At 36.9% G+C, this 64,895-nt stretch overlaps 2 protein-coding genes and 1 pseudogene across 6 annotated transcripts; 2 read left to right on the top strand and 1 right to left on the bottom strand.

Moving 5' to 3' along the window:
- The first annotated feature begins 1,502 nt into the window (after positions 1 to 1,502).
- On the top strand, positions 1,503 to 2,320 carry LOC119047206 (tropomyosin alpha-3 chain-like; annotated as a pseudogene).
- A 5,698-nt stretch (positions 2,321 to 8,018) lies between these two features.
- Positions 8,019 to 22,134, bottom strand: CENPQ (centromere protein Q). Of its 4 annotated transcripts, none has more exons than XM_037142546.2 (9): positions 22,012 to 22,134; positions 19,170 to 19,313; positions 16,898 to 16,952; positions 15,751 to 15,877; positions 15,068 to 15,136; positions 11,912 to 12,041; positions 10,202 to 10,312; positions 9,974 to 10,051; positions 8,019 to 8,914 (listed from the first exon to the last, which is right to left on the bottom strand). In XM_037142546.2, the coding sequence occupies exons 2-9, from the start codon at positions 19,269 to 19,271 to the stop codon at positions 8,783 to 8,785; spliced, it is 804 nt and encodes a 267-aa protein (XP_036998441.2). In that variant the 5' UTR covers positions 19,272 to 19,313; positions 22,012 to 22,134; the 3' UTR covers positions 8,019 to 8,782. The 4 variants fall into 4 exon arrangements, with proteins under 4 accessions (XP_036998441.2, XP_036998439.2, XP_036998440.2 ...); XM_037142544.2 differs by having other exon boundaries at positions 10,193 to 10,312; positions 22,012 to 22,133; XM_037142545.2 differs by lacking the exon at positions 22,012 to 22,134 and adding an exon at positions 21,829 to 21,885 and having other exon boundaries at positions 10,193 to 10,312.
- Positions 22,135 to 22,195: 61 nt separating this feature from the next.
- MMUT (methylmalonyl-CoA mutase) lies at positions 22,196 to 58,864 on the top strand. Of its 2 annotated transcripts, none has more exons than XM_037142541.2 (13): positions 22,196 to 22,358; positions 25,700 to 26,124; positions 27,700 to 28,067; positions 32,350 to 32,507; positions 34,537 to 34,708; positions 35,831 to 36,079; positions 38,958 to 39,069; positions 40,664 to 40,779; positions 42,750 to 42,865; positions 44,864 to 44,995; positions 46,121 to 46,268; positions 53,673 to 53,840; positions 58,277 to 58,862. In XM_037142541.2, exons 2-13 carry the CDS (start codon positions 25,740 to 25,742, stop codon positions 58,403 to 58,405), a joined length of 2,253 nt encoding a protein of 750 aa, XP_036998436.2. In that variant the 5' UTR covers positions 22,196 to 22,358; positions 25,700 to 25,739; the 3' UTR covers positions 58,406 to 58,862. The 2 variants fall into 2 exon arrangements, with proteins under 2 accessions (XP_036998436.2, XP_036998438.2); XM_037142543.2 differs by lacking the exon at positions 22,196 to 22,358 and adding an exon at positions 22,591 to 22,704 and having other exon boundaries at positions 58,277 to 58,864.
- The last annotated feature ends 6,031 nt before the right edge of the window (positions 58,865 to 64,895 follow it).

Below are 64,895 nucleotides of genomic sequence, written 5' to 3'. Positions count from 1 at the left end.
GTAATACACCATTTGCAATACAATGGTGGATTTTTTTTAATGAGAAAAGAAAGTTTATTTTTTTAAGCACTGCAATCCAATGCCAGTAATTATTCTTTCAGATGACAGATTTTCTGCTTAGAAAGATTCCTGTCTTATCTATTTCTCTAGTCGTGTCCACATCATAATGCAAAAACTTTTATATTTTATTATGCTTATTTTCCCCATATCAAAATTTAAGAGTAAAAAAAACCAAACACACACACACAAAAACCCAAACAAAACACCTTTTCCTCTGAACCTAATTAAATTTATTTTTCCTATACAATGTTGAATTTCATCTCTTCTCTATTTCCCCCATTTGTTCTTGCATTATAACTGATGATTTGAAATGTATTATTTTAATGAAGAAATGCTTACCTGCTTTTGTAAGTCTAGGCTGAAACTGAGGTAGGTCTTTTCACTGTGTAAGCAGCAGCTCTTTCTTCTAAAGTGGTGAGTTTAGTCCTCAAGCCTACTTCCCTAATTAGTCCTTAGTGGAAAGAGAGGGAGGGGGTAGAATACCTGTAGAAGGGGAGGAGTTTCTGATGTCAGGTGAAACGTATCACCAATACAGGACAAGAATTTCCACTCCATCTCTTCCTTTCTGTTACATTTAGTCTTATAGTATAAACACCAGTGAATACCGATTTTGATTTGTAGATGAACATTTTCTAGACACAAATCTATCTGTCTGTCAGGATCTCATGGAAGAGAATAAAAAGAAATAGGATCCAGGCAAATGGGGTGGAATAAAATAACATAGATCTTGACCCTTTATGTATTTGGATCTCTTCTGAAGAGAATGGTTTTGCTGCTCTAAATTTCCAAAAGAGGGTAATGTCTAAAGAGGATGCTTGTAAAATTGGGAGTATTTTTGAGAGTTTTAATTCTTTTACCTATTCTTTTAAGTGAGAAGGCATTCAGAGTTTACTTGCTTCTGTCCAACTGCGGCAAGCTCCAACACCACGTAAGCACTTACGCGGGAATCGCAACACAATACACAATACCTGAATATTCAGACAGTACACTGCATGTATGTTTTACAGACGTGTGGCGCGTGCTTCAGTATGAATGTAGTCATATGGGAGGATACTGTTTACCGCTGTATGTCTCACACAGTCACGTTCAAATGAAGGGGTGGGTCAGGACACTTTTTAAAAATACTTTATTTTTAGAGAGATGGGAAGGGAAGGGAAAGTGAGGGAGAGAAACATCAATGTGACAGAGAAACATCAATCAGTTGCCTCTCCTACCGCCCTGACTGTGGACCAAACCTACAACCCACACACGTGCCCTGACCCTGACTGAGAATCAAACCAGTGACCTTTTGCTGTGCTTTGTGGTCCAACAAACTAAGCCATACCGCTCTGAGCAGGTTAGGGGATTCTTTACCTAAAGATGCTGGTTGTAAGTAACATAGTAGTTGAGCGCCGAGCAGAGGGGGCAGGAAGCTGAGCGGGACCAGGAGCTGGGTGGGCACCATGGCCAGGATGACCACCATCGAGGCGGTGAAACAAAAGATCCAGGTTCTGCAGCAACGGGCTGATGATGCAGACAGAGGAGAAGGCTGAGTGCCTCCACCCGGATGTGGAGGGAGAAAGGCGGGCTGGGAACAGGCTGAGGCTAAGCTGGCCTCCTTGGACCGTAGGATCCAGCTGGTTGAAGAGGAGCTGGACCGTGCTCAGGAGCGCCTGGCCAATGCACTGCAAAAGTCATTTGCTGGAGGAAGCTGAGGAAGCTGAGGAAGCTGAGAAAGCTGCTGCTGAAAATGAGGGAGGTATGAAGGTTATTGAAAACCTAGCTTGAAAAGATGAAACTCCAGGAAATCCAACTCAAAGAAGCTAAGCACATTGCAGAAGAGGCAGACAGTAGGTATGAAGAGGTGGTTTGTAAGTTGGTGATTATTGAGGGAGATTTGGAATGCACAGAGGAGCGAGCTGAGCTGGCAGAGTCCCGTGGCCGAGAGATGGATGAACAGATCAGACCCATGGACCAGACCTGGAGGTTTCTGAGTGGTGCTGAAGAAAAGTACTCTGAAAAAGAAGACAAATATGAGGAAGCGATAAAGATTCTTACCGATAAACTCGAGGAGGCAGAGACCTGTGCTGAATTTGCAGAGAGATTGGTAGCCAAGCTGGAAAAGACAATTGATGACTTGGAAGATAAACTGAAATGCACCAAAGAGGGACACCTCTGTACACAAAGGATGCTGGACCAGACTTTGCTTTACCTGAATGAGATGAGAGCACCCCAGTCCTGCCCTGCTGCTGCTCCTCCCTCTGACCCTGACTCCATCTGAGACCAGCTGGCCAGAAGCTGACCTTTAAACTGAGGGCTGATCTTTAACTGGAAGGCTGTGCTCTCCTTTTGCTTTCCTCCACTGCCACCGCACCTCCCCCACCCCGTGTCTTTTCCACCAAACTCTCTCTGCCGTTCTCAGAGATTCTGGTTGGGCTAGAGGCTGAGCACCTTTGGGAACAACATTTAAGGGAATGTGAGCACAATGCAAAGTGTCTTTAAAAGCATGTTGTGATGTGCACATTTTGTAATTACCTTTTTTGTTGTTGTAGCAACCATTTGTAAAACATTCCAAATAATTCCACAGTTCTCAAGCAGCAGTCTAACCCCTTTCTCACTTTCGAAAGATCATTTTTCAACTTCATCCATATTGCCCTCTCCACAGAGGCGGGAAAGAAGGAAGGGCCTGCCTTACTGAGAGCCAAACAGAGCCCAGAGAAAGACTCTGCTATGGGGGGGGTCATTGCTTTGTGCACAGTGTCCAGCCAAACAGGAAAGGTGATTCCAGGAGGAATTAGCAAAAAAAAAAAAAAAAAAAAAGAAAGAAAGAAAGAAAGAAAGAAAGAAAGAAAGATATTCAGGTTTCAGCCTTAAGGTATTTTTGGGCAGCTTTTTAAAAAAAATCAGAAGTGACCAAACACGTTGAAATGGTGATGCCTCTCTGAGACCCAGTCCTTGTCCCATCTGTACCCCCTTCTCAGTGGTTCACAAAATGGATCATGTTGAAGTGACCAGTTATTTGTCTCATTGAAAGAAAAAAATTATGTTCTCGCCAGCGATTTAGCCACATGAAATCATCTCATCACCCTTTTCTGGGTCTGAAGCTGCTGCGTCTGGAAGTGCCATCTCACTGTGCTTCGCCTCAGTGCTGGCGATAGCTTGAATAGTTTATGTACAAAACTGTTTCTAAATTTTATATTATTTTGAAACTTCGCTTCTTTGGGGTTGGGGAGCACTGGCAACGCCATGAGTGTGCTGATCTTTAAGTTTCTTTCCTCACCCAGCACCCCCTTACCAGTGAGGTTTCTGTGAGGTCTGTCAGGTTCACATCCTGCAGCTTCCTGGCTTACAACGTCCTCCCTCTCCTGTGGTTTGGTCTCTTTGGGGACCAACTGAGCAAAAGAGAAACCAGCAGTGCAACTATTTTGATACTGAAAATTGACAAATGTCTTTTTAAAATAAAGAACCAGTCCCTCAAAAAAAAAAAGTAATAGAGTGGGTAATTGGTAGTTGAAAGTGACGGGAAAATTTCTATTAGATGCCAACTACAGGACGTCAAGATAAGAGTGTTTTTGGTATATTGATGGCTTTTTGTAACGATGTTAATGAGGGCAATGTATACCTGTGGCATGCCCTAAGGACCTAAATAAATCAAGGCTTTTGTAAATATTATCTGAGGAAAATTGATTTTAAAAGCGAACAGAAGCAGTTATTTGTAGAACAGTCTGTTTTGGATATGAAGTACCATACCAGAAAACCTTAAGTGTAGGAGTCAGGTTATTATTTGTGGACTCAGAGAGACTTCTAAATGTCTTCCCAGTCCCATGTGAATCTTCTATTCTTTTTTTCAAGGTTCTTTGCTCTAAAACATCTGAACTAATTAAAATAGTTGCTTTTTGCCACTAAGAAAAGTAGCCGATGAGGCAAACCATATTATTTTTTCAGGAAAACTACATTAGTTGCAGACAATTAAATGTGAAATATGTCCATTAAGCTATACTGAACTTGTAATTCTGAGGTTTAAAGGAAAAAGAAGTGGGGCCGGGGGAAGGAGGTTACTAATACAAGATAAATTTAAAGAGATTTTCTTCTATGAACCCAAGTGAACAAGTACATAGTACATATTACCATTATACCTAGAAAAATAGATGTATTTGTATATCGTTGTAATAGGATTTACTCATCAGCTTCAGTAGCCCCTTTGTATTTGTAGCTTATCAGCAAATTCCTAAGAAGTCAACTACAACTTCTTTTTGCCTCCTAGTTACTTACTATTTGCTTCCCAATGTCACTTACTGTTTGAGGATATTGACAGTTTTCGTTAGTCTCAGGTTCTTCATCTGCAGGATGGCGAGAATAGTGTGGCGCCCTGACCGGGATGCTCAGTTGGCTGGAGCATTGCACTCTACACCAGAAGTTTGCGGGTTTGATTCTCCTCAGGACTCATACCTAGGTTGTGTGTTTGACTCCTGGTTTCGGAGCATATAGGTGACTGATAGATGTTTTTCTCTCACATCGATGTTTCTGTCTCTCTTCCTCTCTCTTTAAATAATTAACATATTCTCTGGCAAAGACTAAAAAATAATAAAAAAACAAGTTACTGCTATGGGGTTTAATCCCCGTGACATTGTTACTAGGGTTAAGTATGCACATGGTGTCTGGCACACAGCACACATCAGTCAATGCCAGGCATTTTTATCGTTACTGTTAGATAGTCCTGTTGTTCCATTTGAAAACTAAATTCATTTTAAGGAATTCCTTGGGGGTATGGAATGGTGAAATTGGCTAAGGTACATTTGTTTCTAATAGTTAAAATATAAACAATTTTTTTCCTGGATGACCCTCAAAAACCACTGCCCTTCTGGTCCTGGTAAATGGTCAGAACAGCACCTTCAAATGTGACCCATTGGCTCCAAATGCAGAGGTACCCAATGCAGTGCATCTCTTTTTCAGGGACAAAGAGTGTAAGGTATAGCAACTCTTTTTAAAATATATATTTTATTTATTATGCTATTACAGTTGTCCCATTTCCCCTTTATTCCCTTCCACCCTGCACACTACCTCCCACCCTCAATTCTCCCCGCTTTAGTTCATGTCCATGGGTCATACATTTAAGTTCTTTGGCTTCTATATTTCCCATACTATTCTTACCCTCCCCCTATCTATTTTCTACCTACCATCTATGCTTATTCTCTGTACCTCTCCCCCTCTCTCCCCCTCCCACTCCTGTTGATAACCCTCCATGTGATCTCCATTTCTGTGATTGTGTTCCTGTTCTAGTTGTTTGCTTAGCTTGTTTTTGTTTTTAGGTCCAGCTGTTGGTAGTTGGGAGCTTGTTGTCATTTTAGAATGGAAGGGCAGATAAAGTGCTTTCCAGATGAGGTCAAGTTAAAGGAGTTCATCATCACTAAGCCCTTATATACGAAATGTTAAAGGGACTTATCTAAAAAAAGCAAGATCAAAACTATAACAGTGAACAAGTTTATTTTAAAAACACAGCCTGGCTCTGGCTGGTGTAGCTCAGTGGATTGAGCGTGAGCCTGTGAACCAAAGGATCGCAGTTCGATTCCCAGTCAGGGCACATGCCTGGGTTGTGGGCCAGTTCCTAGCGGGGGATGCACGAGAGGCAGCCATGCATTGATGTTTCTCTCCCTTCTCTCCTTCCCTTCGCTTCTAAAGATTTAAATAAATAAAATCTAAATAAAACTATAAAAAATAAAAAAAAACGTAGCCTGTAGTAGTTTTATTGAATTTGGAAAACACCCCCTTTTCTCTTTATCCAAGTTTAATGAGTATAACCAATCTTTAGATATGGCTGCTGCCGTAATTTCATAGCCTTGATAATAGCAGAGGGACTTGAATGAGAGCAAACACTGAAGCCAGCAGAAAGCATTTCTATGGTGGTTTAGTAGTGAAGGACTATTCAGTGGCAACTCTTAACAAGGAAAGCTAGTTATAAAAAAAGCCCAGTCACTTTTGACATGATAAAGTCCAAATGGGAAATTTAAATGTCTCTCTGCTTTAGCTTGCTTTCTCCCTGCCCCCACGCTTTCTTCCTCAAAGCTGAATATTTCTTGACAATGAATGAAATATGAGAGGATTTAGAAGACTTCTGTTTGGAAACTAAGCCAACTGCATGATTCAAATACTAATTTTGACAGGTGCACCTGCTTTGAGTTTCGGTAAATAGAGAATGCCAGGAAATTCTATTCAACCAAATGGAAGAAAGAAAATCCTTTAATTTTAGGTTCTAGCACAGGTCATATTTCAACAAAACCCATTTGTAAAACATGCCCATCTGAGATTTGGGGGAAATGGGAGGGCTCAGATAAAGTACGATTTTCATTTTTTAATTGCCAAGAATATTTAATAAAATGTACAATCAGAATCAACACAAAACTTTTCAAATACTTTTATATGAGGCTACATTGGTGAAGATATGTTTAATCCAGAGTAGATACTAATGTGCCTAAAATTAGTGTAGATTATTTCTCTTGAATAGTTAGCTTGATTCTTTTGAGTGCAGTACCAATTTGCTGACCAGAGATTTCCCCATTACTCATCACTTTTTTCCGAAGTTCCAAATTTCTGCAGGTCTCCAGAAAGTAAGAGTTTTCAATGACTGACAGTACACTAAGGTTCTGCAACGTGTTCAGGCTGCCTCCCCCAGAGGCCCTCCACACAAACCACACCAACTTACCTTCCTTCCTTCAGCATTAATTGGAGACCCATCCTCATGTATGTTCAGCAACTTTCCCTTCTAGCATTTTTCAGCCAGGTAAGTGAAAACATTTTATTCTGCATTTAAGTGATTATTGTAAAGTTGAGCATCTTTCAAATACTTATTGGTCATTTATGTATCTTTGAGAATTGACTACTTGTATTTAATCTATTTGTTACCGATAATTTAAGTTTGTATTTTTATATTTTAACTTTATTTGGAATCTATTTTGGCTTAACGTAGGAATATTAACTGCTGGCCCTCTGTGCCCATCTCTGATGTGGTTCGCAGTTTTCTCAAGACCATTTATTGAATAATGTTTTTCGGCAGTTTATTTGAAATGCTGTTTATCATATGCTACACCTTTGCACTCTCTCTTCCATTCCAAAGTATTTTTAGAAGTTTCTGGTCAGTTGGCACTTACCCTCTCCTTACTGGAGAGCTGTATCATAGTTGGCATGGACTGTGCACGTGAGAAGTCTGATGGGTATGGATGCTATATAGGAAGATGGCCATTTGAATTACTGGGACTGTGTGCAATAGAATTTTAATTTTATTTGGGTGTGCAATTAACTGTTAAATTATTCATAAAGAGTGCATCAAAATGCAGCCTTTAAAGAAAATGTTGTGTATGTTTTGAACTGCCTGCTCTCTGCCAGAAGACACTGTAGATCTCTCAAAAGATCATGTACCTTTCAAAGCTAGAAGAGTAGTATGACCACTGATGCATGAAGAGCTATCACTCAGCAGCAATGGTAAGTAAAAATTCTAGTTGGTGTTCAGTAATTTGTCAAACAGATGTTCTGAGAGAACCAGCAGACTTTAGTCACTTTAAAACCATGAAGCTGTACATTTCCAAGTAAAGATTTTTAAGTTTTAAGATATTTTGTAAAATCTTTTAGTTGCTTTGCCTAACATGGCAGTCTAATGCTACAGTACAGGTTTCCTACGTTGAAGACCTTCTTTCGCTCTAAAATCCATTAATGTCCTCTCTGACCATTACTTCCTAAGAGGAGACTGCTTTTGACCCTTTTAGTGAGCTGCCCAGGGTTTCCGATGGCAGGTGGTCTCCCTCACTTCAATGAGCATTAACCTGAAATTTGTTTAATGAAAGCTGTGTTCCTGGTGGTCTCTGCCTGGGGGATATTCACAGAATTATGGCACCACCTGAATTAACTGACAAATAATTCTAGGTCAGACAGAAAATGATTACATTTCAGTTATTTTATTTTACAAATAGATAAAAGCAATCCAGATAATATATGATAGTTGGTTAGAAATGATTTTTGATATATTTTAGTGATCATTTATTCACATGTATATACATATCACAATGAGGAAAGGTTTAGGAAGTTTTCTTGGTTTGGTTTTTGTTTTAAGGGAATAATTGTTTCTTTTGAATAATTTTACAAAATAAAAGTAAGATTTTGATGACAGGGGATAATAAATATTCAGCATTTATTCACTAAACCAACCTAAGAAATAAAATGTTCCTGCTACCTCCAAAGTTAAAGACACTTGGCAAATCTTCATTACGACACAAATTCTAGAGTTATATAAACATGTAAAGGCATTTGGGGATTTCTCAAGTTCCAGAAAACCAGACAGAAAATGCAGGTCATCAGCTAAAGAATAATAATGACAACCAACAGAGTTTTGTGAAATAGGCACTATAACACTTTATACATATTAAGTCACAGTATCAAATTTCCTCTGCACTAATCAATCAATGAGCTCTATTTGGCCATTATAAATCATTAGATTGTAACTGTTATTTTATGGTTTCAGGTAAATAACTGAAACACAGCAACATAAATATGAGTTCCTAGACTTGGCAACTGCTACAAAGTTTTCAGGGCTACCTTAGATACCAGTGGTAGATCTACAGAGGCTAATTTTAAACTCCGTATTAGGAAATAATAAATCCTGAAGAAGCCTTAGCCTCTGAAATATCATCATAGGTTAACAGTTTTACAAATTTTAAACATTACATCAATGTGGAAATCATCTAAAAAACATTCTTTAAGAGGCATCTAATCTCTTATAGGCTTCTTCAATGAAAGTTAACATGTTCTTTGTTTGAGATGAATTATGGAGAACATCCAAGTCCTTCAGAAGAGCATTCTGGTTGGGAATTTGTGCCAAAATTTCTTTCTGTGGGTACAATGTATGATTAAGTTAAAAAAATTTTTTTACTGAGACACAGTTGACATATACCATTGTGTTAGTTTTAGGTATATTACATAATGATTCAATATTTATATATATTGTAAAATATACCACAATAAATCTAGTTAACAGCCATTACCACATAGTTATAATTTTTTTACAAGATGAGATCTCTTAAGATTTACTCTTTTAGCAACTTTCAAAAATACAATGTTATTATTACCTAATTACCATACTGTATGCTACATCCCTATGACTTATTTATCTTACAACCGGAAGTTTGTGCCTTTTAGCCACCTTCACCCATATAATTGGTTTTTAATCTTCTTATGAAAAATATCAAATGTATGTTAGAGTGATATAATTAATCTAATGTACCTGTCACTCAACTGTAATTTAAACTATCAACTCACTGCTGCTTTTCTCCCAAATCTGTATTATTCTGTTTTCCCTCTGTCCATTTCTGCTACTTACCCCCTAAGAGAGTTACAGAGAGGGAAATTTCAAATTATTTTTTGAGAAAATGTAAAAACTTCCTACCACTAAAAACATCTACACTATAATATCTACTAGGGTCCTTTGAACAAAGATAAGTTACCAGTGTGTATAATCTATTACAAATAAGACATAATACTATTTTATGAAGAGTTATATGCCACTGTTAGAAGCATAAACAAAAGCAACTGTCAGAATTTACTGCCAGAAATCTATCCTATCGTTATATGACCACACAAAAATGTAAAAATAGATGTACAAGAGTATACTCAGCATTATCTGTACTTGCAAAACTTATTTATTCCCATCAGTAATTCACAAATTATATTATGGCACACCCACACAATGGAATTCTATACAGCTACTGGTAAGAATGAGATACATGTACACAAAGTGACAAAGAACGATGTTCAAACTTTAGTGTGAAATGAGAAATAATTGAATATTTATGTCATTAATTCCATTTGTTTTTTTTAAAACAGGATATATAGTGCTTTTAAATATCCAATTCATAACCAGTGATAGTCGATACAGTAAATTGGTACTGACCTGAAGTGTGGGTGCTTTGAGACTCTTCTGAGAAAGTTCTGGAAGGGAGAGTGCCCTGTTACTCTCTATGTGAAACATCTAAAGTAGAAAAAGAAAGCTACAGATTATTTCAAAAGACTAATTTCTCTCAGTTTATGACACTGAGAGAAAGTCGTCTTCGTAAAATGTAAGCGTTAAAAACTATACCCAGGGTCTCGCAATACATTATGACCCAATTACCTGTTTTACCTTCTCCTCCTCTTCCTCCACTTCACTTGTCAGAATCTGAATTTTGTTCTTCAGGCTCTGAATATTCCCAGTCACTGACTCTGTGGTCTCTACTATTTTATCTATTTCTTCCTGAGTCAGAACGAGAAAGTGAATGATTCAGACAAAATATCTTATGAAATAAAACAAAAAAATATTAATACACATATTTTAAAAACATCTTCTATATTAAAACACTGCTAGAAGAAATTGGTAAATATATTTTTTTTCTTTCAAAAAACAGACTTCCTAGAAACTAACTTACCAAGGCCATAATGTATTACAAGGAAACAGTTTCCTGGAACAAAAAGATACAGCCCATGTTCCGAGGAACTAGTGCTTGTACTGAAAATATATCCTTGAAAAATAGTAACATTGGGAGAAAATTAAATATAATCTCACCTATGAAGAAAGCCAGGCAATCACTAACAAATACCATCCTATTAATTTATATTTGTAGATTTGCTGCTTAGAAACAAATTCTTTCCATATCATCTAAGTTATTGAATATGTGAAAAGGCCTGTGAATTTGAACTTTGTATTTACTGAATGAATTGCTAGGTCTAACAAAGAAAGAGCTAAGCACCACAGACAAACTCTGAACTTACTAAGGTATACATATGGTCCAACTGATTCTAGTTTTTTTTTTTTTAAGATTTTATTTATTTATGTTTAGAGGGGAAGTGAAGGAGAAGGAGAGAAATATCAATGTATAGTTGCTTCCTGTGTGTCCCCTGCTGGGAACTGGCCTGCAACCCAGGCATGTGCCCTGACTGGGAATCGAACCATGGTTGTTTGGTTCATAGGCCTGTGCTCAATCCATTGAGCTACACCAGCCAGGGCTGTTTTAGTTTTTATAATTATTTAATAAACTCCTTAAGGCTGCTTCTCTTTCTCTTTGGTTTGTCTGCACTTTTTAAAAAATTACAGTTGACATTATTTTATATTAGTTTCATGAGCACTGCATAGTTGTTAGATATTTATATAATTTATGAAGTGATTTCCTGATATGGTGCTTTTCTCAATTGTTCAAGTATCCACTAATTAAAAGACTGAAGTTAATGATGACAGCTAATGTTATTGACATTAACTCCTAAGGAGAACAATTAGGAATCTTGCTCTGTCTGATGTCAGACTGACTAGGTATGCATTATGACTTTAAGTGGTTTGTTTAAGGCTCAGCTATAAAGGTCAATATGTGTCTTTTTCATATTTGTAGAATGAGGATAATATATCAGAACTCGTTAAGTCATTGTGAGGAGTAAGGGCTGTAAGTGCTTAAAACAGTGCCTAGAACAATGAAAGCCCTCATTACATATTTGCTATGATGATAATAACAATAATGATGATGACTGTGTTTCTGAAAAGAAAGTACCACATACAGGATGGAGAAACTGTTTTCAAATAGAATTTAGTGATGAGTTCCTATAGTTTGATAATTAGAAACAGTAAGATAGTTCAGTTTTAAAGTTTGATAAAAAATAAAACAGATACCTAATCACTAATACATTAGAAACACTTATAACTTTAGCGGACCAAAGTTTTGCTTAGATTTAAAAAAATAATAATTTAGTGAAAAAGCCTGATACAAGATCTAGTATTTATCACTAGCAGAATATCATAATAATTTTAGGAACTTTTTGGTTTCTTCCCCTTCCCCCTAATTATGGACTCACTGTTCGAATCCCATACCTGCAATGATGCCAGACCTTCCTCATTAGCTCTGTGACGCACCTTTTCCATTTTCAGTAGACTTGACACATTAGTTAAATCTTGCAGCTTTTGGGAAGGGACTTTTAGGGTTTCACACAGTTGAAGCAATCTTAGGGACAGAATAAAAACACAATTATTAGTTTATGCTTTGAGTAGCATTAGTATTATTTTTAGTTTGTTTTGAAATACTGTTGTCACCTTTTTTTGCCCGCATATTCCCAAGAGCTATAATCTTTTATTAACAGTGGCTGACCTTAGCAGTAAGTCTCACCAAAAAAGACCTGACAAATCATCATTTAACCTTTCATTTCATTAAAATTTACTTCAAATCATGGGGGCACTTAGGCTGCTTCATAAGGGAAATTTTCTATTTTACATACTTAACAATTACATGCATTTCTAAATAAAAATTTCCTTGTATTTGCTAAATGTTTCCCAGAGTATTTCACCTCATAAGTCTACCACCTACTGTGAATTATTGGGTAAGAGATGAGTACCACTCTAAGTCTTAACTATGAGCCTGGATTCCAAATCTCAGTTGTTTTAGAGAACAAGACCAGGACTTCATTAATTAATCTAATCTGATGACATTAAAGAAAACTGAGCCCCATACACTTTAAGGCAAATAAAACGCTAAGATTAAAGTGCTTTGTTCTGAGGTACTATCAACATGAACAGAATTCAATATTAAAGTTTAAAAAATACTCTGAATTAGGTTGATTAGAGCATCAACAGAAACTGATGTATCACTACCCTCACTTCTAGTAGTGAGTAATATACTTCCCACAATTTAATTCTTGAATTCCATAATAGGTAAATCTAAATTTGGTTGCTTCTACCTCATAGAAACATTTTGAGGTGCTCTGTTCCATTACCTAATTTGAACAGTGGAACCCAAGACATCTTCCTGGATCTTATTCAAATGATTAATTTTTGTAAAAAAACAGTAGGCAGTATAAACCCTGCCAATCATAATTTTCATTACGCTGTGAGGATAAACTTGTTATCCAGAAAATCATCATTAGGACATCACGTTTAAGCATAAAAAGCTGTCTGCATAAATCTTCCCAAGAGAGACAAGCTTTTTGATTTCTTAACTAAAATAAAGTTTCCAATGATGAACAGTTTTTTTTCTAAAAGTTTATTAAGTCAATTCTGTGGAAGTGTTACCCACTGTTCCAAGTGTTCTAAATAGTGGTCAGATTTCCAGGATTTTTTCGAGATTGAATAAAACTAAAGGTATAACATAAATACATCCTGCTAGAGCAACAATACCTAATCACCACTTATAATACTGTTTCTAGAGACAACTTTCCCAAAGTATGTTCCTCTAGAAGTTGTAGGGGCTAACCAACTGAAATCGATTTGCTAAGACTGTACACATGGCTACATTAGTAAAAGGGATAGTATTTGAGTATTGTTATTCTGGGAACGAAGGGGAGTGAGATGTGAAAGCAGGAATGAAGAGAAACAGGCAGTCTTTGAGCCATATGTCTCCACGTTTGCTACATGATGAAGAGATAGTCTACACGTTGGAGAGAATTTAATCTTTTCTGATGACCCAAGGTGATTACAGTGAACAGCAGCTACTAGGCACTGTTATAGTCTCATTTACACACCAAACATGATTATTTGTCCTATATTAAAAAGACTATAAATAGCTATACCTCTATTATACATTATCTTATTTACTAGCTTTTTAGTGCATTCCTTCTTCAATATTAGGCTGTTATTCCTACAAGCTATTTACAGGCCTGCTGCTAGCAATCTTTCTTTAATGTCTTATACCTCTCTCTCTCTATGATCTCCCATCCATACTCACCCAATCCCATCTTTTACTTTGCTGCCATCCTTCACAGATTACAATGCAAGTAAGCAGAATTTGTGTTTAGTCTTCCCAAGAGTAAAGTACTAGATCACAAACATTTCCAGGCACAGCAGTAAGACACAGAACATTTCTCTATGAAAATGTGCAAAATACTAGAAAAATGTAGTCTTTGAAAATCATTGACGGTGGTGTGACTTTAAAAAAAATTTGTTATTTTAAATGGCTATTGTTTTTAGGTTTCGAAAAAGCACACTGCTAAAAGTACAATTAACAAAAAGCAAAATAGAGGAATGTTTAAATAGCAGCAAAGAATGCAATAGTTTTGTTTGAATTATTATTAATTTAAATTAGAACAAAAGCTATTACTGTGAAAAATTTTTTAAAAAGATTTTGGGGGGTGGAAATGGGAGGGAGGTGGGGAGCATGGGATGGGAGAAATAGACAAAAAAACTGTACTTGAAAAATAACTAAATAAAATTAAAAAATTTTTTTATTTATCTTTAGAGAAAGGGTAAGGGAAGGAGGAGAGAAAAGCCAGGGGGACGCACAGGCATGTACCAGAGGCCACACTGGTGAGGGCTGGTGTGACTTTTTAAAACACATGAAATCTCCATTTGTAACTTGCCACAAGATGAAGAACAGTAATGACTTGGAAAGAGAGTCTTGCTGCTTGTGCAAATAAAGTAATACAATATAAAGATAACGAAAAACACAGCAACAGATAAAATATTCTATAGGATACATAAGAATGGTGAACTCTTAACTTCAAATTGTTCAAAATGAAACCGAAGGGAGTTCAAGTTGACAAAATGATTTTCAAATCCCAATACAGAAATGTGAATTATGGAAGCAGGAATTTTGTGATTTTCAGATTCTTTGTGAAAAATTCTCTTAAAGAGCCCCGACTGCTGTGGCTCAGTGGATTGAGTGTGAGCCTGTGAGCCAAAGGGTGGCTGGTGCGATTCCCAGTCAGGGCATATCCCTGGGCTGCAGGCCAGGTCCCTAGCAGGGGACATGTGAGAAGCAACCACGCATTGATGTTTCTCTCCTTCACTTACTCCCTCCCTTCTCCTCTCTAAAAATAAATAAATAAAATATTTAAAAAATTCTCTTAAAGAACTCAGACTTGCATACAGCAGCAGTTTAGGATAGAATGTACATTCCCAAATTATTCCTCTTTTTAAAACAACAACAAAAATCCCATATGAAAAACTTTTATATTCCACAGAAGTCTGTTCTGGCAACACAGAGACAGATCAGATTTACTAAATATGTTTTAATCATTTTCTATTGCATAATTACATTACCTTTTCTTTAGGCAGTTGAGATGATACTGAATTTGTTCATTTTCTCTACCTTTGTTGCTCAGAATTGCTCTAGAAAAGAAAAAAAAAAAGGACTGAATAAATGTTAGTCTGTAACATAACTAATAAAATCTATTTAGTTTTTCTCTCTGATTTGTTTCAAGTGCCTCTCCTTCCTAGTCAGGCTGAATCAATCACTTTTCCTTCTATATACATTTTAAACAAAAGTATAATCAAAGTTCTTTTTATCATATTAAATGTTGTATTTGATTTATATGTCTGACTCTTCTGATACAGTTCAGACTCTTCTGATTACAGAATCAAGGAGCTCCTTGTATTACAGAATCCTGATTTCCTTTGTATTGTACCTCCTCTGGCACGGTAAGTTCCATATAAAGGGTCAATTTAAACTCCACTTCTTCTTTAAGTGGCTCCTATTGATAGAACATGTCAAAGTTTACAGGTCAGGCCACACAGACTTCATTTTTATTTCCCTGATGGAAATCTGAGTTTCTGAAATTAACAAGACTTTTTTTTTTTTTTACTAAGGTTAATGCCATTGAAAGAATATAAATATATCTTCTGCAAGAGAAAAATCCCCAATCACCATACAATAGACAACATTTAAAAGAAGACTGTCTATACAAGTAGAAATCAAACGTTAAAGGGAGAAATTTCATACTCACATTATTACTGTCTCCATCATAGTTTGCAAATGCTCTCTGCTATTCTTTGAAAGAGGTTGCCAGGTTTTTCTCCTGCTGAGTGCTATCTTTACCTGTTTTAGACTAGTTTGCTCTGATTGTTCTGTTTCTGGTGAAAGAAGAGACTCTGGTCAATCTAGAAAGTTGCATATTTGTACTTAAAAAGTGATTGAGGTATAAATTTATCTAAAAGAGCTCATGGAGTTCTGAGAACCAAAATATTATAAAGGCTTATAAATTGTTTAATTTCCTTTTTTATTGCACAGCCATCACATGCCAGGTATTGAATATGAATATGTTACCTACTATTATCTTAACTAAAATAATATTAACTGATACTACAGATACAAACCCAAGACTATTTTAAATGAAGAACCAAGCTACAATGACGAGGAGTCAACATAAGAGTATGGATCTCAGAAATGGCCTTAATTAAAGAGTTTGTTAAGACTAGAAAACTACTAAATGTTGGATGGCAACCGGAACAAAAGAGATTAACCAAACCACAGTCAGCGTTTGGTAGACTGTTAATTGTTCTACTTACAACGGATAAACAGTGGAATTACACTATTGGCTCACAGGAAGACTTGTTTTGGAGAGAAGGGAGGTTAAATAATTATAAGATGCAAAGTATTATAAAAGCAAAAGTACTGTGCTCTATGGAAGTAAAAAACCAGATGATGTAACGTGGTCTTGGGTGAAAAAAGGTAGGGAATTCTTCCAGGAAAAGGTGAAATTTAAGTAAAGATGAATACTTTAAAATAATTTACTGTGAATAAAATTAGATAGTTGTTCTAAATTAATCTATATAGTGGTGGCAGAACAGAAGCATATTTGTCTTGAAATCAGAAAGTGTTTCTATATATCACAGATCAGTAATAATTTGGGCTGTGGTACACTTATTTCTTAGTTCCTATCAATTTTATAACCCTACACAATATTTTCTAGGTATGATAAATAAAATTTCAGTTGATCAAAATAACTAACCAGTAAAACATATTTTTGCAAAAATAAGAATACTGCTATTTATTATAATCTTTTGTGGAACTCATAAACAAGATGCTGATAATTTTTTCATGAATATAGGTAGCTTGAGAAACAGTCTAAATAAGATACAGAAGAGAAATACCTTCAGAAGACAGACGTTTTAGATGATTTTTATTTTTTTTCACTGTCTTTAGAACCTAGAGGGAAAAACATGTGCACATAAACAGAGAGAATTAAACATCAAATAAAAAGCTATTACTTTGGTAACAGAGTGGTCATGTATATTGAAGGAAATTCAAATAACTTCTGGCTAGGTAGAAAAAAAGTATATTGCCATTTCTATAGAAAAAGGCTGTACTTGTCACAGGCAAAAATATACTAAAGCAATTCCTGGACAATGAAGATAATGTATAATAGGATTTCAGATGGTATCAAACAATGTCTTAAAGAAATTACTACTCATTTTACCAGTGAAACAGTGTTACATACTTTACCTGCAAAACAAATACTGGCTTTTAGAAGAGAGGGTAAAATTATGGTAGGAAAAAGCTAATTCCCATCAAACTAATTTTTCCTGGTTGTAATAAAAGTCTCCACCAACTGCCAAATTCCTTTGTTTTTTAACATATGAATGCCATAGAATTAGTATACTCTATTTTCAGCCTTCTCATTTAAAGACCTTAGCAATGTCCAGCATCCACTCCTCCTCAAAATATTCTTGGATCAATACCTTCAGAATTGAAGTAATAATTTTTATCTGAGAACTTTTACAAATTATGCTGTAACAGCTCCCATATAAAAATAAGAATTACTATAACTTGCAGTAAAAGTGACCTTTAGTTCTCAGATGCTCCTTTGTAGAGAATGAATGATATTTTGTTTTTAAAGATTTTATTTATTTATCTTTAGAGAGGAAGGGAAGGAGAGAAGGAGAGAAACACCAGTGTATGGTTGCCTCTGGTGAGTCCCCCTGCTGGGAACTGGCCTGCAACCCAGGTGCCACGTCCACTGCCGCGTCCACTGTTGGATCCCTCTCTCCGTGACAAGGTCCTGAGAGGGGGTGTAAGACTTCAAGGAAGCAGTTTCCAACCTGGTGGACGTGGCATGGAAGGCCTTGCAATACCTATTGTGATTGTGCTTGCTTTGGGGATCATGACCCTTTTTGCTTTAATCATTATGAATACCCTGGCAGTGATTCAGATAGTGTGCCTGGACCTTTCCCGGCTCAATGAACAGAATAATAATATCATACTAGAACGTCAGGGAATATAGGCACAAGGAAACAATCAGAACAATCTGAGAATTCAAGCTTAATCAATAACAGATCATTGGAAAAACACCCAAGATAAGATAGAATACTCTAGGAAATCAGGAGATGATCTCACTGCTTTCTTAGAGGGTATCAAAGTACAAAACATGTCTATAAAAGAACTCCTAGAGAAACTTAAAAGAAGTACCCTTGAAAGCCCCCTGCAACATAGGAATAGCCCCTCCTTTACCTTGAATAAGAATATATATCAACTAGACAGGCAAAGAAATAACAAAAGCTAGTTAGTTATTACAAACTAAACAGTCACTAGGGAGTCAGAATTTATAGTACACAGAAAAAACATTTTAAGCAAAAAAAAAGGTAGATAGCTAAGTTAGACATCACAAGGGCCTTATAATAAATCTCCTATTTTCTCTACTCAATTTAGCGTATCCTTATGCCCTATACCAAATTCTGAGAAACTTTAATATACAATAAGATATTTCTAATTGTCTGATTAATGGCTCTCCTAGTTAAAATAATCTTTAACTAAATCTATGGGAACTTTTGTACTTTTACTGATTACCTCTGTATTGATTTTTTTCTGCTTAAATGATCATGTTATACTGCAAATGTTAATCACTACCTAAAATGAAAATATAAAAACCTGCTTATACTTGCAATAAATGGAACAGAGCTTCACTGTCCTTTGAGGCGTGTTGTCGTCTGTTACCCAGCGCCGACGCCTACCCTCACCTGTGGGACCCCTTGACCCGCTGCGGCTGGACCGCGGCACCCAGGCATGTGCCCTGGCTGGGAATCGAACCGTGATTCTGTGGCTCGCAGGCCCGCGCTCTATCCACTGAGCTACACCAGCCAGGGCCTGAATGATATTTTTAATAGAGTTCTGGATCAGCCCTGACTGGTGTGGCTCAGTGGGTTGGGTGTTGTCCCACAGACAGAAAGGCTGCCTATTTGATTCACAATTGGGGCACATGCCTGGGTTTCAGGCCAGGTCCCTGGTTGGGGGCATGCGAGGGGCAACTGACACACACACTGATGTTTCTTTCCTTCTCTTTCTCCCTCTTCCCTCCTTAAAATAAATACATAAATTAATAAAATCTTTTAAAAAAGTTCTAGATGATAAGCTAGATATTTTCATTACCTCTTTCTCTGGTAAGTCCACTTCCTCACCATCAGTTTTTCTTTTTGGATTTCTTTTTAACTGTTGAGACCTTTTCTTGGAAGTATGTGCTTTGCTAGACATCTTGATCTAAATAGAACAATTGTAAGAGTGCTTCAAAAAAATCTGTAAAGATAAAAAGGACACAGAAAAATCCTGAAAACTTGCATAGTATTCCATTCAAAAGACTACCTAGAAATGTTCCAAATTAGCCTTTTAAACATATTTTAAAAACAACATTGGTTCTTATAAAAGTAAGGATATCCAATTCAATTTTATTCCTAGAAATTTTCCATTTGTAGGGCTTTAACAAAATCATTTAAAAATGCTTTTACATCTCTAACTTTATACTTCCCCATATAATTACATTATCTCCATGTTTACATGCAAGAAAATGAATATCTAAAGTGTTGAATTGTCTTACTCAGGTCACAGATAATTCTGATATCTATTATCTCACAGATATGACTCATGTCTCCTTGGTTTAAGCCTAATGGATTTATCATTCAACTTATGCCAAAGAAAGAAGGAGATACTTTTAAAAATGATACCATGAATCTATCTTATTCGGATTTATGTAGTAAATTCACTCATAAAAAATTTAAGCTACACAACTCTGTCTGGGTTTTGTGCATTTTAACAAGAGCACAGAAGTATACTGAGTCCTCTGTCTACCGCCTCCTCCCAAACCCACAGATTAAAAAAACAGGCACAGAAGTGGTGTTGGGGATGTCAATGACAAAATTTAGAATGAATCCTTTTCTCTATCTAATAGTCCTTTATCACCAAACTCATTTCTGCTAAATGGAAAAGAAGAATAGGGTATTTTTTTCTTGCATTAGGCCTTGAGGAGTTGAGTAGCCAGAAGTTAGATACAGTATGCATGGACACACACACACACACACACACACACACACACACAATGTATATACATAATATGTATATATTTTAGGCATAAACAGCTAGATACATAAATCAATCACCATTCTTTTTTCTAAAAACTCAGAGTTGATTACATTAATATAGTTTACATATGCAGATTTAGACACATAATAAAAGGGGTACTCTGGATAAATCTATTCCTTCAAATTTTAAAAGGAAGTTTCAGGCTCCCTCCCATCCCCAGTAAGACTGACAACAGCAGGAAAGAAACAGTTGGAAGATCACACTTGGGAACTACATGTAAGATCAGTTTCAAAAAGCAGAAGCTCAAATACACCTGCTCTTGAAAAATGTGGTACCTTACTCTGCAGCCAGTCTGCTAAGTTGCATTCCTGAAATGCCTAATTCTCTCAAGGTGACATTCATGTCCTTGTATTCCACCTACTTGCAAACCAATTCATAGGTTGTTTCCCTTATGGATCTCTCTTGGAGGGGCTGTCATGGACAGCAGTTCAGGTTGTTGACTAAAAAAGAGTATCCAGGTGAGGAAGCAAACAAGGCCCACGATTTAGTCCTCATGTTATTTGGCAGCTTACAAATGGTACAAATTTCTTTTCACTCCTATTATTGACATATGAAGTCTATGGCCCCTTGTCTTAAATCTTGGCAGACACTGCAACTGTTTGAGCAGAATATGACGAAAATGATTCTCTACCTTGGCCTTCATTTGCTAGATGTAAGCAGCACCTTCTCCAATGTGGCAACCAAAATTGCCTCCAGACATTATGAAATTTCCCTGGCAGTGAAACCGCCCCAGTTTCGGCATTAACGCCAAGAGTGAGCCAGGCGTGAGGATAAATTGCACAGGTTCCAAGTCCTGGCTCTGCCATTTAGCGAGCTGTACAGTCTTGGCAAAAAAAAAAAAAAAAAAAAATCTGCTCACTTTCCCCATTGGTAAAATGAGTTAATAAAAGTGCCAACGCCAAAGGCTTTTGTAAAGTTAAAGTTCTGTACACAATGCATAAAATACCTAGAACAGTATCTGGGACATAGCTCATACTAAAAAGGATAGAAATTTTAGATCCACAGGAAACCATAGCCTAGTGGTAGTGGACACAGACGGACATAAAAACAATGATCACATACAATCTTACATAAAGTGACAGATGTTATACATATCCGTGAATGGCTATCTCAGAATGGCATGTGAGTGAATACATAGTATTCACAGAAAAATTTAATATTTGCATTACATTCCAAATACTGAGCCAAAAGGAAGGAGAATGAAGTGTTCGAAAGAAAACAGCAAAAGCCTGATGGTGGGACCGGAAAAGTCCAGCGAGACTTTTCCCGTGCGTGGGAGGGCTGGACAGAGCAGAACCGGAACGGCAGTTCGCGGACAGACTTCACACTGCAGTAAAGAATTTCTTCTTTACCGGGTAGGACACGGGGCCCTAAGCTGTCTCGCTCCCTCACCAGCAGAAACTCGTGGAAACCAAGTCTCTCCATCTAAACCTCTGTGTGAGCAGAAGAGGTGAGCACGAGGTGTAGCAAAACACAAATAACTAATGTTTACGTATTGACCAGTGACGCCAATGGAGGGCGACGCCGCCGACCGAAGTAACCTTAAGGCCAAAGACGCTAATCTCTTAGGCTGCACTTCGTCCCAGGTCTGGCTGCGGCAGAGGTGAAGGACGGGGAACGAGGGGGAGGAAGATTCAGGGAAAGGAGAGGAGAACCTGCCTGGCTTCACTCCTACCTCGCGAATCAAACTCATCCATCTGTTGGCGCGCAGGACTGACCTATTCGGATTTCCCTCCCTTTGGAAAAGTCACCTGACGCTTTTGAAATGCAAACCGCGGAGTTTGCCACAAAGGTCTTGGTCCCAAAACTCATTCCCCAATCTGGACCCACTAGCAGGGTAAGCGCTTTCACTACTCACCGACGACTCTCCCACAACCATTGAGAAGCCGCGCTCGGAACAATTCGCGCCCAATTATTCGTACGCCCAAGGGACCAGGAAGTGGGCTTGTAGAAGCAGGAAACGCCAGCAATCAGCTGGAGGCTCGTCACAACCCTGACGTCATCAGCTGCTCGCCACGGAGAGCGCCGTGAGATTGGCTGGAACGAGGGCGTTGTCGACTACGCCCCCCCTACTGCCGCTGGTCCCGGCATTCGCTGTTTGCGGGGCCCAGCTCGAGTAGCGGGGTCCGGCTCTGACTAGCGGCGCCGGGAGCGCGGAGGGTCGGAGGCGCTCCCTTGAAACCGGAGTGTGAGACAAGCCGGGCAGTGAGTACGGTTGTTGCCTTGGGGCACGTCATCCTTTAAAAATCCCTTTATTCTTCTGGCTCCTGTCTCCCCCTTACTCCTGTCCTCTAAGCCTCTGTTCTTTCCAACCTCCCACCTTTCTCTTTTTTTTTTTTTTACCTTCCTACTGCGACGGGATCCCTCTCTCCTTTGCCTTTATCCTTAGGTTTAGATTCTCCCCTGAACCTCTCACTTTCATGAAAGGTGTTTTTAACGCCTAGGGTCCATGTCGCCATTTTTCCTGGCCACCCAAGCACCCTGAGGTTCTTCTGGGCGGAGATCACTTCTTGTACAATTCCAGAAGGGTGTCTTGGTTCCACTTGTGACTGTGAGTTGTTTTTTTTTGTAAGAGGTGGTGGCACTCAGAGTGACTTTCCATATACAGGTGGAGGTAACGGTGAGAGGTGGAATAAGGAAGACAGGTCTAAATTGACATGAAATTGTTCAGTTACTAGCTTGTTCTCAGTTCTGTTTAGAAAGAGAGCAGTCTCTCTCAGAAGTCGGAACCGTGGATAGTACGTGTGTAAAGTTTTAGATCACTTGACGATTTTCTCCCAATATGTTTAATGATTTATTTATTCTAACATTTAATTTAATTTGCATGCTATTGTGGTATGTTGTATGTTATCTCCAACCCAAATTGGCTGAACATTAGATGTGGCTAGTTCTTGGAGTATTAATGTGGACCTACATGAAAACAGCCAACACTTGAAAGTTATTTGCTTTTACATGTTGCTTCTTTGAATGTTTGAGGTCTGTCTTGATGGGTCTTTTGAGAAAATTTAATTCTGTTACTATCAGCAATAGTTCTGTTCTTATCTAAAAAAACCATGTCTGTTTCCAGCCTGTACCAATTTGCTGTGTGATTTTCAGGGAGTCCCTTAGGTAGGGTTTTCCCAGTCATTTGTCCAGGTTTAGGAAAGACCCATGAATATTTTGTGTGAAATAAGTCCTGTCTACAATCTAGTTTCAGACAGTTCTCAAATTACCTTTTATGTCATTACTACCCTAAGTGGTTCAGTTATAACTTAATTATTTTTCTTGTTTGCCTTTGAAGCTAGAACATATAGTATATGGCTTTCAAAAAGATAGATGACAAAGACCCCATGTATTTAATAGAATAAAAAAGCATAATAAAAGCATTTTAAAAATGGCGGGAATTGTTTTTATTGTATTTCCATTAGACTTTATTGTATGCATTTTTTACTCAGTTGACATGTGGTATTTACAATTTTTTATCCTGATCAACTTAATATTTTTTAGCCCCTCTCCTTTTTAAAGGAACTGTATAACATATTTAAAATTTTGACTTATGTATAATATACTTACATGTAAGTGCACATACAGTAATTATACAGTATGACTAATTTCCAGAAACTGAGTGCATCTGTATGATCAGCATTCAGATCATGACCACCCCAGAAGCTCCTCTCTTGCTCCCTTTCTGTCCTAGCCACTCTAAGTAACTATTCTCCTGAATTCTGATATCAAAGACTAGTTTTGCCGATTTTTAAAATACATTTTAATAGCTATGCTATAATTTACTTATGCATTCTACTTTATCTATGATGTTTCTAAGTTTTATTACAAGTAAAACTGTAGGGAACATGTATTTCATGTAGTAACTTTCCCAGGAGTGATGTTCCTCAGTGGAATGGCATAATCATTCTGAAACTTCTTGTATATATTGGCAACTTGTTTTCCAAAGTAGTTAAAGCAGTTAATACTCCAACCAGTGGTTTATGTCTTTTGTTTCACAACACCCTAACAAAAGCTGAGTATTCTTATTTTCCTATAAGTTTTACTAAATTGATAGGTAAGAAATGGTACAGAAAATAGAAATTTAAGTTCACATTACTTCTTCACTTATCCGCTATAAAACAATATGGCATGATGAATATATTAATAAAATTTACATCTCAAAATTTTTTTAAATGGTAAGTTCTAACAAATTAATTCTAACAAATAAAAATTCCACTGCTTTGCTGTGTGGAATTTTGATCAGGCTGTTTTAACTCTCTTGATGGATCTGAACTTTAATTTCTATGTATGTAAAATGATGAAATTGGACTTAGTGGGACTTACACACCTCGTGTAAGACTGGTGCTAGTTATAGGGAACATATAGAGACCTAATGTCAGAGCAGTGTATATAGACTAGCAGAGAAGACATATATACACATATATATAAGAGTGGGAAAAAGTACATTTACAGTTGTTTGTATGGAAAATAATATAATAATTAATAAATAATAGTACAAGAATAAACTGTTTTTGTACTCCCCACTGTAAGCCTACTTTTGCCTACTACTGTATATAGAGTGTATATATGATTGTGTATATATGTATTTTATATGAATATCAAATATATCATACATAAATAAATGTATGTTATATAAACATAAAAATAGTGTTCTAATACATTGTCATATGGGAGATGATAGATGTATAAGTGGGGACACAGAGTTCTTTAGATTACTGAGAGGCCATGTAGCCCAGCTTGTGGATTCAAAGAGAGGCTGTGACTTGAATTCAGGGACTTGGAAATGGAACTCTTCAGTTTCAGATGGGGAGTTTTTTGTGTCTCCGTTTCCTTGTCTGTAAATAGGATAACATTAGTACCTATCTCTTGGTGTTGTGAAAATTAAAATTGCTACTCTATGTATAAAGTTCTTAGAATAGTGCAGGATACATAGAAAACCCTGAATGTTTGAGATGAAGCCTTAGCTGAATTAGCCAAAGAAGAATATTGTAGGCAGGTGGAAGAGCAAGAGCAAGTCAAAGAACTTTGGGATATGAAGGGGACTGCAGGTAATCCAGTATTTATTGAACACAAAAAGTATAGAGGATGCTGAGTCTGAGAGATAAGCAGGTCATGGAGGGCTCTTTACCTGCCTGTTTGTCTTCCTTATCATGTTTTTATCCAGCAGCCAACACAATGCCTGTCATAAAGTAAGTGTTACACGACAAGTTGCAGAATGAAAAAAAATTAATTAAGAGGCTATATGCTATAGCGTCTATATGATGCAGAACCTTTGAAAAAATCTTAAGAGAAGTGTGACATCAGGTTTGCATTGGTGTTAGTGCATAGAATGGCTTAGAGGGGCTCAGATTGGTCAGTAAAACTATCTAAGAGGCTATTGAGGAAGAGAACTAGAACAATTATAGTTCTAGAGAAGAGGGGCTAAAATTTTAAATATCAGGTACAGGAAGCAGAAAAGGAGAAGTGATGAAGTGATACTAATATACCCTCTTTTCTTTTCTCACCAAATGCTCCTCTTTTGCCTCTCTTGTAAATAAATGCATACTGTGTTTTTTTCCTAGGTCAGTTTTTGTCTCTGTTGGGTGTTTTCCATGCTCCATCATGTTGAGGGCTAAGAGTCGTCTCTTTTTGCTTTCACCTCATCACCTGAAGCAACTAAAAGAGTCATCAGTCTCTAGGGATTTATGTCAGCGACTTCTGCACCAGCAACAGCCACTTCACCCAGAATGGGCTGCCCTGGCTAAAAAGCAGCTGAAAGGCAAAAATCCAGAAGACCTAATATGGCGCACCCCAGAAGGGATCTCTGTGAAGCCCTTATATTCCAGCAGGGACACCAAGGACTTACAGGAAGAGCTTCCAGGAATGAAGCCATTCACACGTGGACCATATCCCACCATGTACACTTTTAGGCCCTGGACCATCCGCCAGTATGCTGGCTTTAGTACTGTTGAAGAGAGCAATAAGTTCTATAAGGACAATATTAAGGGTGAGATTTTTAATGTGAGATATAATATTTATGATCAAACATATACTTTCTAATCTTGTTTTTTTTTTTGAGGGGAGGCTGGTTAATCTTTATAAATATAATAGTCATTTTATGATTTTGTAGTTTAGAATATAACTCTGAAAAAATGAGTGGTTTTCTGTTGCAGACTCTATCCAGCAGAGTCTGCCTGTTATGGTTGACGACGAGAATCAATGCACAGGCGACAACAATCCTGTGTGGAAGAAGGGAACAGGCACGACTACTCTCTCAAGGGGAGAGTGCCTATGGTGCCTCGGCCACTCCCTCAAGAGGGGAGCGCCCCAACTTTTGCCTAAACAGGCTTTTATTGTTTTCCTTGGGTCTTACATCAAAGAAAGGTTTATTATCTATCACATAGAACATTATTGTCTACATTCTAGGTACAATCAAGGAAATAAAAATAGCGTGCAGAGGGGGATGGCAATGAGCTCATTAACTCTGTCCTTGGGAGAGGTCACATAGGCTTTGGAAGTTACCTTGAGGATAGACAATACACATTTGTTGCTTTAGACCAGGGTGAGGGGGTTTTAGCGAGAGCAAACCATAATAGTCTGTAAGTATTTTCTAGGCTTGATTCCCACGGGAAAACTTGGTTTGAAGACTGGCTCCTGCCCCCCACTTCACATCTGTAGGTTTTCCGTACAGAGCTGAGTCACATTTGCCAGGCCAAGACAAACTGGTCCCGTACAGTTTTCAACTTCCGTGGTCAAAAGATAGGTGAGCCAGACCAAAATACTAAATTCTTGAAAGCAAACAGTTGTATGCACATTGTGTAAAGGTAATTTGGTGAAGTGAAGTTATAAGAAGACAAGAGACATTGGCTTTGCCTTTGAAAATCTTTTAATAAACATTATTTTAGGATAGGAGTTGGAGGAGAAAATGGTTTAAGTGATCCCAAGGAAAGCAATAAACAAGTAATAATGTGGTGCAAACATATTCAGTAGTATGCAGCATTAATTCTCTGAAAATCATATTTACTATTTCTTCTTTCTGATCTACAATACAATCATATTGTTTGTATGATAAACTTGAGGATGTTTGTATTGGCCATGGAGGACTGAACTTATATTTAATGGAGAATAGTTTAGTTTTATACATAATTTTCCCAGAAAATGTGAAAATCTAAGACATCCTATAATAACCATATTAAATAAAAGAGCAAAAATAAGTGAGCACACAAGTACTAAATATTGTTAACTTTATATAAACAGATCTTTACATGACTCTTAAAACTATTTCCATCAAAAATTGTTAAGGAAAAAAAATCCTCAGATGGATATGGGGTAAGTGAGATCTTTTGTTTCTTTTATTTGTATAATGAGGTCTGAAACTTCAGTTTGTACATTGTAGCACATGGGAAACAGCTGACTATCTTAGGAAATAAAATAGCTATTTAATTTTTTTGTCATTTATGAGCATAAAAATGGTATACAAGTATACTATGATGAGATTAATCAAGAGTAGTGATAGGCAAATCAGTTTATTTTATATACCACACTCTTTAATCCTACATTACTTTTGTCTTTATATATTTAGCCGGTCAACAGGGATTATCAGTTGCCTTTGACCTGGCAACACATCGTGGCTATGATTCAGACAACCCTCGAGTTCGTGGTGATGTTGGAATGGCTGGAGTTGCAATTGACACTGTGGAAGATACCAACATTCTTTTCGATGGAATTCCTTTAGAAAAAATGTCAGTTTCCATGACCATGAATGGAGCAGTTATTCCAGTCCTTGCAAATTTTATAGTAACTGGAGAAGAGCAAGGTGTACCTAAAGAGAAACTTACTGGTACAATCCAAAATGATATACTAAAGGAGTTTATGGTCAGAAATACTTACATTTTTCCTCCACAACCATCCATGAAAATTATTGCTGACATCTTCCAATATACAGCAAAGGTATCCTTTGTGGCTATTATAGGCTTTGCAGTAGTTCTTTAACTGTAGGAATTTTTATAAAATACCATAACCTAATTTGAATTTGGTAACTGAGTCTGAGTAATAGTTGTAATATTAAGTCGGGTGTGTATTGTTTCATTTTGTTTGTGTATGTTTGTTGTTAGGGTTTTGTTTTTTATTTTTGTTTTTAATGTATTAATTACATGGTCTGTCAGTACCTGTAGGAATCTGGATGCTAGATATTTACTGTATTTTCTTTATTGTTAAAATTTTTACTCTCTGATAATTGTTATCGCAGAGGGCTCATAATTTACACTTCTTCATTTTCCTCCAGAGCTCAGATTTGGTTGTGAATAGATACTGGTATCAGACCGAGAGGGACCAAAATATAAGTTTTATGTCTGTTAAAAATTGGATTACAAGATGTCACTTAAATCTGTAACCACATGAAGTTCCTAATATTTCACCCCAAATTAGGTTCGTCTTTCCCAATCAGAATGGTGGGAAAAGAAGGGTCTTGTAGTGTTCTTGTATTAACGGCAGTCCTTCCACAGGAGACCCAGTGTCTTCATTTCCTCTGAGTAATTCATGTATATTTGCCCCCATCATTCACACTTGCTTCCTGATGGCACTGCTCTCCTCCTTACCAACCTTAAAGTTAGACCATTGTTTCACAGCAAAGGGCAAATCTCTCCTCCACCATCAAGCCTTTATCTCTCTCACCTCTTATAATTACTATTCCTTCAGAACTCTTGTAAGCATTGCATACTTTCCTTTTTTGATATTTAGCTTTTACACTTTGCAGTTTTATTTTTTTTGTAGATTCCATCTGCCCATATGAAATGTATTGAATAGAAATGTATATTTCTATCACTCTTTTCAATTTGAAGAATGTATGGCCAGGAGGATGGCGTTTAGCAGCATATGACCAAGACAGTACACAAATAGCAGAGCTTAAAGTAAATGGGAGGCAGTTCTCTTTCTTGTGAAAGGAGTTGTGAGGTGGGCTATCGGGAACCACCACAGTCATCACGGTACCAGTCTCCTTTTGTCTGACTTTTCCTCTATTAGTATGTGAGCTCATGGTTAAGGAAGTAGGTGGGCCATGTGTTTTTATGTGAAGAGAGGGACCTTTGATAAAAGGTGGTTCCAGAAGGAAGAAACCAAACTTCTACTTGTATATCTCAATGGACACAGCCAGTAGTGAGAGAAGATCGGAAATGTAGTCCTTGTGCATTGGCACACTGGATTTACAGTTTAGCTGTTGTGGGAGAGTGGAGAATGTGGCAGTCTGTGCTGTCACATACTTGGACATTTCACTTTGTAAAGGATCCTGAAGTCATCTACAGGTTCAAGATTGCTTAAATAGTTCTTCATATAAGTGATAAGTGCCAGTTTCAGATACTGATTAAGTAATGTTATATTAAAGTACTTTGTAAACTGCAAACTCACTTTTTAGTTGTGGCAAACATACATAACGTAAAATTTGCCATCTTACTCTTTTTAAGTATACAGTCAATGGCATTAAATACATTGTTGTGCAACCATCGCCACCATTTATCTGTAGAACTCTTAAGTCTTGCAGAATTGAAACTCTGTATCTGTTAAATAACAACTTCTTATTCTCCCCTCCTTCTTCACCTTCTCCCACAGCCACCATTCTACTTTCTATCTCTATGAATTTGAAAACTTGAAGAACCTCATATTAATGGAATAATATAGTATTTGTCTTTTTATGACTGGCTTATTTCACTTAGAATGATGTCCTCAAGGTGGATCATGTAGCATGTGTCAGAATAGCCTTCCTTTTTAAGGCTGAATAATATTTCAACATTCCAGTACTTTTATCATTCTTAACGAGATTTTGCTACTAAACTCCTCTTGGCAGAGAAGCACCTGTCATTGCTTATTTGTCGACTTCAAATATACTCAAGTAGTATCTCAATTCCATGTACTTTGATCTCCTTATTTTTGTGATGGAACATTAAAAAAAAAGGTTTTGGTTAGTTAATACATAAAATATTTGCAAAGTAAAATACAGCTACCCCATACCATGTGCTAGAACAACGGATTTTTTTTGAGTGCTTGCTATGTACTGACATAATACTAGGTGGCTTAGATGAATCATTGCATTTACTCCTACAACAACTCCATGTAGAAGGTATATTATCTGTATTTTATACTTTGGGAAATCCAGAAACAAAGGTTGGGAAACTTGCCTACAGTCATTCTCATGGCTGGTCAAGTGACAGCTGGAATCAGAGCCCATGTTCTTAATCACTGCATTGAATTTCTGTCCTTGAGTTGTTATTATTATTTTTAAAATATTTTATTGTTATTCTATTACAGTTGTCCCTTTTCCCCCTTTGTCCTCCTCTGCCCAGCCCACCCCCTGCTCTCACAGTCAATTCCCACCCTTTTTATTATTTTATATTTGGTTAACTCTTGGGAAGGATAATAATTTTTTGGCTCTTTAGAATATGTACCCTACCTAACATGACATTTTGGGGAATTGTGGAAATACCGTTTTCTTAGTGATTTGGGTAGAAAGAATCTGTCTTTTAAAAAAAAGAATCTGCCTGAGATACGCTTAGCATTAAATATCTCAGTAAATCAAACAGAAATTTTTGGTTTTTAAGCCAGTCATTTTTGTCCTGTTTTGTTTCAGTATATGAGGTCTGTTCATAAAGTATTCAGCCATGTACTATGAAAAGTAGACATTTATTGAAGAAGATACAAGAAATATTGTCCACAGGACAGTGATGCCTCAGTCCCTTTCAAAGTAGGCACCTTGGGACCTCACACACTTCTCTCAATTGCCATCAACTTTCCCGTCGTATTTTCCTGAAGCTCATTGACAGTCTGAAATCTCTTCCTTTTCAAATGTGACTTAGTTCTGGGAAAAGTCAGAAGTTGCAGGTCACCAAATCTGGGCTCTAAGGGTGCTGGGTCACCTGGGTGATTTGATGTTTTGCCAAAAACCTTTGTATGAGATGTGATACATGAGTAGGCACATATTGATGAAGCCGCCAATCACCACTTGCCCATAGCTGCAGCCTTCTGAATCACCCGAACAGTTCCATGGAAAAATGTTCAAGCTTAAAGCAAAATTTGATGCAGATTCCTTGCTCTACTCGCTCAGTCATTTTGAATGCAGTGGCCACACAGTGCACATGTTCCCTCAGTGGCATCTGCTGTCCCCACTGACTAGGACATTGGAGTCATCATTGTTCTAACTTGGGCATTCCAGCCCACTCTCCTTGGCTGCCAGGTCATGTCGGTGTTGTGCAGTGTTCTCGTTATATTAACAATGGCTGGGCTTTTTCCAGACAGACCTTGTATAGTACTTAGGATTGAATCATTTTCCTATTTTTTCCTGCACTGTGTACTTATTCATGTTCAATGACTTTATTCTAATAAGATAATAATAAGTAAATAATTAAATTTATACAACTTTGACAGATTAGCCCAAAGTTACGAGGTGTTTGGACCTATTATGAGGTCAAAGTCATTGGTTTTTAATTAAAGATGTCTTTATTCAGTTCTTGGGGTAAAGGTTATATTCCTGACCTCAGCCAGCTAATTTTGAAGTTTAAACTTTTGGTATTAAAGGTTGGTTGGTTTCCTTTTCACGGGAAAAATAGAGCAGGTACAGTCCTTATAATGGTTGGTTGGATTGGTCATTTTAATTGGAAAGTGAATTAAATGTAACAAAGTAAGCATTAAATATTTTCAGTTAATATTTTTTAAAAGATTTTATTTATTTATATTTAGAGTGGAAGGGAAGGAGAGAGGAGAGAAATATCGATGTATGGTTGCCTCTCATGTGTCCCTTGCTGGGAACTGGCCTGCAACCCAGGCATGTGCCCTGACTGGAAATCGAACCTCGATCTTTGGTTCACAGGCCTGTGCTCAATCCACTGAGCTATAGCCAGGGCTTCAGTTAATATTTTAAACTACTTACTATATCTGAGTCAAACATCATCTTATTTTATTTATTTATTTATTTATCTTAGTGAGAGGAGAAGGGAGAGGCAGGAGAGAAAGAGGAACATCTATTAGTTGTCTTTTAGGCACCCTGCCAGAGACCGAACCTGTAACCCAAGCATGTGCCCTGACTAGGAATCGAAGCTGCAACTTTTTGGTTTGTAGGATGACGCCCAGCCAGTTGAGCCAAACTGCCAGGGCTGAACATCATTTTAAAATAATGTTGCTTTTTAGAAAATAGGTCTAATAGAACCTTTTTATATTTTTATTTACTGTTTTTTTTTTTTTTATGTAGCACATGCCAAAATTTAATTCAATTTCAATTAGTGGATACCATATGCAGGAAGCAGGAGCTGATGCCATTCTGGAACTGGCCTATACCATAGCAGATGGATTGGAGTACTGTAGAACGGGACTCCAGGCTGGCCTGACAATTGATGAATTTGCCCCAAGGTGAGGAAATTAAAATAAAATTGGAAATTGCCTCAACATTAAGAAAATGCATAGGACCATATTATGAACATACAGCAAAATATACCGATAAAATGAATTTGTATATGTTAATGTTATACTAGGTTCTATTACTTTATGTGAGAGTTAATGAGGGAATAACCCTATACTTATTTAATTTAATGTTTATAATTAAAAATTAGAATTAATTTTGACTGTACTGCTTGGTGAATAAGAGGAGTCTTGTCTATTGATAGAGAACACAAATAACTGGCACATTTTGACAAATGATATTAAAATGTAAACAATGTTTAAGGCAGATTTGCTTTTGTTTTAAAAAAATTTTTTTTAATATAAAAGTCACCTGTTAAATTTTACTTTTTTTATGTGTTGCACTTATAAATGTTTTGGAATGCACAGTGCTATTAAAAATATTTTTTTCAAACAGCTTGTTATTAAAGTTGGGTGAAAAAACTTGAAATGAGGTTTATGAAGTATTTTTATTTGGAGGTCAAAATCAGTCTGATGAACTGTAATTTGCTAAGCTTTGCTCTGGGCCAACCACTAGGAATAGAGCATGTGAAAACGTGGTTTCCGTCCCTGGAGAGCTTATAGACTAGTGAATGTTCATTGTCCCAGGGATTGTTGTGTACTTATCATGACAGCAGTTCTCAAATGCGTGGGCCAAGGACTCCTGAAGTCACTAAGACTCTTTTCCGGCTCTTAAACGTCAAAGCGGTTTTCATAATTATATTAAGACTTTGCCGTGTTCACTTTCAGTTTCTCACGAGTGTGCAGTGATTTTTTCAGAGACTGCATGATATATGATGTAACATTGAATGCAGAAGCAGGTGTGTGGCTCTCGCTACCTTCCTTAAGCCACGCTTGAAAGAGATTTGCAAGATTGTAAAACATTTACTCTTATTATAATGTTTTTGTTAGAAAAGTATTGTTTTTTATTAAAATGTTACTTATGTTAACATATTGTACATTTATTTCTAAGTGAATTAATATATAAAATAATGAGATAACCAAACAAAAAAGTTTTCTTTAGTAATTTTTAAGAGGGAAAAGGAGTTGCCATCAACTTCAATTGCCATCAACTTTCCCATCGTATTTTCCTGAAGCTCATTGACAGTCTGAAATCTCTTCCTTTGCAAATGAACTTCTAAGTGTGTATCAAGAATTTTTACTAGGTTTTAGTTTCTTTACTTAAGGCTAACCTTGTTTTAGATAGGGATTCACAACCTTTGTGCCTTTAGACTCGGGCAAGTAACCTAAAGTGTATAGGATATAAGGTAAAAGGGAGTAGTGGCTTGGGAACAATTGGAAACATATATGCCTTGGCAAATACACAGCCATTCTTTAAAAAAAAAAAACAACTTAATTTAATTGCTATTTGAAGCAAATTTGTGGTGTTATTTTCTTTGTAGGTGACCCCTGCCTTTGGGTATTCTTTAAAAAAACATAAAAAAAATAAAAAGAAAGAAAATTCTTGTATTCTAAGAATACTACAAGAGGACCTTTTTTCCAAAAAATAGCAATTATAAAGTAAATGAATTCTTTTTTTAAAAAAAGATTTTATTTATTTATTTTTAGAGAGAGTGGAAGGGAGGAAGAAAGAGAGGGGAGAAACATCAACGTTTGAGAGGTACATTGATTGGTTACCTCTTGTGTGCCCCCAACTGGGAATTTGGCCCACAACCCCCGCCGTGTACCCTGACTGGGAAGTGAAACAGCAACCTTTTGGTTTGTAGATTAGAGCTCAATCCACTGAGCCACAGCAGCCAGGGCAGAGTAAATTAATTCTTACCTGAAGCAAATGATCACAGTTATTTCTCCTATTATGCTTAAAACTGCTCTTTTATACATTAGGTTTAAACTTACTGAAGTATATATGCTTGATTTGAATTTAAATTAAGTTGTTTGAAATTAAAATCTGACATATTTAGTGTGTGACACAATCAGTTTTTATTTTTCATTTTACATTGTTAACTATAACCAAATTCTGGATTTAACATCACTATTCTAGGTTATCTTTTTTCTGGGGAATTGGGATGAACTTCTATATGGAAATAGCAAAAATGAGAGCTGGGAGAAGACTCTGGGCTCACTTAATAGAGAAGCTTTTTCAGCCCAAAAACTCTAAATCCCTTCTTCTAAGAGCACATTGTCAGACATCAGGATGGTCTCTTACTGAGCAGGTATGTATATAATTTAAAGTGTACAATTTTAACAAAGCTATATATTTTCTTGTAAGCAACATGACATAGTCAGGAAATACACTAAGAACCTAAATGCTAATATTTGAAAATCATAATTATTCTGAAGGATAATTTATACTTGTTTATTTTTTACACATAGTAAATAAAATTGTCTCCCTCTAGTGGTTAACAATATAAAATCATTTAAATCTTAACTAGTGCTGTTTTTTATTTTTAAAGGGAAAAATGTCAGAAATAAGTAAATTAAATTAAATCATAATTTAATAACTTGTCTTAAGTAATTTTAAGAGTTACAATTCATAACATAAAACTAATTAGATTTGATTATACATATTTTTATTATACTTATATGTTTAAATAAGCATGCATGCAAACAGACCATTTAAAAACTTTCATCATTTGGGCAATTTAACTTAATTTCATTCTGTTAAAACTTCTATGGTGGTCTTTTTTACATGCATTCTCTTTATATGTTAAATTATTTTGACATTTTAAAATAATTTGTAATTTAAAACTTAGATTTCTTTTATGCATATTAAACTGAATATAACTAATATACTCCATATTAAATATAACTTCATGTACTTATAAATGGAGAAATACAGATTTCAGAGTTGAAAGGACTTTAATAATTTTTTTTTTAACCTCCTCATTTTTACAGCTAAGGAAATACAGTTCAGAAAGGTCTGATGACTTGGCCAAATCACATTTAAGAACATAATCAATCATGTATTGAGTGCCTGTTTTGTATATCTTGTGATAGATACTTCAAGTGTACAAAGTAATTAGGAGATAGTGAATTATGAGGTGAAGGATGTTATAATCTAAGTAGACAAAGTATATATTTATGATATAGTTATAGAAGAATAGGAATACAAAAGTAAAAACAATAAACATTTAATATTTCAGGGATTATAAAAGGCAGTATTTAATGCCTAAGCACAGACTAGACACTTTGACTCTAAGTCTGGGTTATTTACTAACTCGTGTAAATTTATTTGATATTCTGAAACCTAATGTAGACAGTGGCGGAAAAGCAGGCAATAGCCACTCTTTTATAGCTCGTATATATATCAACTTTTTTTTAATCAAATGTTTTAGGATCCTTACAATAACATTATTCGTACTACAATAGAAGCAATGGCAGCAGTCTTTGGAGGAACTCAGTCTTTACACACAAATTCTTTTGATGAAGCCTTGGGTTTGCCGACTGTGAAAAGTGCTCGAATTGCTCGAAACACACAAATCATCATTCAGGAAGAATCTGGGATTCCCAAAGTGGCTGATCCTTGGGGAGGTTCATACATGATGGAGTCTCTCACAAATGATGTTTATGATGCTGCTCTGAAGGTCAGTTTCTTCTCTTTGAAACTTTGCTTTCAGGCTTTACAGGTTTGTAAAGATTTATAGATGTTTTGATTTGTAAGTCAAATCAGTTATAGATTTGTATCAAGATTAATACAGTGTTTGATGGGAAAGGGGAATTTTGGATTTGACTTTCTAGTATTTGAACTGAAACTTAATTTGAAAGTACAGGTGTATTTGTATTAAAATATTTTATTTAAAGAATTAAAAAGATGGTTTTGAAAGGCTTATAACAAAAAAAAGCAGTAGTCTTTTGTCTTCTGCTTGCTTTTTTTCTGGTTCCTCGAGTTAGTTACTGTACATCTTTTTGTTTTTATCTCCGTATTTTAGAATTACAGTATTGAACAACATGGGTTTGAATCACACAAGTCCGTTCAAACATGGATTTTTAAAAATAAATATGCAGTTGGCCCTCCATATTTCTGGTTTTGCATTGGTGGTTGGGACTCTGATGCAGAGGGTTGACTGTATGCATTGTTCTATGCCATCTTATATGAGGGACTTGAATGTCTGAGGAGTTTGGTGTCTCTGGGGAGTCCTGGAATGATGCCTGCCCCGTGGATACCAAGGGATGAGTATAATTAAGTTTTGGGGGGAGTCAAAAGTTATACATGAATTTTCAACTGAATGGTGTTGGCGTCCCTAATCCCCACATTATTCATGGGTCAGCTGTACATGTATATAGTGTTTAATTCCATCAGTTTTAGATATTACATATTGTTTTGCTACTCTGGTACTTTAGTACTTCAGGTAACTCATACTGTTTTTCCCCTTGTCTCATACTACCAATGCAATTATGTCTCAATATCAATTTTTCCTGAAGTCCTCTAATGTTCCTATTCGTTTTAGACTGGTTTCTCTCTGGACCATTGCTGTTATTTCACTTTCCTTTGTCATCATCCTGGGCGTTCCTTTCATCCCTGCTGTGTTAAGTCTGTATGCTGAGTCCTGTGTCCATCTATGTTGATCTGTCCCTTGTTATGAAGTCATATCTCATAGTAAACTCTTAAAAAGGGTGCATGGGAGATGAATTATTTGAAAGTTTGATTTGAAAATATATTTATTCTACTCTTGCACTTGATTCATGTTCCAATTATGTTCAAATTATTTTTGTTTGAGAATTGGTAAGAAAATTTATAAATATTGTTGTTTTTTTTTAGTTTTTCACTCTACCTTCCAATATTTCCATTTGGAAATCTAATGCTATTCTCAGTCAGCATCTTTCTTTCTGAAAGTTTGTGTCGTTGTACCTTGGTGTGTGTATAGTTCCTCTATTGTATTAGACCTCTGGTGGCCCTTTTTCATCTTGCCCTCCTTTTCATGTTCTTTTAGCTCTCAGAGATTGCCTTGTATAATTTTTTCGATTATTTTCTCCCTGCCATATTTCTGTAATTTTTCTTTCTAGAACTCCTAATTAGCAGGTAAAGACCCTTTTAGGTGATGATCTGGTGTTCTTATTTGTTCTATAATCCATCTTTGAATTTTTGTTCTGTTTTCTTGGAGAGTTGTCAACTTTACCTTTCTACTTAAGATTTCCAGGAGCTTATTTTTATTTTCTAATTTTCCTTTTTGTCCCTCCTAGTATTTTATTTCATTAATGCAGAATTTCCCTTTTTTTTTGGTTTTCTTTGACGTCCTGTATTGTGTTTCCTCTGTGTGCCTTTTGTCTTTCGTCTTATTATTGAGAATGCAGGTTTTTATTTTAGTCATCTTACCCTAGCCTCTGTGTCTCTGATGTTTGATAGTGCATTGCATCTCTACTTCATTTTCTGCACACAGTAAACTGCTTCTTCTGACAGGGTGGGAGCAGATAGTTGCAAATTCTCCAGTAGTCCCCCATTTCTTAGCTTCCTGTCTTACCTTTGGCTTCTGTTGAATCCAATACAAATGCCTCTTTCTTGACTTCTTCAGAAGGAAGCATGTTTGACCTTGCTCCTTTCCGCTAAGTCTCGTGCTGACTGTTCCACCGCCCATTTTCCACCCTTCCACTTACGTATGAGACTGTGATGGGAGGTAGATGGTTCCTGGTGTCAGTGAGGATGAAGTTATGTCATTACTCTGCTGCTGAAACCAAAAGTAAAATTGCATTTTAAAGAGTCTATATTTAAATAATTATGAAAACTTTATGTAATTTAAAAATGAAGATTAAAGAACTGATGTTGTTTTTAGTTCTTCCAAGACCTGAGTGAGAGCTTTAATTTTTCCAGAATATACTTGTTAGTTTTTCTGTTGATGTCTAAGCAACTTTAAACACAGAATTTCTTTTTTTTAAATTGAGATATATTTGGCATATGACATTCTATAAGCTTTAGGTGTACAGTACAATGATTCGATATATGTATATGTTGTGAAGTGATTGCCAGAGAAGTTTAGTTAATGTACATCATTTACACAGGGCTACATATTTTTTGTGTGTGAGAACTTTTAAGATCTATTCTCTTAGCAATTTTCAAATATAAATACACGGCATTATTAACTGCAGAATTTCTGATTTATTTTTGATGTTACCTTAATTCTTTTCTTATGAATCATAAAATTAATCACTAAAATAATTTTTAAAGATATTTTATTTATTTTTAGAGAGAGGGGAAGAGAGGGAGAAAGAGTTAGAGAACCAGCAATGTGTGGTTGCATCTTGAGCGCCCCCTGTTGGGGACCTGGCCCACAACCCAGGCTTGTGCCCTGACTGGAAATTGAACTGGCAACCTTTTGGTTTGTAAGCTGGCACTCATTCCACTGAGCCACACTAGCCAGAGCTTACTAAAATAGTTTAATATTACTAATTATGTAACATAAATTTGACTAGTTTATAAAAGTATTTTTATATTCTCTTTTCATTTTATTAATCTGTTTTTCCTGTTAGCTCATTAATGAAATTGAAGAAATGGGTGGAATGGCCAAAGCTGTGGCAGAGGGAATACCTAAACTTCGAATTGAAGAATGTGCTGCCCGAAGACAAGCTAGAATAGATTCTGGTAAGATAAGTAGAAAAGTTTATATGTGAAATCCAGTATTTAAAGAGAAATATTAATTTCTCATTGAAAATAACATACATAGTTAATAAAACAAAAGTAATGGAAAAACGAAAACTTGGGTAAAATATTTCTCATCTAAATCCATCTGTTGATCTATTTGTCTGTCTCGGTGTTTGTATTTTTGCATGCATGGATGCATATGGACAAGCACGTGGACAAAGTGTACAGTGTGACCGGAGGTATGCCTGTTGTGTGCATGGACAGGTGTGTGGATGGGTATCTGCAGCATTCTGAAGGTGACATGATTTCTGGTCATCGTGCTGTGCATTGGAGCATTCGTTCACTCAGTCATTCGCTCAGTCATTCACTCAGTCATTCATTCAGTCATTCACTCAGTCATTCATTCAGTCATTCACAATCAATCAACACTTTTTTAGTCTTAAGTATATGTGACACTGTGCTATTTCTGGGCATAAAACTGTAAATAGGACAGACATGGTTTGCACTCATAGAGTTTACATTTTATTGAGAGAGAGAAAATTAACAAGTAAACAAGTAAATTAAAAAATAATTATAGATTGTGATGAGTTCAATGAAGGAAATAAGGGATATAACCTTGGGTAGGGATGGCAGGTTATCTTTTGATAGACTAATAATCTAGTAGTTTGAGGCAAAATATATTCTTCCTTTTTTAAAAGATTTTATATATTTATTTTTAGAGAGGGGGAAGGCTGGGAGAGAGAGAGAGGGAGAGAGACGTCAATGTGTGAGAAATATCTCAGTTGGTTGCTCCTTGCAAGCCCCCAATGGGAGACCTGGCCTGCAGCCCAGGCATGTGCCCTGCCTGAGAATTGAACTGGGGACCTTTGGGTTTGCAGGCTGGCATTCAGTCCACTGAGCCACACCACCAGGGTGAATATATATTTTTTATCATGTTAAAGAAATGTCTTAATTCTAGGTTATCATTTATTGATTTAAAAATATATTTTGTTTTAATACGATGAGCCATAAGAGAATTCAAGAAAATACTAGAAAACCTATTGTGTGTTAATTCTCTACCCTATAAATCTTTGATGGTAGCTGCTATCACTGCTTTGATTTTGTAAAAGTGTTAGAAGAGGGTTTATCAGAAACTCAGGAAAGCAGTCATTTGGGAGAATAATAAAAATTGTCCTTTACAGGGTTTCTGACATATACCTGTTCTTTCTCCTCCCACTCGCATACCATATTGGGATTTTGCTGATCTGTATTTAAGTTTATTATGAGTTACAAAGACCTCTTAAAAATATTAAATTTATAAGGGGCCCTGGCTGGGTAGCTCAGTTGGTTAGAGCATTATTCCCATACACCAAGGTTGTGGGTTTGATCCCTGTTCAGGGTACATGAAAGAATCAACCAGTGAATGAATAAATAAGTGAAACAACAAATCACTATCTCTCTCTCCCCTGCTCCCTCCCTTCCTTTCTTTCTAAAAATCAATTAAAATTAAAAAATATTAAACTTATACAGGAAATACATGATGATCAGGTTATTACTATTAGGTATATATCTGTGAATAGAATCTACAAATTATTTTCCTCTGGGAAATTAACAGGTTCTGAAGTAATTGTTGGAGTAAATAAGTACCAGCTGGAAAAAGAAGAACCTGTGGATGTTTTGTCAATTGATAATACTTCAGTGCGTAACAAGCAGATTGAAAAACTTAAGAAGGTAATAATAGCTATCATGTTTTGAGTGCTTTCAGTGTTCTGGACACTGGCTAAGTCCTTACATTGTCATGCTTAAGCCTTGCAGCAGCCTCATGAGGTGGGTATTATTTCCCAACAGTTTAAAGATAAGGAAAACTGAAGATAAGGGAGGTTGAGAAACTTGGGTAAGTTACTGAACAGCCAGGATTCAAATCTAAGTCTGTTGACACCAAAAATTCATGTTTTAAATCATGATATCTGCCTCTGAGAAACTTATATGTTAGTATTAAAATCACACCATAATAATACCTCTTATCATTTACAGATTGGAACTAGGGCACAGAGGTTTATGTAACTCACTCTAAGTTAAAAAACAAAATAAAGTTCACAGCCAGTGTTTGCACCCAGGGCTTCTCACTGTAATTTATTTCCACTAGACCATGGTTCCTGATACTATTCTGAATCATTTACTCTGTCTTTTTTTAAAAATGAAAATGTATTTAGTAGTGCTTTTTAGTAAGCTGCAGTTTATAAGGAACTATACTTATTTTAATTGAAACTAAAGCATTTTCTATCCTTTTATTCCTACTTTCTCACTGAGATGATCCAAAGTATATGAAATACTAAACTAGAGAAAACATATTAATTTTTATTGTTGTAACCTATATATTTCTATTGTATAGAAATATACACCTTGGTCTCTTAATCTCTGGCTTTTGTAATTACTGCTGTTTCTAAGGCAGGTGCTTGAAATTCTTTAATGACTTTTCTCTGTTCACTTAGCCTTTGATTGTTTAGTATGAAACTTTTTCTACCTCTCAGTTTAAGTGTTCTTTAAGAATCTACCAGATTTTGTCCAGTTAGATTGAATGCATAACTACCAGCTTTTTTTTCTCTTTCTGTTAAGAGGGAATGGTAGATGTTTAATGATATTTCCTTTTTTACCTTTCATCAGAAGGTAGTGACTCCTCTCTTACATTGTCATTTTTAAAAGACCCTTTTAGGAAGTAGCATTTTAATTCCCCTGATTACAAAAGTCCCAATATTTATTATACTTGGGAAACCTTTTTCTCTTCTGTTCTACCTCAGGCTCTTACTGACTGTATACCCTCAAGCTTGAGGGGTTCCATTTACAATATAAACGATAGACCTTATTTTGGGCAAGAGAGAAATTTAATAATGGAAGGTATTAACTTACCTTTAATAAGGTAAGTTAATAATAACTTACCTTTAATATAAATTTTCTGGTACCTCTACTTATAGAGACTAAATAATTTTAGCAACATATTGAGTAGTATAATGTTTTAGACTCTTACAGGTGATGAAAACTTGCAAAAAATTGGATTTTAGGTAACTTTGATTAGACAGGTGTTGGCAGAGCATGGTATATGTAGAACTTAAAGAAAAAAGTTTTTGACCATGCTTTTTATTGTCCTTTATCACAATATTTCTCATCATCTCTGTCTCTCTTTGTCTGCCTGGGATTATTTTTAAATACAAAAAAAGAAAAAACCGAATGTATATACATATTATTACTGATACATTGTCAATTAGCTCAGGGAAACAAAATATACTGAACTATTCTTTAAGTTGTAACCTGTTCTTTTTTTCTTCCTTGTCACTGTTAACCTTTAGTGCCTTTGAAATTCCTTATATAAAAGAGTCACTTGTTTTTATTATCTTGATAAATTAGAAAAGCCTTAAGCAGCTTGTATTACTTGGAAGGGTCAGCACTGTTACTTATTATTTCTCTGCTTATTTATGATTTGTCAGGGTTATACAGAATTTGGTATTTGTGGAAGTCCTTAGATGTTTGTTGAATGAGTAGATGAATAAAAGGAATATCAGTCCTAGGATACATACTATTCTCTTTATATTTTTCTTTAGTTTCTGAGGTCAGGATTATGAAACAATTTCTGTATGATGTATATCAGGGTCTGATTTTCTGATCTGTTCACTTAAATCCTCCCTTTCCTTGACCTTTTTGATAAGGTCAAACGTAGCAGGGATCCTGCTTTGGCTGAACGGTGTCTTGCTGCACTGACTGAATGTGCTGCCAGTGGAGATGGGAATATCCTGGCTCTTGCAGTGGATGCAGCTCGTGCAAGGTGATAATAACTTTGGAGAGTTATAAACAGTAAAAGTTGACTAGTTAGCTTTTCAGAGTACACTAAAACAAAACATTGAACCTGTAAACCATGTGAGCCTAAAAGAAGATAGTGGAGACCAGAGTAAAGTTAATTGTTATTTTTCTTAAACATTTATGCATTTAAAACATTCACGAATTTTGAATGGAGAGTATTAATACTTGTGTATTTTCCTATGACTCAGGACATTTGACACTGTTGTAATGAATCCATATCACCGATTTGCAAGTTGAAGTTTGATGTACTTTCATGTATATAGAGACATTAATATGTTGGATAATAAGCACTTGCTCTGGGTCCAGAGGTAGACAGTATGTTTGTCTTCCAAGGCTATTCACTACAGAGACACGTTTGAAAAGGTGGTCCAGAGTGAAGGGCAGTCAGTGCTTGCCTCACAGGACGTGGAGAAAAGTGAGCGACTCACAGAAGCTCTTCTTCCAATATGTGATAATGTCACTAAGTAAATTATTCTTGCTTTTATTATTTATTGCATAAGATAATGAACTTTTAAAAAACATGTTTTAAGCACTTAAGGGATAGAGTAAATAGTATGTGGGTTGGGTTTTTGTTTTTTTCAGTTTTAATTTCTTAAGAGAAGATGAGTTCTCTGCTTAAAATCCCTCCAGTGGACTAACATTACTTTTTAAAAATTCTTTAAAAAAATTTTTTGTTTATTTATCTTTAGAGAGGAAGGGAAGGAGAGAAGGAGAGAAACATCAGTGTATGGTTGCCTCTCATGTGTCCCCTGCTGGGAACTGGCCTGCAAGCCAGGCATGTGCCCTGACTGGGAATCGAACCACGATCATAGGGGTCGCAGGCCTGCGCTCAATCCACTGAGCTACACCAGCCGGCACTAAATTCTAAAATCTTTTTTAAAAAAAAAAGTATTTAATTGTTGTTCAAGTACAGTTTTCTGTCTTTTACTTCCATCCCAGCCCACACCCCCAGTGCTCCCCACCTCCCTCCCATGTCCACCCCCTGTAGTTTTTGTCCATTTGTTCTTTATACTTGTTTCTGTAAACCCTTCCCCTTTTTCCCTGCAATTCACTCCCTTCTCCCCTCTGGTCACTGTCAGCCTTTTCTCGATTTCAGTTAAGTTAAAACCTAATCTTCCCAAGGCCTGCAAGGTCGTGCTGGTTGTGACTCTTGCCTGCCTCTATGACCTTGTCTTATCCTATTTCCTTTGCTGTGCTGTGCCTGCAATATCTTTCTTTCTATATTTAGAATACCAAACATGTTTTTCTGCTTCTCAGAACCTATGCATGTAGTGTTTCCTTTTTTAAATACTCTTCCCCTATATTCTCTTTCTCATCATTTAGGACCTAGTTCAAAAATCATATCTTCATGTTTTAAATACCCTTAAAATTCCTTTCCCAGCCAACCCATTCCATTTTGCCTATTTTAGTGTCTTTGTAGTACTTGTTACCACATGAAATTATTGTATTATTCATTTGCCTAGTGTATTGTCTATATCCTCTGACTAGACGTTAAGCTCTGTAAGAATAGAAGAGGTACTTTCATTTATTTTTTTCAGTCTTATGTATGAGTCTATTTCTAGCACTTAGCAGTGGTTGGCCCGTATTAGGTACTCAGTACATGTAGAATGTATTCGTAAACAAATGGATGGTATATGCTAAAACATTGGCTTTTTATTAAGAAAACATCAGGGGGAATCTTAGTCTTTGCACATTTATATTGCCATGGTGAATTACTCAGTAACCTTTAGATGCCTATCTATTTATAGTTTTTAGGCCAGTCATTTTTTTGTTGTTGTTGACAAATGTTGAAAAGGCATCCAAAATCCTTTTTTATGAGTATTCTGAAGAAAGATACTTTCATGATGCAGGAAAAAATTTTTCAGATTTTTGACACCCTGTTTTTTACTTAGGTAATAAAACATGTCTCATTATGTTGAATATTGAGGTAACGAAATATTTCTACTTCCCTATGACATTTTAGATGTACAGTTGGAGAAATCACAGATGCCCTGAAGAAAGTATTTGGTGAACATAAAGCTAATGATCGTATGGTGAGCGGAGCCTATCGCCAGGAATTTGGGGAAAGTAAAGAGATATCATTTGCTATCAAGAGGTAATATGTGAGATTTCTTAAAGCAGCATATCACCTTTTCAGTTAACACAATCCCCATTAATCTACTGTGGGTTTAATTTTTTCACATACCCCTTGGAAAATATTTAATTTGGCTTTCCTGTTAGTCTGTAGTTTTACTAAAATAATATTTTTAACTTTCACTATAGTCTCCTTTAGTAGTTTCTCATTTCAAACAGATGTTCGTTAGCTGACATTGATATTGCTTTATATCCTCCAGGTACTTAAATTTCATTCTTCTTATTTTCATATTTTCTTAAGTTTATTTCCATTGTTTAGTTGCTCAAATGATTATAAGATACTGATTTTCCTATTTGAAAGTTAGTATTTGGTTGCCATCTATATGCATTAATTAAAACCAGCCTTCATGGAACTGGCAGTAATGACACAAACATGATTTGGAAAAATACATTACTGTGAATTGATCATGTGTCACAAGTATAAGAAGTAGCTTCCTGATGCTTCGTTTTCTCAAACTTTGTAATAAACTTCCCAGTAAAATTTTATGTGACCACTTACACATGAGATAAATACCAAAACAGCCAAGGTGAAAGTCATCAAAATGGAGTACTTTTTCTTTTGTCAGAAATAAATATAGTGCTTTTTCATGTGGAGTGTCAGTTTGCTGATTGAAGTAAGCAGGTATTTTGATTACATGTCATTATTAGGTACCACATTGCAGTCTGCTTGAAGGAGTTCATACTTGTGGAGGGAGGTATATGGACAGGTCAGAACAGCTAGTGAGTCACATCTAGGTATAAATAACTGTGGAAGTCATTTTTAGTTTATATGTGAGTATCTCCATGTGCTTTGGAGACTGGCTTAAAACTGAAAAGTGGTCATTTTCTCATCTCACTGCACTGTGATGCTCTCAGTGTTATGGTCACACAGGCTGTGCCATCTTTCTAACTTTCTTCTAAGGGGGAGATGGTAAACATTCAGGGTTTAATGGAGTTTTCAATGTAAAATGGAGATGTTAACAAAATTTAAGTGAGGAAATTAGGTGTTTTTAAATAAGTTTGAAAGATTAGCGTGAATAAATTATAGTTTTTATATCCTATCCTTTGGACAATTAATATATAACTTGTTTTTTTAAATGTTGCTTAGGGTTCATAAATTCATGGAACGTGAAGGTCGCAGACCCCGTCTTCTTGTGGCAAAAATGGGGCAGGATGGACATGACAGAGGAGCAAAAGTTATAGCGACAGGATTTGCTGATCTTGGTTTTGATGTGGACATTGGTCCTCTTTTTCAGGTACTTAAAATTGTTGGGGGGAATTTCAAAAAGTGTGTCATAAATCACATTTAGAAAATAATAAAAAACGTAATAGAGCATGGTGATGTTTTAAAGTGGTAAAAGAAGAATTTGAATTCAGAAAATTTTCTATTTGAATGCATATAATCTAATAATTAGGACAGAAGTAAGAATAAATTATAACTCATGCTAATGTACTGGTTAATCATACTTTGTAAAAATGATTGTTATTCCAAACGATAACTTTTATTAAGCTTCTGAAACTGTGAAGTTTACTTTCAAGTATCTCATTGCACTGCTTATTAAGGTGTGACTAATATTTTGTGGGAAAGATAGCCCACATTGGATTGGTAGAAAGTGTTTTGAAAGGGAAATCAAGGATAAGCGTGAGATTGATTCATAATTAGATTTTCTCTTTGTTTACTCTCCACAGTATTTTATTTGATCACAGAATATTAGACCTAGCAGGAAAATAATTTGTTGGAAGTAAATGAAGCTGAAATTCTTTGTAGGGTGATGAGACATTAATTGTTTACTCCAAAAAAAATCTTTGGTTGAAGGATAAATTGTAATAACTTATATTAAAAGCTTTATCTACCACATATTTATCGATCATGTCAGGTGCTAGGTTCTGAGTTCTATAAGCTACATTTTTTTTTTTGTCTTCAGGGAGGTTACAGGCTTGTAACAGAGACTCACTTACCAACAATCACAGCATAGTAATAATTGCTGTAATAAAGTTGGGGCAAGGAACTTGTCCAAGAATCTCAGGACCTTATGTTTGAACTGTGCCTGTCAGAAGCCTGGAGAACAAATCAGGGAAGGACATGCTAAGAAGGGTTGGCTTGAGCAGAGGTGCAGAGTATGATGCCTTCAGGTAACTGTAAGAGGTTCAGTCAAAGTAGAATACAGTGCTTGGGATGGTGTGTAGATGATGATGAATGCCCTTGTATGCCATTCTCAGTAGTTTGAACTTTATCCCAAATGCGTTTGGGTAGAGTGTCACAATCAGCTGTATACTTGAGAAAGCTGACTTGTAGTAAAATCAGTTCCTGAAATGGATTGAGAGGAGCTGTGACTAGATGCAGGAAATCCAGTGAGATGTTCAGTAATCTGAGTGAGGAACAGTACAGGTCTTAACCAAGGAAGTATCAGTGTCTTTGCACAAACCAAAAGTCAGCTGCGATTTTGAAGAAAATTTAATGAAGGGTCTATTTACAGACAGCCAGGCAGGCAGCCTGGCTTAAGAGAACCAGCTGAAGACCATTCACATGAAGATGACTGGTAAGTTGGATATACGTGTCTGGAGCATAGCAGAGAGGCCTCAATTATAGACAAGATTTTGAGATTTATCACTATATGAATGTCCTTTAAAATCATGAACATGGATGTAATTTTCCATGCAGATTATATGTAGCAATATGAGAAAACTTGAACATTAAAGGGACACAGAAGATAAGGGAGCAGCAAAGGAGTGAAAGGAAATGGGACGAGTAGTAGGATAAAAACTGAAAAAGCAGCTTTTCAAGGAGAGGGAAGTACTACTGTTACATAATGTAGCTACGACACCTTAGATGAGACTAAGAGTACTCACTGAATTTTTACCAATAATGAAGTAAACCTTTGAAGAGGTCCACTCTTTGTAGAATCTCCCATATGAGTTTTCCCTTTTTGAATTTCTAAATATTAATTTAGAGAGTTACTATAAAGAGCCCAAATTTCTGGAGATAATGTCCTTCTACTGTGATGGTAAATCTATAAATGTGTTTAGAGTCTTAAACCTTTAAGGTTGGTTTTATTAAGAATCTCAAATATATTTTAGATTTTATATATTTTTATATATATTTAGCCTTGCTTTCTTTAAGGTGAATACTTTTGTATTTTTAAAATTATGTTCCACTACCATTTTACTTTAGTTTTTTGTTTTTTTTTTAATAGGGAACAAATATAGAACATTTCCAATATCTAGTAGTTAGCTTTTAGGAAATATTGCTTTAAATAAAAGTAATTTTATTTTATTTATTTTTTTATGTTAAAAAGTGTCATTTATTTTTATTTTTTTATTAAAACATTTATTGTTGTTCAATTACAGTTGTCCCCATTTTTCCCCCATAGCTTTCCCCTGCCTGCCCTGTCCCCCTCCTTCAATCCTCCCCCCAATTTGTCCCTGTCTATGGGTCCTTCATACATGGCCCTTGGCTTGACCTTTCCCCTTCTTTCCTTGTTATCTCTCTCCCACCTCCCCTCTTGTCACTGTTAGTTTGTTCATATCCATGTCTGTGATTCTGTTTTTGCCTGCTTCTTTGTTTTGTTGATTAGGTTCCACTTATAGGGGATATCATATGGTATTTGTGTTTCACCATCTGGCTTATTTCATGTAGCATAATGCTTTCCAGTTCCATCCATGCTGTCTCGAAGGGTAGGAGTTCCTTTTTTCTGCTGCATAGTATCCCATTGTATAAATGTGCCACAAGTTTTTGATCCACTCTTTTACTGATGGGCACTTAAGCTGTTTCCAGAACTTGGCTATTATAAATAATGCTGCTATGAACATTGGGGTACATAGGTTCTTTTGAATTGGTGTTTCAGGATTCATAGGCTACAATCCCAGCAGTAGAATTGCTGGGTCAAATGGCAGTTCCATTTTTAGTTTTCTGAGGAAATTTGATACTGTTTTCCATAGATGCTGCATCTGTCTGCATTCCCAACAACAATGAACTAGGGTTCCCTTTTCTCCACATCCTCTCCAACACTTCTTGTTCGTTGATTTGTTAATGATGGCCATTCTGACTGGTGTGAAGTGGTATCTCATTGTGGTTTTAATTTGCATCTCTTTGATGGCTAGTGATGCTGAGCATCCTTTCATGTGTCTCTGGGCCCTCTGTGTGTCCTCCTTGGAGAAGTGTCTGTTCAGGTCCTTTGCCCACTTTTTAAATTGGATTGTTTGTCTTCCTGGAGTGGAAGGAGTCTTGTGAGTTCTTTGTATCTTTTGGAGATCAAACCCTTGTCTGGGGTATCATTGGCAAATATATTTTCCCATTTGGTTGGTTCCCGTTTCATTTTGCTAATGTTTTATTTAGCCATGAAGAAGCTTTTTAATTTGATGTAGTGCCATTTGTTTATTCTTTCCTTTATGTCCCTTACTCCAGGGGACGTAACAGTGAAAATATTGCTGCATGACATACCTGAAATTTTCCTGCCTACATTATCCTCTAGGACTTTTATGGTGTTATAACTTATATTTATATCTTTTATACATCTTGAGTTAATTTTTGTATATGGTGTAAGTTGGTGTCTATTTTCATTAAATAAAAGTAATTTTTAAAAATTTTCTTCAGCCTTTGGCACCTAGAAGAATTTTTCAAAGAACTGTATGTTTATTTCCAATTATAATCCCTTCTATAAAAATATAATTGGCCTTTGTACCACCTATTTTTTGGGGGGGTTCTTTTCTTTTTAATATGTTTTATCGATTATGCCATTACAGTTGTTCCATTTCCCCCCTTCATTCCCCTCCACCCTGTACACCCCCTCTCCCACCATTTCCCCCCTTTAGTTTATGTCCATGTGTCACAAGTTCTTTGGATTCTATATTTTCCTACTATTCTTGCCCTTCCCCCTGTCTATTTTCTCCCTACCGTCTATGCTACTTAGTCTCTGTACCTTCTCCCCCTTCTCCTCCTCCCACTCCCCTGTTGCTAACCCTCCATGTGATCTCCGTTTCTATGGTTCTGCTCCTGAACTAGCTGTCCACTTAGTTTGCTTTTGTTTTAGGTGTGGCTGTTAATAACTGAGTTTGCTGTCCTTTCACTATTCATCTTTTTTATCTTCTTTTTCTTAGGTAAGTCCCTTTAACATTTCATATAATAAGGGCTTGGTGATGATAAACTCCTTGAACTTGATCTTATCTGAGAAGCACTTTCTCTGCCCTTCCATTCTAAATGAAAGTTTTGCTGGATAGAGCAATGTAAGGTGTAGGTCTTTGGATTTCATGACTTGGAATCCTTCTTTTCAGCCCCTTCTTGACTGTAGGGTCTCTTTTGAGAAATCCGCTGACAGTGATGGGAACTCCTTTGTAGGTGACTGTCCCCTTATCTCCTGCTGCTTCTAGGATTCTCTCCTTCATTTTAATCTTGGCTAATGTAATTATGATGTGCCTTGGTGTGTTCCTTCTTGGGTCCAACTTACTTCTTTGGGACTCTCTGAGCTTCCTGGATTTCCTGGAAGTCTATTTCCTCTGCCAGAATGGGGCAGCTCTCTTTTATTATTTGTTCAGATAAGGCTTCCACTCGTGACTCTTCCCCTTCTGGTACCCCTATAATTCGAATGTTGGAACGTTTAAAGATGTCCTGGAGGTTCCTAAGCCTCTCCTCATTTTTTTGAATTCTTGTTTCTTCATTGTTTTGTGTTTGGCCATCTTTTTTCTTCCTTCTGGTCCACTCAATTGATTTCATTCCCAGTTTCCTTTCCATTACTATTGGTTTCCTGTGCATTTCCCTTCATTTCACTTAGTTTAGCCTTCATTTGTTCCTTTAATTTGTGACTAAAATCAACCAGTACTGTGAGCATGCTGATCACCAGTGTTTTGAACTGTTCATCTGATAGGTTGGCTATCTCTTGGTTGCTTAGAAGTATTGGCTCTGGGGCTTTGATCTGTTCTTCTTGAGCCATAATGTTTTGGTCTGTTTGCACCTGTTATGTATGAGGGGCGGAACCTTAGATATTCGCCAGGGTGGGGCAACCCAGTTGCTGGGTTGTGATGCTGTATGTGGGGGTGGGGTCAGAGAGGGGCAATAGTGTTTGTTCCTCTCTCTCTCAGATTTCGGTCCCTTCTGCTGCTTCCTGCAAGCAAACCGGGTCCCCCTGGTGCCAGCTCCTGGGTGTGTCGGCCTCTGCACCCTCCAGAACCCTGTGGGTCTCTCCAAGAAACTCTCTGTGAGCCTTGGAGCTTCTCCCGGCACCTCAACCCAGAAAGTTTCTCCAGTTGGTGCTTTTAGGCTCTAATTCCCATCGCTGGGGCCCTAGTTTGCATGGTCTGTCTTACTGCTTGCTTCTTTGCTTGGTTTATCTGTGCACGAATATGTGACCCTGGTCAGCCAGCTGCTTTGCACCCTCACTGGGTCCGCCCGTTGCCACCCCACGCCTGGGATCTGCCAACCGCCGCCTGTGCTCCTGGGTCAGTCTGGCTGCTTTTTCCTTCCTGACCCCACTCCACCAGCCGCTGACTCCAGCCCTCTTATTGGTCTGGCTGAATGGTTCATTGTTGTGGGACTTCTGCACAGTTCAATTTTCTGTGTTTTGGTTGCGTTTTTGTTACTAAAACTTTGTTGTTTTTAAACTTGGTTGTGCGAGGAGGCAGTGTTTCCACCTATGCCTCTATCTTGGCCGGAAGTTTGTACCACCTATTTTGTTAACATAAATAATGTGTGTCATTTAAAAAATTATCTGTGGTAAAGGTACTATTCTGCAGTCCTGTGATGACTGATTTAATCAAAATTAGGTGTGAAATTTTAAAATTTTCAACATTTGATAATGCAGAGTACAGTTTAATTTATATGAGCATAAAGCATGGAATTGTTTAAATGGAATTTTTTAATCTCATAAATTAGGCGGCATGGACAATGTGAATGACAAATCATGCTTAAATCAATTTCTTATCTTTCAGAGATCAGTGGCTATAGTATGTACATTTTCTTTGAAGGTTTTAGTTTTGTATGTTAACATATTTTCACAGATTGAAAATTTGATCTATGTGCTGTGCGACTAACCTAGAGATCTTTTTGGATGTGGCTCCGTTACTGAGGGTGTAGAATCTTTTGTTTCCACATTAAATTTATAAGCCTTAAAATATTGCCAAACTTTGAAAATTCACAGTTTTTGATATTTTTTTGCACTAATTGTGCTGTAGTTTCTGAGATGGCCTTATCCTTCTCAAATTTCTCAATTTACATTATATTTGCAATGAGAAACTTGTAGGTATCTTTTATATGAAAAGGTTTAATACATGTAAATTATGAAAGCAGTGTCACAGACTCATTACAGAGAGTGGATATGATCTTGGGTAACTGATTTAATAAATGAGTACTTGAAAATGTCCTTTAAGATTCTTGTGTCCTAAACTGGTTAAAACTGGAGTTCTTATAACATTATTTTGGTCCACATACTACTGTTAATTTGCTGTCTCCATGGGGGAAGCAGGTCCTGGAGCTTCACTCTTTCCCATTCTGTTTGAAAATCTAAGACTCACTTTTAACATTGCATTTTATATTTAGTTTTCCACTTCCTCATAGATACTATAGCTGGTTGCCTTGTACTTCACAACTAAATACATATTGATAATCAAGACACCAGATATGTTTTTTAAAGAGTTACAGTGAAGAGATAATATATTTTAGTGTAACTTGAATCTGATATATTTTAACAGTAGAAGCAATTATGGCAATGGTGTTTATTGCATCAGTTGGCTGAGTTAGTATTTATAATTTGAGAATAATGAAATATGAAATTATATTCAACATTTTTAATGAGTAAAATCTTGGAATATAGATTAAGTAGATAACACTTAAAACACTTTTTGAAATAAATGATTGTTGTGGACCCCTCTGCCTGGTTCTAGGAATTGTAACTCTCTACCCCCTGTGGTTTAAGGATGAACGAGTGACCTCTGGAATGCGAGCCGCAGGAGACAAAGCTTGTGTCTGGTAGCAAATGCTGCCTCAGTTTTCTCCCTGCCCCCAAAGCTTGGTCGAAAGTCCTTGACAAGTAAGACCCCTCAGAGGAGGGGCAACCTAGGCCAGACACCATCACTTGGGAGGCCATCATGGAAGGACTCGGGGGCTGCAACAAAGAGTAATGGGCTCTGTCAAAGCCCAAGTCCCCTTGTCCTCTGGGAGAAGCGCTTCCTGGTTCTAATCTCCTTAAGCCTGAATGCCTGATAGGGAGGGGTGCAGCTCCTTGCCTTGCTAGAGGAAGTCCTGGGGAAAAATCTGGCACTACAAAGACTTCCTGAAAAACCTGTGAAACCTGCTCTGCTAAGAGTGCTTTCATTCATATGTTAAGGGTTCGAGCAGGAAACTCTAAAACTCTCTTCCTGACAGACTCTGACTCAGACTAAGCCCTCAGATTTCTTTGAAATGTAATCTACTGTTTGATCCTTGCTGCCCTGTATTTCTGTGTATTACAACCCAATAAAAGCCTTTGGAGGAAGGGGCTTAAGGTCTTTTTCCCCTGAGAAACTGGCCATTGCTCAAGGCCTTTTTCCTCTGGGAAAATGGCCACCTCTCCTCCCCAAGCAGATCACATCATATCTCTGTCATGGTTACTCTCATCCGTGGCACACAGGGGGACTTTTGAGGAAAGCCGCCCCCACAAATGATGATTTGTCTCTACTTTCTAATTGTTTAGACTCCCCTTGAAGTGGCCCAGCAGGCTGTGGACGCAGATGTGCACGCTGTGGGCGTGAGCACACTCGCTGCTGGTCACAGAACCCTTGTTCCCGAGCTCATCAAACAACTAACCGCCCTTGGACGGCCAGATATTCTTGTTATGTGTGGAGGGGTGATACCACCACAGGTATTTTCAACTCCTCTATTTTTCTGGCATTATGATGGGAATCCTGAGTAACAATAGCTTGTATGTAGTTCTTTCATTTATTGTACACCTTTCCTGAAGAGAAATTTGTTGTAGATTTTGAGCTAAATTATTTTCTGGTGATTTTACTAAGTTCTACAAAGTCCAAAAGGGGGCAGTGGTGTTTTCTATTCCAGCTGTGTATAACTCATTATGTATAATTTAACAATTTACAGAGCTTCTGTGTAGAATTATCTCCTTGTAAACTAGTAACCCAAATCGAGATCTACTTTCTTTATATTCAGTAAACAGGATAAAGTAATAAAATCTCACAGCTAGGATAGAGAAGAATCCTAAAGACACTGTGCATATATTAACCAGAGATATAGTAAGCTGTAAGTTAGCTAGTCAGCAGCATTTGCTTATGTTGTTTTAGAGTAGCCACCTGTCCACTTCCTCCGTGTTCCCATCCCTAAATGTAGCCCTAAGTCAGAGCTGTAGCAGTAACATGGTCTGTTAAAACCCTGTTTTTACTAAAGCTGATTTGCTTGGGGTACAATTTTGAGGCCAAAATATAATATTTCCTATATAAAGGGAATCAATCAGCCTGTCCTGAAAATTTTTGGCTGAATGGGGAAGAGATGAATTCTCTTGAACAAAAATATGGAGCGGGTAGGAAAGGAGAATTAGATGCTTGGTAATAATCAGTATGTCAGTTAATTTACTAGTGAGGTGGTGGGTTACCTTCCATATTACCTTACCTATCAGTAAAATAATTAGTTAAGACATAAATTGGGTCTGTTTATAATCCAGTTTTTAATTATCAAGTTCTTTTTTTTTTTTTAAACCGAGAATGGGAAAAATATTAAGATAGAAAAACTATATATGAGATTGCTGCAACTAAATTTTTTAAGTTACTTATTGATTTTGAGAGAGAGAGAAAGTCATTGATCTGTTGTTTCGCCTATCCCCTGCATTCATTGGTTGATTCCTGTATGTGCCCTGACTGGGAATTAAAGCTGCAACCTTGGTGTATCAGGATGATGCTCTAACTAACTGAGCTGCCCTGCCAGGGAAGTAAGTGACTTATAAATGCTACAAAGGCCCCATCACTATAGCAGGAATCTATCGTTGAAATGGGATTTTTTGTTCAGGTTTACAGTTTTTTTTCTCCATTACAACTCAGAATATAAAATAGTGACCTTACATACTTATGAAATGAGAAAATACATATGTGTGAGGTTATGAGATTGGTACTAATGTGGGGGTAGTAAACAAACCATATTATTTGACCTTTCTAGCAACACAGTACTTATAGGTGATATAGTCAACATGAAATTGCTTTTGTTAGCGTACCTATTTTGGGGTATGCTTGCCTATTTTTTTTTCATAAATATAGTTTACTGCTTGGGAATATGAAGGGCTTTTATTCTTTATTGCTCTCTATCAGTGGAATACTTCTATCTATATTGCAGTTTTAGAGACTATAATATCTAAGCTCTTGGGCATGATATTAAAATTTAAGAACCAAAATAATTAGGCAGCACAAAATAATGGAATTGAAATATGAGTTGAGAATAAAACAGGCCTGTTATATGAGTAAGCTGCCATTTTCAAGAAATATATTTCACACAAATTATATTAACTCTCTGGATATTTGAATCACTTAGAACATCTGTAGGTGTTTACTGTGCTTTTTTTCCCCATGAGTTTGAAACCTAAGGATCATTTTCTGTGTTGACACACTTGAGTGTTAATATGGCTATCCTTTATAATATAATTATAGCAGTCAACATCCATGCATTTGTCTTGTTATTTGTCGGCAGTATAAATATATAAAATATTATTTGACTGAAAGACACTTAGATTTTAAATTAGATAGCACTAATATATGGTAGTTAGTCAAACAGATTCAGCCACTGCCGTTGTGGAGCTTGTAGTTTCTGCAGCCTGATTGAATCAGTGTGGTTTGCCCTCACTAGCATGTGTAACTACCATCAGGACCTTCTAACCCTTTAAATGCCAGCAGCATCCAAGTATTGTATTTCAGGCAAGGTTAGCAGCCTCACGGTGCCTACTTCCATCATTAGGCAGGCGGTGTGACAGGCCTGGCCCAGCTCACTGGAGGACATTGTACCACAGTGACCTTTTATTTAGAAATAATTTTAAACTAGTAGATGAGGTACAAAATGCAGATGGTACAGAGAACACCGGCATACCCTTTACACAGATTCCCTTGTTTCTCACATTTTATGCTCTTATCAAAATACCTTTGACAAGGCTTATGTCAGGCTAGGATAAGCCAAGGACCCTTTCTGCAGTTGCAGCGTGTCACAGGCCTCACCTAGTTGAGTCTTCCACCTCGAATCCACAACTCAGATGTCAGAACAAATGGTACACAGCATTATTAGGAAAAAAGAAGAAGATAACATATCAATTTGATCATCCCCAATTTGGAGGTAATTATTATTACATGTTTTATCAATTTTTCTTAGGAACTTTTAAATCTATAGCATCTGCCCAAGAACAAGGACATATTTCAAGTGCCCTTACATGCCATATGCTGAGGATATAAAGATGAGTAGACATTATCTCTGTCCTTAGAAGATAGACTAGAAGGAGAAAAGTTCAGTAAGATGTGTTAAGTGCCATTGCAGAATTATTATATCATGAGAATATTATAAGGAAATAATAGAAATAGAAAATAAATAGTTGGGGGATAAATAGCATTATGATGTAATTTATCACCCAAATATGATCACTTTTCAGAATAAAAATGGGTGCTATTAAAAAGGGCACTGCAAAAACCAAAAGTGAATAAAAAATGGTTAGAGTGTCTGAATAGACATATTTCCAAAGAAAACATACAAATGGCCAACAGGTACCTGAAAAGACACTCAACATCACTAATCATCAATTAAATGCAAATTGAAACCACCCCACACATGTTAGAATGGCTGTTGTGAAAAACAAGAAATAACAGGTGTTGGCAAGGATGTGGAGAAAAGGGAACCTTGTACACTTTGGTGGGAATATATATTGGTACAGCCACTGTGGAATCAGTGTGGATGTTCAAAAATAATAAAAAACAGGACGACCATATGATCCAGTGATTCCACTTCTGGGCATTTATCTGAAGAAAATGAGAACATGCACCTCCATGAAAATGGGGTACACACACCTAATGGAATATTATTCAGCCATAAAAACAGTGAAATCTGCTATTTGTGACAACACTCGAGGGTATTCTGCTAAGTGAAATAACTCAGACAGAGAAAGACAAATACAATATGATCTTACTTATATGTGGAAGAACAGACTGGTGATTGCCAGAGGTGGAGGGTGGGTGAAATGGGTGAAGGGAGTCAAAAAGTATAAGAAGCTTCCAGTTATAAACTAAATAAGTCAGAATAAATAAATGGATAAATAAGTGTGGTTATATATGGAGATATAGTGTGTGGCGTGGCAACTATGGCTAATAATATACTGTATTGCATATTCGTTACTAAGAGGGTGCTAAGAGAGAATGAATCTTAAAAGTTCTTAACACACATGATTCTCTAACTCTGTATAGTGATGGATGTTAGCTGGACACACTATGGTGATCATTTTATAGTATATACAAATATCCTTATTTATGTACCTGAAACTGAGATAATGTTATATGTCACTTATACCTCAATAAAAGAAAAAGCTCATGAGAAAAGAAAAAAGCTGCTGCAACAGTAAGCACAAACGAGAATGTCCCGGCATGTATAACTGGCTAGTGATTGAGGGTCAGGGCTTTAGAGCATGTCCTAAACTAGCTATCATAGCTATAAATATTCCAACATTGAAACAGCCTAAAGCCTGGATGTGTATTTGTGTCCTGGGAATATTTTCACTCAAGCTTGGACTAAGTTGAAAATAAAGTAATAAACAGCAGCATCAACAACAGAGAATTTTTTTTAAAATGAGCTAATCTTCATTTATGAAAAATCTAACTCCATCATGAAGCCAAATTCAAAGTATGACTGTTCACTAGATGCAGATAAAACACCTTGGAGAAAGTAAATGGCCTTGTAAACTCAAAGCTATAATATCCTAAGTTTAACACAAATAATGATACATAGGGAGAATTTAGATGAGAGACAATTTTGGTTTAGGGCTCAGATGTTCTCAAGCTGTGAGGCATACAGCTCTCACCACAAACAACACACTTGGGGTGTTTGGAAAATGGGCAGAACGTGTTTTGTTCTTGTAATGGCTCAGAGTGTAAGGCTCTTAGCAGTTTCAGTCAAGGAAGAATTTTTCAGTGCAAATGCCAATAGTGTACCAGTTGAGAAAGTTTGGGGCATTGGGGATGAAGAAGAAAGAGAAGCAAATATTGTACTTTTGTTTCATTTTCTTGAAATTAAAAATAGTATTGTTTCTATTAATTAAACTGATTCTTTCAACAGGATTATGAATTTCTGTTTGAAGTTGGTGTTTCCAATGTGTTTGGTCCTGGGACTCGAATTCCAAAGGCTGCTGTTCAAGTACTTGATGATATTGAGAAGTGTTTGGAAAAGAAGCAGCAAGCGATGTAACATCCTGTTTTTGTTTTAGCTTTTCCCTAAAATATTCTTTCAGTGGTGATCAAAGAAGATATTTTCAGTTTAATCCAGTGCCTGATACATGCTTTCCTGAAAGCTTTATGTTAAAATACCCGACTTATAAGATGTTGTCATGCTATAAGTGTGTGAGTACAGCTTCACTCAGAAAGATTGTTATCATGTATTGTTAAAAACTGAAATAAGAAGTCTTCATGTTAAAATTAAAAAAATATTTCCTCAAAAGCGCAATAACACATGCTCAATACTTTATCAGAAACTATAGGCAAAGGTATTTTCAAGAACATGATTTTTCTGAAATACTGCTTGTAAATCTACTTTCTATTTTAAGAATTAAAGTACACCTTAAAAAAATCTGTGTAATCCCATTTTCAATTTAGCATTATATTGACTCGAGCACCAGAAAGTAAAGTCCATATATGAATAAAATAATTACATCTGTCTTGGAAAAAATGGGGAGGTGTTAATGTAGAGAAATATGTGTGGTTATGGTTTTCAGCCAAATTCTATCAGGATTACTCTGGTAGGAGTATTAAGTCGGACCCAAAAGTTGGAACAGGAGGGAGACAGCAGGATACTTTTTCTGGTCTGACTGCCTTCTTCCTGGGCATGGATGTGTGACCTTGTTAATGCTGGGCTTGGCTCCACATCTTGGAGAGTGGACACCTCTGAATAGTCCCTAAGCTGAAAGTGATTTGGTTGTGACTATGGCTTCCCCCAGAGTGACGGTGTAAGTTGGGAGTGTAGGAGGGCTCCGGTGTATGTATCTGTGACAGTCAGTGATAGAACTCAGTCTAAGTCTGAAGGCCTGAGAACAAAAGGAGACTGTGTTATACATCCCAGTGAGGCTGGAAAAAAGGGGGTGAGTTCCTCCTTCCTCTGCCTTTGTTCTGTTCAGGCCCTCAACAGATTGGATCGTGCCTGGCCCCACTGGGGTTGGCAGTCTACTGCACTGAGTCCACTAATTCAAGTGCTGGTTGCATCCAGAAACGGTACTTAGTGTACATACCCTGTGACCACTCAGGTGGACACACAAAATGACCCACCACAGAGCCCTTGTACACTGCTGGTGAGAATGTACTCTGCTGCTGCTGTGGGAGATGATAAGATTTTAAAAAAACAGCAACAAAACCCCAAACAATTACCAAATGGTCCAGCAAGTCCACTTTGGGGTATCTATCCAAAAGAATTGAAAGCAGGGACTTAAACAGATATTTGTACATCTATTTCCATAGCAGCATAGGGTCTACAGACAGATGAATGGGTAAATAAAATGTATATACTTAAAATATGAATACTACTATTCAGTCTTACTAAGGAAGGGAATTCTTCCTTATTTGGCACTTGCAACAACATCATAGATGAACCTTGAAGACATTCAAGTGAAATAAGCCAGTCACAAAAGGACAAATTTGATTTCAGTTACACGAGGTACCTAAAATAGTCACATTTATAGAGACAGAAAGTAGGACGGTGGCTGTCAGGGCCTGGGGAGAGGAAGGAATGAGGAATTAGTGTTCAGTGGGTGTGGAGATTCGGCTGGCAAAGAGAGAAGCTCCGAGATGGATGGATGGTGGTAACGGCTGTACAGCAATGGAAGTGTGCTTATAGCACAGAACTGTTCCCTTAAAAATGGTTAATAAGGTAAGTGTTACATATATTTGACCACAATAGTATTTAGGACAGTCTTGACATGCTACATGTTTTCTAAGTATTAATTGCTAATATTATTATTGTTATTATTACTGTTATTATTTAAAAAGAATGAATGGTAAGGCATAAAGTTGGGAAGGTAGATTGGCCAGATCACATAGAGAGGCTTGTACAGTTAAGGGATTTGGACTTTATCCTGTAGATACAGACAGAGAATCATATAAAGGTTTTAACCACAGAAATAATCTGGTAAGATTTGTGTTTTTAGCACAGTAGTCATGGGAAAGATGCCTTTTAATGGGGGCAAGACTGAAGATGAGTTACGAGACTTCCAGTAATGCAATAGAGAAATTCTAAGTATAATATTACACTTATCTGCTTAGGTGCTGCCCGGAGATGGCTAAGATGGAAAGATTATGATCTTATTTTGGAAGATTGAATTGACAGAATCCAGATTTAACGTTTAGCAGAAAAAGGGCTCTTGATTGTTAGGTATTTGCTGTGCGGAATCTGCTATGTTCCCTTGCCTGTTTTGGTTGTTCTTTTGTGGGCTTTTCTTTTCTTTCCTGTGTTCACATTTCTATTGAGGGCACTGGGGAGGGGACCTCCTCCCAGTCAGTGGAGGTGTTCAGTTTTCTCAGCCACTCCAAGCTTGGACCCTGGGAGTCCTGGGGGTGGCTGGGCAAGTCAGGCGTGTCCCCATCTTCTGGGATGGGCACGGGGTAGTTGTAGGGTGTGACCTGGTTGATCACGGTGGCGTACTTGGTGTGGGAACTGAAAGGGGGGCAGAACTATAGTGAGGCCCCAGTGGTGAAGGACGTGACCGGCACTGGCTCCTCGGCCCAGACACCCTGAGGAAGGCAGCGAGGCTCCTGGCTCTCTTCGCCTCGGTGGCAGCACCAGCCTGTGGACCTTTTTGGATGTGCAGTGATTTTATGACTGGATACATAGGAATAAAGTCAAAAGCAGGAAAAGTTCGAGTTACGAGATTTGTTTTCCAATGACCTTTTGACAATACTAGAGCTTTGGAAACTTTTCTGGCTTTGGAAGTACACTGGAATGATATGTTTAGGGTTCTCTGAAGACATCAAAATCCTTTCCCTGAAGCTTATTGGAAATGTAAGTGTTATGCAAATATAATAGTGGTATAGGAAGTGGAGAAGTTTGATGAAGAACCCTTCCTGAGCAAAATGTACGTGGAAGAAGGAGAGATACAGTAATGAAGTCTCCTGATTTCCACTTCAGGGAGGGGGGCGCATGTGATGGAGAGGAGAGAGGAAGGGTAAAGAACTCTAGCTCTGTCCACAGACCCGATCGTGCCCTGTGTTCCCATCACCCTCTAGAGCCTTTACATTCCTACCCACTTCACACTACTCAGGAAGACTTTTTTTAAAAAAATAAAGGATCTAATATTATTTCTACTAATGGGTTAATTCTGCCTCTTTAAAAAAAGATTTTATTTTTAGAGAGAGGGGAAGGGAGGGAGAAAGAGGGAGAGAAACATTGATGTGCTAGAGACACATCAACCAGTTGCCTCTCACACGCCCCCAGTTGGGGACCTGGCCCACAATTTAGGCCCACAACTCAGGCATATGCCCTGACTGGGAATTGAACCAGCAACCCCTTGGTTCGCAGGCTGGTATTCAGTACACTGAACCATACCATTCAGGGCATTTCTGCCTCTTTTAAAAAGAATAATGGGCCATCCTTTAGGCCATTATACAAAGCATGATTTTTCAAGTAGACTAAAGGTGACATAAAATTGTAAAAATCTATATAATTATATCTACATGTTTATTATTAAAGTATTGTCTAATTTGTGTTTACATTGTGAAAAATGCTCTGAGCATTTAAAAATAATTTTGAAGAAAAATTATTTTGATTTTCCTGATTAAACGTAATGCTAAGTTTTTCTCATTCTCAGATTCTTCTTTTACTGTTTTCTATTTTACCTGTAGGTGTCTCCCTAAGTCCAGGATTATTCCGTATATACCCTTGAAACACTATTTGAAAAGATGCCCATCCTAGAGACTCATAGGTGCTATAAACACTCAGAAAAAGCACATCTCTTTAAAAATCTGCTCAGATGCACCTAATGACATCCTTTGTGATGATGCTCTGTGGTCAGCGAAGCTCAGTGTTGATCACTGTTCATGAGCTGAGCTGCATTTGTGTTAAAATGGTTCATTAGCGATGAAGCTAGAATATGACCTTGGATATGATATTATTATTGAATATTATTCGGTAAGTTCAACCATAATTCAAATCGACTCATTTTCTTAGTAATTCTTCACGGGCTATTTCCTCCCTCTGCATTCAAACCTCTTACTGCTACAGTGACCTTCTCTTCCATTCACCATGAAGTCAGGTGTGATAAAAGTAATTTACATGTAAGATGATACACATATTCCCCTGAAGCCCTTTGAAAAAAAGAGAAATGTAGCCCGGCTTCCGTGGCTCAGTTGGTTGGAGTGTCGTCCTGTGATTGAAGGGTTGCAGGTTTGATTCCCAGTAAGGGCGCGTATCTAAGTTGCAGGTTCGATCCCCAATCCTGGTGCATACAGAAGGCAACCGGCTGATGCTTCTCTCTCCTATTGCTGTTTCTCTTCAGTTCCTTTTCCCCTCCCTTCCTAAGAGCAATGAGAAAATGTCCTCTGGTGAGGATAAAAGTAAATAAAAATAAAAACACGCAGAATTTGATAACTTCTTTCAGGATGATTCTAATAATTTGATTCTAAGGTCATGGACAAAATATTAATTTAGACAAATGCCATGAAATGATGTTATATTTTTATTTTTTACATGTTATATTTTAATTTAATTATATTTTATTGAACAAGTATTATTTGTTAAATCCTAATATGCGATTGCTTTTGGAAAATGAAAACATACAAGATTTTATTGTTTCAGCGAAGCTTCACATGGCCAATGAGCATTATATATGTCTCTAGCAAAAAAAGACTTTTTCTTACTCGATTCTTCCTGTGACTGGGGCTTGGACCGGGGCTTTGTTAGGGGCTAGAAGAGCAGAGTGACAGGGACGACATTGTGCTGTTTTCTAGACTGTCTTTCGCAAGACCTCAGCCTGTCCTATTTTCTCCTTTAGTTTTGTCATTAGACCGCATGGTCATCAGACCAATTTTAATGACCCTTTTCTGTCAGAATAAATGCTTGTCTAGACAGTACGTTTTGAAGGACTCCAAGCAGATGGCCCTTTTTGTTCCTAACATGTTTTTTTGGTGTAAGGTATCAAGACCTGTAAAAATATTCTTTAAAATTGCAAGCATGTCTGCTAAAAGCCTAATGTCAAATGGAACATTTAAGTTTATTCTACAAGCCACGGCTGAGAGGCCACGGTGACTGCACAAGCTGTGCACTGCGCAGCCCGGAGAGCCGCTGCCTCTGCAGTCACGCACTGCCGCGGCTTCGCTTGCTCTGTGCTGCAGTTCCGCATCTTAACGGAAGGTGATGATGGAGCCCAATAACATGTTGGCTTCAAGAATTAAATGTTACAATGCATGGAACCTGCCTTGAACTGTGCATCATACAGTAGAAGACCAGTAAATGTTTTCTATCGCAATTATTATTATATTTTATGCTACGGAAATAAAAATAATACACGCATACAACATGGTTCTTCTCAAGCAGCTGGTAGCCAGTGTGCAGAAGATGAATTCCTAAGATGACTGCAGCACGTGTTGTAAAGGAGGTCTCCACATAGTGCTGCGGGGGCACATGGAGTTGCTGATTTTTTCCTGTGGGAAAAATGACAGGTGCAAAGAGGAGCCAACACCTGGGGCCTAATATGATGACGGAGTGTAAGGGGGCAGAGGTACAAGTATTTGTAACAGAGGCATCAGTCAACGGCATCAATGGGAGCAGTAGATGAGCTTGAAGCATGAAATTCATGATAAGCTTGAAATGTGGGATATGGATTTAATCACTTATTAACATCTTCATGTAAATTCTTTTTACAGTTGATTTCCTCCAGGTAGCTCGCTGATTTCAACTAGGAGATATTTGTCTATTATAGAAGTAGAAAAATACTTCTCTATTATCACCTTTAAAAATACTCTGAGCTGTAAGACTTTTTATTTCCCCCCATGGGCCTTCCATAAATAACTAAGGCCTTTGTTAGGTAGTAGCTTCCTTGAATGCCAATGAAAGCAGGACATGGAGAAATGTTGCCATTTCCTTTTCTTTTGCCTGAGGTTGGCCAAGGCTTCTGAGATTAGGGAGGGATTTCTCAAACTGTGGCCGATGGCCCGCTTTATGACTGCTTACCAAAAATGCAGTGTAGCTCAGAATAGACCCCTTACTTTCAACCCATTGCAAACCCCACACTCAAACCCAGGGTCACTGTACTAAGTATATCATGGGTTACATAAAAATATGTTAATGGTTACTGGAAAATCATTCCATTGTTTGGGGGAAAAAATTTTTAGGCATGTGCCTTGCCTAAAGGCACATGCCTAAATGAGACAGTAAAATCTCATTTAACATTGTTAAAAAATTCTTGGAAACTGCAACTTAAAGCAAAACAATATATGATGAAACCAATTTTAGCACAGACTAATTGATTTAAACTACAGTTAAGTTCTTGTGTCACATTTCTGGTTACTAAAACATCATCAAACTTCTAAATAAAGACCCCAAACACATCTAATATTAAACATGGAAATAAATGTGTGATATACACCCAATTTAAGACAGGTTAATTAAAACAAGGTAAGTATTTTCCAACCTGCTATTTCAGTTCAGGGCCGTGGGTGGTGGAACCCATCCCGGCAGCTCAGGGTGCAAAGCTGGACAC

This window comes from Artibeus jamaicensis, unplaced genomic scaffold, assembly GCF_021234435.1.
Source record: "Artibeus jamaicensis isolate MK-2021 breed Jamaican fruit bat unplaced genomic scaffold, CSHL_Jam_final contig_484, whole genome shotgun sequence".
In the NCBI taxonomy this organism is placed as follows: domain Eukaryota; kingdom Metazoa; phylum Chordata; class Mammalia; order Chiroptera; family Phyllostomidae; genus Artibeus; species Artibeus jamaicensis.
Note: the sequence above shows the minus strand (reverse complement) of the source record. Positions and strands in the feature narration are given on the sequence as shown.

Excerpts from the sequence above, each read along its gene's own strand:
- CENPQ (XM_037142544.2), bottom strand. The coding sequence starts at position 19,271 with ATGTCTAGCAAAGCACATACTTCCAAGAAAAGGTCTCAACAGTTAAAA. Across the intron at positions 15,878-16,897 it reads AAAACGTCTGTCTTCTGAAG|AAACAGAACAATCAGAGCAA; the intron begins GTATTTCTCTTC and ends TTCTTTCACCAG. Across the intron at positions 15,137-15,750 it reads ATGATGGAGACAGTAATAAT|AGCAATTCTGAGCAACAAAG; the intron begins GTGAGTATGAAA and ends TTTCTTTTCTAG.
- MMUT (XM_037142543.2), top strand. The coding sequence starts at position 25,740 with ATGTTGAGGGCTAAGAGTCGTCTCTTTTTGCTTTCACCTCATCACCTG. Across the intron at positions 34,709-35,830 it reads GATGGTCTCTTACTGAGCAG|GATCCTTACAATAACATTAT; the intron begins GTATGTATATAA and ends CAAATGTTTTAG. Across the intron at positions 39,070-40,663 it reads ACAAGCTAGAATAGATTCTG|GTTCTGAAGTAATTGTTGGA; the intron begins GTAAGATAAGTA and ends GGAAATTAACAG.